At 39.1% G+C, this 65341-nt stretch overlaps 1 long non-coding RNA gene and 3 other non-coding genes across 16 annotated transcripts; 2 read left to right on the forward strand and 2 right to left on the reverse strand.

Moving 5' to 3' along the window:
* The first annotated feature begins 7035 nt into the window (after positions 1 to 7035).
* LOC120283111 lies at positions 7036 to 7142 on the forward strand. The gene has a single exon (XR_005543112.1). It is a non-coding gene; the product is annotated as a small nucleolar RNA R71 (small nucleolar RNA).
* A 22801-nt stretch (positions 7143 to 29943) lies between these two features.
* Positions 29944 to 30050, forward strand: LOC120283047. Its single transcript, XR_005543051.1, has one exon. It is a non-coding gene; the product is annotated as a small nucleolar RNA R71 (small nucleolar RNA).
* A 7505-nt stretch (positions 30051 to 37555) lies between these two features.
* On the reverse strand, positions 37556 to 37662 carry LOC120283211. Its single transcript, XR_005543206.1, has one exon. It is a non-coding gene; the product is annotated as a small nucleolar RNA R71 (small nucleolar RNA).
* A 14604-nt stretch (positions 37663 to 52266) lies between these two features.
* LOC120282280 lies at positions 52267 to 57843 on the reverse strand. 13 transcript variants are annotated; one of them, XR_005542935.1, is made up of 10 exons: positions 57648 to 57843; positions 57404 to 57556; positions 55735 to 55814; positions 55596 to 55658; positions 54877 to 55505; positions 54715 to 54788; positions 54099 to 54223; positions 53470 to 53822; positions 53317 to 53394; positions 52267 to 52537 (listed from the first exon to the last, which is right to left on the reverse strand). It is a non-coding gene; the product is annotated as an uncharacterized LOC120282280 (long non-coding RNA). The 13 variants fall into 13 exon arrangements; XR_005542933.1 differs by having other exon boundaries at positions 54099 to 55264; positions 55418 to 55505; XR_005542937.1 differs by lacking the exon at positions 54715 to 54788 and having other exon boundaries at positions 54937 to 55505.
* Between the last annotated feature and the right edge of the window lie 7498 nt (positions 57844 to 65341).

Here is a 65341-nt window from a genome sequence, read left to right on the forward strand (position 1 = left end):
ATTGAAATATTAAAGAACCTAGAAGCAAATAGAGCTACTCTCCTTTTCACCTTGCAGGATCCTCTGTAAGCTCTGCTAAAAATTTCTGAACATCGATACATACTCAGAGCCTGCCTCTTCAATGCAACATTATCCAGAGAATCATGAGAAACATGCTCAAACGACCAAGAAAATTCGCCACACACAATTAATCACATGATAACACCAATGAGCCATAAGAAAAGAACAACAATTTGTATCTAAAAATCAAGACACCAACACTCAAAGCCTTATTCATGCAAGTACTAAACTAAAAACTATAAAAACAGTAAAGAATGCTTGGGTTGCGTCCAAAGAAGTGCTTGTTTAACGTTCCTAAGCTTGATGTACCTCTTCTTACCTCACGAGGTTCTCAGAGAAAGAATACTTCCTTGTCATCTTTACTTACCTCCCCATTAAAATAAGGTTTCAGCTGATGTCCGTTCACCTTGAATGTACCTTTCTCCGGATTAGAAATTTCAATAGTGCCATGGGGTGACACCTCAGTTACAGTATATGGCCCAAACCGTCTGGACTTAAGCTTTCCCGGAAATAGCCTCAGGCGAGAGTTGAACAATAACACTTGATCGCCGACCTTGAACTTCTTCGGGTGATATGCTTATCATGCCACTTTCGAATTCTCTCCTTGTAAATCCTTGCATTCTCATATGCCTTCATTCTCCATTCATCCAACTCATTGAGATGAAGCATTCTTTGTTCCCCCACCTTGCTCAAGTCAAAATCCATGGCCTTGATAGTCCAAAAGGCTTTATGGTCTAACTCCATGGGCAAGTGACATGATTTACCATATACCAAGTTATAGGGGATGATCCCTATTGGAGTTTTATACGCCGTTCTGCGAGCCCGAAGTATGTCATCTAAGCGTTCCGACCAATCCCGCATTTCTTGTTCTATGGATTTTGTTAAAATTATTTTAAGCCCTCTATTTGTGACTTCCACCTGACCACTCGTCCGCGGGTGGTAAGGGGTAGCAAGGTGATGATGCACTCCGTAGTGCTTCAACACTTTCTCAAGTTGAGTGTTACAATAATAAGTCCCTCTATTACTAATGATAATTTGTGGGGTCCCAAATCAAGTGAACAACCTCTTCAGAAATTTGACCACGATTCTAGCATCATTAGTAGGTAAAGCTTGAGCCTCCACCCATTTAGAGACATAGTCATCCGCAACCAGAATGTATTGATTACCGTTAGACTTTGGAAACGGGCCCATAAAGTCAATTCCCCAAACATCAAATAACTCACAAAATTGAATTGGATTATGAGGCATTTCATCTCACCACGATAGATTTCCTGCCCTATGACAACTATGGCATCGAACAACAAACTGATGTGTATCCTGGAATAAAGTCAGCCAATAAAATCTGGAAGGCAAAGCCTTTTCAGCCATTCTACTTGAAACATAATGCCCCCCAATTGGCCCGAAGTGACAATGTGTGAGGATATTCCATCCCTCTTCCCTTGATACACATCTGTGAACTACGTGATCTACACAAATGTGAAACAAGTACGTATCTTCCCAAAAGTAGTTCCTCAAATCACTGAAGAACTTCTTCTTTTGCTGGAATGAGAGGTCCTGCTTAAGTACTTTCCCTGACAAGTAGTTTGCAAAATCTACAAACCATGGAGTACCCTCTGATTCTGAACTCTGGACTGTATACAAGTGTTCTTCGGGAAAGTAATCATTAATCTCTTTCCTAGCTGGCTCCTAACCTTCACACATCTCTAATCGAGATAAATGGTTTGCAACCATATTTTTGACTCCTCTCTTGTCTTTTATCTCCATATTGAACTCTTGCAACAATAGGATCCAATGAATTAACCTCGATATCGCATCAGCCTTGTTCATAAGGTAGCGGAGTGCCGAGTGATCGGTAAATACAGTGATCCTAGACAAGATAAGGTATGGTATGAACTTGTCGAAAGCAAACACCACTGCTAACAACTCTTTTTTGATGGTTGTATAGTTCTCTTGAGTACTTGTGAGAGTCTTTCTAGCATAGTAGATCGGTCGGAATTGCCTGTCTTTCCTCTGACATAAAACCGCTCCAACAGCATAATCACTTGCGTCGCACATGAGCTCAAAGGGCTCGTTTAAATCTGGTATGGTCAAAATTGGTGCTTGCATTAATTTCTCCTTCAACAAGTTGAAAGCTATCAGATAGTCACTTCCAAACTCAAAGGGGCATCCTTTTCAAGGAGTTTAGTCAATGGTTAGGTGATCTTCGAAAAGTCCTTAATGAACCTTCTGTAAAAAACCCCCTTGCCCCAAGAAACTTCAAACCCCTTTGACAAGATCCCCTTGCGTATATCTCGCATGTGCACGGGTTTGTCGAAGTAATAATCCCAGGTGAGCGGGTATCGAATCCACAGGGAATAGGGAATAAAAATACTTAATTAGATTCTTAGCTATGTGATGAGACAACCTCTCAACCTCGCACTCGTATAGAGTTGTAATGAGATCTAGGGATTCCAAGTGATAAATCTCTTCCTCATTATAGACCTAACCCTTTGGTCCAGGTGGAAGGTCCCTAACCACGATTAAGCCCTAGATACTAAGATCACGTCAACGCTTCACTCCGTTGCAAGCGCAACTAAGCCTCAGCGAAAGTTTATACCTTAGACCATTCACTCTGTTATGGCCACAAACAACTAGAGTAACGGAGGTAGAATCTATCACGTCGGAGGGGAAAGGGGACGTTCCTGTACCTCTCGACTCACCCTCTCAACCCTCTCCAACCTAGCTGTGTCTAACGCTCGTGGTGTGTCACTCACTCACAAGGTTACCAACGAGAACTCTCAGCCCCAGTGTCACTCTAGGGGAAATGTTCATACAAATAAGCATTCAAGGATGGAACTCACAATCAACATCAATTTATTGAAAGCATAATAAAGAGTTTCAAAGAAACAAATACATCCTAAGGTTCACAAATACACAAGTACCCACTAGGGGTTTAGCTCTCCATGGAGCTAAGTACAATCAAAGAAATAGAACATAATAGCAATGAATCCATAAAGAAACCCCCTCGATAGTCATGTCGATGGTCTTGTGGAAAGTCCTCTACTCGTCGTCCAAGGATTCCCTCATCCGGTATAGGATACGTCTCTATGGAAGCTCCCCTACCGACCTTCTTCCTCATGAATGACGATGTTGGAGCCATAGAACCTCTCCAAAACCTTGGCCAATACCCCTCTAAACCCTAGCCGAAGCCCTTTCTCAAGTTGGGGAAAAGATGGAGAAAAGAATACTAAAATCGGGGATGATTCGGCTTTAAATAGGGCTGGAATCGGGTGACTACAAGGGCGTGGATGCTTTAGGCACTCGTCCGGAATTTCCACACGAGCGTGGCTAATTTCCACACGGCCGTGTGGATTCTCTGAACTTCTGTTTTCTCGGCCAGCTGTGAACAGTGCTGCTACAATATAATCAGTCGGTAACTGAGCGTACTCCTCTGCATCTGTGAATGCCTCCTCATACAAGCCAAGTCATACTGAAAACTGAGTGACGCTCAAGGTATGGTGGTGTCCAAATACTCTGAACTGAATGGTGTCCAAACTGTCAAATCTTGTGTAAGATCTGTCAAATTCGAATGATGATAATACCTCTAGTGCAAACTCTCGGATGGCTGGCTCTCTAATCATCAATAACTGCTGAAACGAGATCCTCTACCTCTTCAGCGAATTCATTTCCCTGCTGTAAATCTCGTAGTATAGTCGTGTCCAGGAATCGAGTCTGTCCGAACCGGAGTCTCGACAAGCGCTCAGGGGATGAGTCACGCGGCCTCTTATCAGCTTGCTTCTTCGATCGAGGAGCCATAATCTACAAAACTTGAAACGAAATTGATCAAACAAGTTGATAAAATAATGCTGCAGAAATCCACACGGTCGTGTGGAATTTCCGCACGCCCGTGTGGAACCACATGGCGTGAAAACCGCACGGCCACTTTTCAAAAATCCAAAATTACAACGTAAAAATACTTCTAACTTCATTCTAAATATAAATCATCTTTCCAATTGAAGAAACGAAGCATTATTAACCAGATTAATCGATGGAAACCATGAATTGGCAAAGAAGATGATAGATAGGGCTTACCGACTAGATGGAATGAGAAAATGAGGGACTGCCCGGAAAACCGCGGAAAAATCCTACCAAATTGGCGCTATGGAGTCGGAAACTGATGTGAGAATATTTCCAAACGAATAGAGGAAGTGAAGAGGGTGAGAAACTAATTTTCTTTAAAAAGAACTCGCGACACTTGATGTTCTGTGCATCCACACGGGCGTGCGATAATTACCCACGCCTGTGCGCTTCATTACAAGAAAGCCACAGGGGTGCACGCACGCCCCTGTGCGCTCTCGGGAAAACACTCCTTCGACTCTGACTGCTCTGTGGCTTCTCTGGACATCCGACCCACAGGAGCCGCCACACGCCCCTTTGTTTTCTCAGGATGGAGAGAACTCCTCTGCAGAGTTTCGCACGGGCATGCGGAAAATACCCACGCCCTTGCGTGGTTCACAAGGTTGACCACAGGGGCAAGTCCATGCCCCTGTCTGCTCGGGGATAATCAGTCCAACTCTGCAGGAATTCACACGCCCGTGCGAAAATTACACACGGGCGTGTGGCAATCGCATGGTTGTTCACAGGGGCCGCCGCACGCCCCTGTGCCTTCTCTGGATGAGCTTGTAATACAAATCCATGGGCATGCGGAAATTTCACACGGCCGTGTGTCTTCACTGGATGCCTTAGAAAATTCTGCAGGCTTTGTAGAAAATTTTTGAACATGTTTACACACTCAGAGCCTGCTCTATTATGTAAATTTTACCAGTGAAAAACATGAAATAGAGCTCAAATGACCAAATTTCGCCAATTCCACATGAAAACACACGATTAAAATTCAAAGTTCACAAGGAAATCTCAGCACAAGCATCTAAGAAATTAAGACACCAACACTTAACAATTTATTCATGCAAACAACCTCACTAAAAATAAGAAAATAGTAAACACTTGGGTTGCCTCCCAAGAAGCGCTTGTTTTACTTCACTAACTTTGACGTACCTTGTCTTACCTCATGGGGGTTCATGAATGAAAGTTGCCCTCTTACCCATGGCTTGAAAGCATGATGTGCAAAGTCTCTTGAGAGAAGAGGGTGTATTATCGGGCTTCAGACCACCTAACAATGATACGTCCAACTTCTTCGGTTCACGTACGTCTCTAACAGCCTTGGAGTGTTTCTGGTGGCGTCTCCTAGCCCTCTTCATTTTCCGGAGCACTTTCTTCAAGATCCCTGGGGTAGATGGTACTTCTTCCGTCGATCCAAGCATCATTACTTCTTCATTACCCTCCTCTTGGTCCAACAAACCTTCATACGGATCCGGATTGAACATTTCCTGCATGTATTCATCAACAATCTCATCAGTAGTGTCTAGAAAATATAAAGTATCATCGAAATCGAGAGAATGCAGCATGGCCTCAAAAAGGCAGTATGTGAGCTTGTCATCTCCAACTCTCAATGTGAGCTCTCCGCTGTCCATATCAATCAATGCTTTGGAAGTCCGCAAGAACGGTCTCCCAAATATCAAGGGTACATCTTCATCCTCATCAACATCTAGAACTACAAAGTCAACCGGAAAAATGTACTTGTCCACCTTGACAAGCACGTCTTCAATGATGCCTCTCGGATGTCGCATTGTTCGGTCCGCTAGTTGCAAAGTCATCCGAGTAGGCCTAGGCTCGCCCAAGCCTAACTTTTGAAAGAAGGTGTATGGCATGACGTTGATACTCGCCCCTGAGTCTGCCAATGTCATTTCTTCACCTAGATTGCCAATAATACACGGAATGATGAAGCTTCCCGGGTCTTTCTTCTTGTTCTGCATATTTTTTTGCAACACTACCGAGCATAAAGCATCTAGAATCACTGAAGCACTTTCCTCCAACTTCATCTTGTTAGTCAACAAGTCTTTCAAGAACTTCGCATACTTAGGCATTTGGGCCAATGCCTCATCAAAAGGAATATTAATGTGGAGTTGCTTGAACAAACTCACGAACTTCTTGTACTGTTCATCCCCTTGGACATTTTTCAATCTAGAGGGATAAGGGATTCTTGGCTTGAAAGGTGGGGGTACCACCTCTTTCTCTTTGCTTGTTCCCTCTTCTACCTCTATAACCTCGGGTGTGTGTTCTTTTGACTTCTCACTCAAAAGCCTAACTTCAACCTCACGACCACTTCTAAAAGTGATCGCCTTCACATGCTGTCTAGGGTGGGTCTCTGTATTGCTCGGCAAGTTTCCATGTGGCTTTTCAGAGAGAGACTTCGCAATTTGCCCCACCTGATTTTCAAGGTTATGCAAAGAGGCGGTGTGGTTGCGAAGTGTAGCCTCAACTGATTCAAACCTAGTATTTGCAGATTGCACAAATCTAGCCAAGTGTTTCTCTAGGTCAGTCATTCGGGTTTCCAAACCTGAGACTCTGTTTTCCACCTGAGGGGCTTGTTGTTGTTGTTGGAAACCCGATGGCCCCATGGCCATTTGTGGACCCCGATTACTCCATGAAAAATTGGGATGATTCTTCCAACCCGCATTGTAGGTATTGCTATATGGGTTTCCTTGAGGTCTCATGCCATTACCTACAAAATTAACATTCTCCACTGAAGAAACATCACTAATAGAAATTGGGCAATCGGAGGGAGCATGTCCTCCACCACAACCAGTGCAATTAGTCACGGCCGCCACTCTATTTGAAGTTAGAAGATCTAACTTCTTACTCAAATTCTCCACTTGAGCCGCCAATGAAGTTACCGCATCTATTTCATGGAGGCCGGCCACCTTTTTCTTCTCCCTAGCATTCCATTAGTAGCTGTTTAACCCCATTTCTTCAATCAACTATCAGGCCTCGTCGGGGGTCTTGCTACCTAAGGTACCTCCTGCTACTGCATCCAAGAGTTGCCTTATACTCAGGTTCAAACCATTGTAAAACTTTTGAACAATCATCCACTCCGGGAATCTGTGTTGCGGGCACTTCCTCAGGAGCTCCTTGAACCTTTCCCATGTCTCGAATAGAGACTCCAATTCCAACTGAATAAAGGATAAGATCTCGTTCCTAAGCTTTGCTGATTTTTTGGGAGGGAAATAACGAGCTAGAAAGCTTCCACCATCTCCTCCCACGTGGTAATTGACGCTCTTGGTAATGAGTGTAGCCACTGCTTCGCTCTCCCCTTTAGGGAAAATGGGAAGGCTCTCAATTTGATGGCATCATCCGTCACCCCATTTATCTTCAGCATATCACACACTTCGAGAAAGCTCTCTATGTGACTGTTTGGATCCTCATCGACCAAACCATTGAATTGTGTGGACTGCTGCAACATGTGGATGAATGCTGGCTTCAACTCAAAGTTCTGAGCTGTAATCGGGGGACGCACAATGCTCGATTATGTCCCCAACACTGAAGTTCTGGCATAATCGGATAATGTTCGCTGTTGCTCATTCTGTTCTGCCATGTTTTCAGATTCTTCTGCTTCCAAATCAACTGGATTAGACTGTTCTTGTACATGCTCTTTCCTTTTTCTTCTAAGTGTACGTTCAAGCTTGGGATCCCTTTCAATCAATATTGAGGGATTCACTCGGGTCATAACCTGAAGCTTTGACAAGGTCCCCTTGCGTATATCCCCCAAGTGTAAGGGTTTGTCGAAGTAATAATCCTGGGTGAGTGGGTATCGAATCCATAGGGAGTAGGGAATAAAAATACTTAATTCGATTCTTAGCTATGTAAAAGATCAATGATAATGAGTGTGACAATGATTCTATTATCAACAGTAAAATCAACAAGTAAGAGAGCAAAAGTAAAGAAGGGGGTAAGGCAATCGATAAAGATGGGGTACCCGGATAATGCTCCACCTAGGATAATTGTTTCAAGTGCAAGAACCCTCTATTATGCTTCCTAATCAATGCAATAGTGAGTCATGGAAATCCTTAATTACATAGTCCTAAATCTAAGGTCAACTATGCCTAACTCTATACATGTCCCGAAGGAGAAATCGAACAATCTCAACACCTCGCACTCGCATAGAGTTGCAATGAGTTCTAGGGATTCCAAGTGATAAATCTCTTCCTAATTTTAGACCTAACCCTTTGGTCCAGGTGGAAGGTCCATAACCACAATTGAGCCCTAGATACTAAGATCACCTCAACGCTTCACTCCGTTGCAAGCGCAACTAAGCCCCAGTGAAAGTTTATCCCTTATACCATTCACTGTATTATGGCCGCAAAGAACTCGAGGAACGGAGGTAGAATCTATCACACCGGAGGGGAAAGGGGGCGCTCCTATACCTCTCGACTCACCCTCTCAACCCTCTCCAACCTAGCTTTGTCTAACGCTCGTGGTGTGTCACTCACTCACAAGGTTACCAACAAGAACTCTCAATCCTAGTGTCACTCTTGGGGAAATATTCATACAATCAAGCATTCAAGGTTGGAACTCACAATAAACATCAATTTATTGAAAGCATAATAAAGAGGTTCAAAGAAACAAATACATCCTAGGGTTCACAATACCTGAGTACCCACTAGGGGTTTAGCTCTACATGGAGCAAAGTACAATCAAAGAAATAAAATGTAAAAGCAATGAATCCATAAAGAAACCCTCTCGATAGTCGTGTCGATGGTCTTGTGGAAAGTCCTCTACTCGTCATCCAAGGATTCCCTCGTCCGGTATAGGATACGCCTCGACGGAAGCTCCCCTACCAACCTTCTTCCTAAGGAATGACGATGTCGGAGCCGTAGAACCTCTCCGAAACCTTATCCAATACACCTCGAAATCCTAGCCGAAGCCCTCTCTCAAGTTGGGGAAAAGATGGAGAAAAGAATACCAAAATCGGGGCTACATCGGCTTTAAATAGGGCTGTAATCAGGCGACTAAACGGGCGTGGATGCTCCACACGCCCGTGCGGAATTTCCACACGGGCGTGGATAATTTCCACACGCCCGCGTGGATTCTCTGTTTCTCTGGTTTCTCGGCCGGTTGTGAGCAGTGCTGCTACAGTATGTCATACATTGATTTGCTACAGTATAAACGGCACACGTTTATGCCGTGGATCGCTTTGCTTCTTCAATGACGGATAAGTTGATGGAGATCTTGTTCTATGTACATAAGTCGGAATGCTTGCGTGTGACTGCCCTTGTGCCCCTCCAAATGGTTGTGCAAACTCAAATACGGGGAGGTTGGCATACACTCTAGCATCTCGCACCCGACTTATATCTTCGCGTTTGAACCTTAGTAAGATTTACTCCAAAATCAGTGCATTGTGATCCACATTGGCTTCTTTCCTTCATAATTGGTTTCACAACCCAACCTGCATAAAAGTAACATAAAAACACACATATTAATGTAAAAACCCAAGAAAAGTAATGCTCAACATAGGGAAAGAATGCTTCACATTCATATCACACAAGCACTTATAAAACTCCCCCACACTTAAGCTTTTGCTTGTCCTCATGCAAAAATTAAACATTCTGTGCATCAATGAAGAAAATATTAAAAGTGCTTGGCCTTAGGTTCACCAAAGTATACAAAGAGAGCATTCTACAAGTAAGGGAGATTTCAACATTAAAAAAAAAAAATCAAAGCTCTAGCTAAAAACTTGAATAAAAAAGGACAACAAACCCGAAATCGTGTACGTGTGTGAACTCACTCAAAACAACCCAAGGTATACTCCTCAAAATTCTAAGTACAAGGGACTTATTTATCTACAAAAGTGACAACAATTTCAAAGATGGTAGTAGCTTCACACATCCTCTAAGGTAGCCCTTTCCAAAGCGGCCGCTAAGGTGGCTTTCACACTTTCGAGGTGGTAGCTCTTTCTACCGGAGTGGTAGGTTTCACTCATCCTATGAAATAGCTCTTTCTCTCATTAGGGCATAGCTAGTATCTGACTTATGAGAGTAGCTTCATACTTCATAGGTGGTAGCTCTTTTCACCCAACAAGCACAATAAAACTATTTTGTTTCTTTTTCTTTGTATTTTCCATTTTTTTTTCAGAATTTGCACAAGAAACAACTATAACTAGTCCCTTTAACATCAAACTTGAGTTTCCAATAGAGTTTAAAGAGTGAGTAGTGTAACAAGTATAAATCGGGTAAAAATTCCTAGAAATTCAAGCAAGAACTAGAGCATGAAAACATTCAATGTTAGAAATTCTCCTGAACTCAAGAATACAATGCTTGCAACTAAGGTGAACCGCCATTGGTTATGTGAGCATATAACAATCAAGAACAATAGAAAAGATGTGTAAACTATGAAACTCCCCCCCACACTTAAGTTGTACATTGTCCCCAATGTACACATGCAAGCTCACTCAAAATATACATTCTTCAAAAGCAAATGTGGGAGAAGCAATCAAAACAATACTCCCCTGACTCCTAGTGTTGCGTTTGATGAAGCTAATTCCATGGGAGTAGTGTTCCGACGGGTTGTGAAGCTCACACGGGCAAGTGCCGAAGCACCTTGGCCGTGCCCATGACAAAGTCTCAATTCCCAAGAAGACAAGACCATCTGCATGCATACAAGAGGGGGGGTTCAGTGAAGCTCAATAAAATAAAAACAACTTGAGTATACAAAAGATAGAGCAATGAATACAACTCGAGACCACAAAATGAAAATAAACTCAGAAGGAAAATCCTTTCGGAGTATACCAATCCAAAATAAAATGCAGAAAATAAAATGCGAAAAATAAGAACAAAGAAGGTAAAGACGGCTCAAGTGTCGGTGTCAATAGCTAGTACATCTATTTCTGTTGCTGGTGAAGATGACGCTAGTGCTGCAAAATAAATGAAGATTGGCAAAGAAAAGAGAAAGAGAAGCTTACCGACAAAATGAGAATGAAAGACTAGAAAACAGCCGGAAAACTCAATTAACAACCCGCTAAAATGACGGTGAGAGGTCAGGAGAGAGCAAGGATGTGTTCTCAAAATGTATGAGGGTGAAAATATGAAGAAACCTGAAAAGATTTTAAAGAAAACCTGCGGTTCTAGCATATCTGTAAATCCACACCGGCGTGCGGAAATTACCCACGCCCGTGTGCCCGACCCACAGGGGCAAACGCACTCCCCTGTGGACTCTCCATGCAACCGAGAAAATTCTCTAAGACCCACGCCCGTGCGAAAATTCCACACGGGCGTGGACATTCACATGCCCAACTCACAGGGGCAAACGCACGCCCCTGTGTCTTCTCGGGATGGAGAGATCCTCTGCAGAGATTTGCACGGGCGTGCGAAAATTACCCACGCCCGTGTGTGGTTCACAAGGTCGCCCACAAGGGTGAGTCCACGCCCCTGTGTGCTCTCGGGATAAACCGCCCAACTCTGCAGGAATTCACATGCCCGTGCAGAAATTACCCACGGTCGTGTGATAGTGGCATGGTCATTTACAGGGGTAGCCGCACGCCCCTCTGCCTTCTCTGGATGAGCTGGCAGTGCAAATCCACGGGCGTGCGGATCTTCCACACGCCCGTGTGTTTTTCTCTGGATGCCTTACAAAATTCTACAGGCTCTACAGAAAATTTTTTAACATGTTTACACACTTAGAGCCTGCCCTAATATTTAAGTTTTGCCTGTGAAAAACATGTGAAATAGCTCAAACGACCAAAACTTCACCAAAACACATGAAAGCACAAGATAACACCAACGATCCACAAGAAAAGCATAGCAATAGCCTATTAGAATCAAAACACCAACACTCAAGCTCTTATTCATGCAAACACTAAACTAAAAACTAAGAAAACAGTAATTGCTTGGGTTGCCTCCCAAGAAGCGCTTATTTTACGTCACTAAGCTTGACGTACCTCTTCTTTACCTTATGGAGGCTTGAAAAGAGTATGTTCCTCCCGACTGGACATTGCATAGCTACTTCCCTTAAATAAAAAATTTGCTTGCCGGGGTGGAATATTTGTTGGAGAGTCCAACCATCTTACCTTTGGCCTCCAAGGAAACAATTTGGGTTGGGAATTGTCCAAGCTTAGCATAGGTGGATCATTGGATGGTTTCAATCTCCTACCCACATCTTCTTCCAAACCCAAAATCTCTTTCTTGCAATTTATGAGTTGATTAATCCCAAAGAGAGATGCTTGCTCCATTACCTTAGGATTTGCGTCTTCTTCCCTTTCAACTTGAAAGCAATATGTCTTCACCAACTCTCATTGAATGAACGGTTCTTCTTGTATCCTCTCAATCTCGACAACATCATACTCGTTCCGCCCCACTTCTTCATTGTCATTCACTACCACATCTTCTCTATAAGGAACTTGACTTGCTTGCTCAAATACTTGTTGTTCCCTAGAGAGTGTGTCAAGTATCCCTCCTAGTTGATGCTCAAGGTTTTTATAGGAGGCTTCATGACATCTTCGTGTGGTCTCCATATTTTGGACGCAGAGATTGGATGTTTTAATAAAGTTAGCTAATACTCTTTGTAACTGAAATGCATCCTCTCTGAGTATCTCACCCGTTTGACATTCCTCTTGAGGTGCCTCCCAATGTTGTTCACCATTATCCCATAATACGTTTGGGTAGCCCACCTCTGTTGGATGATATGCGTTGTAACACGGAATGTTTTGTTGTCGTGAAGTAACAATTTCATCAACTTTTTTACTGATAGCTTCGACCTGCAAATATAGAGCAACAACTGGGTCAATCATCATTTAAAATCCTTGCAAGAAAAAGTAAGACTTGACAAAAGAAAACAAATGAGAATGATGGAAGAATAAGAAAGTGTGAAATAAATTTTTTTTTTTAAAACAAATCAGATTGGTGATAGAGAAGAGATGTGAAATAGAATGAAGGGTAAATAGCTAAGAAAACAAAGTGCAAAGTATCTCTAAACGCCTACTCCCAGGCAACGGCGCCAAAAACTTGACAAGGTCCCCATACGTATATCCCGTAAGTGCACAGGTTTGTCGAAGTAATAATCCCGGGTGAGCAGGTATCGAATCCACAGGGAGTAGGGAATAAAAATACTTAATTTGATTCTTAGCTATGTAAAAGATCAATGATAAAAAGTGTGACAATGATTCAATTCTCAACAGTAAAAGCAACAAGTAAGAGAGCAAAAGTAAAGAAGGGAGTAAGGCAATCGATAAAGATGGGGTACCCGGATAATGCTCCACCTAGGATAATTGTTTCAAGTGCAAGAACCCTCTATTATGGTTCCTAATCAATACAATGGTGAGTCGTAGAAATCCTTAATTACATAGTACCAAATCTAAGGTCAACTATGCCTAACTCTATACATGTCCCGGAGGAGAAATCGAACAATCTCAACATCTCGCACTCGCATAGAGTTGCAGTGAGCTCTAGGGATTCCAAGTGATAAATCTCTTCCTAATTATAGACCTAACCCTTTGGTCCAGGTGGAAGGTCCCTAACCACAATTGAACCCTAGATACTAAAATCACCTCAACGCTTCACTCCGTTGCACGCGCAACTAAGCCCTAGCGGAAGTTCATCCCTTAGACCATTCACTCTATTATGGCCACAAAGAACTCGAGGAACGGAGGTAGAATCTATCACGCCGGAGGGGAAAGGGGACGCTCCTGTACCTCTCAACTCACCCTCTCAACCCTCTCCAACCTAGCTTTGTCTAACACTCGTGGTGTGTCACTCACTCACAAGGTCACCAACAAGAACTCTCAACCCTAATGTCACTCTAGGGGAAATGTTTATACAATCAAGCATTCAAGGTTGGAACTCACAATAAACATCAATTTATCGAAAGCATAATAAAGAGGTTCAAAGAAACAAATACATCCTATGGTTCACAATACCCGAGTACCCACTTGGGAATTAGCTCTCCATAGAGCTAAGTACAATCAAAGAAATAGAATGTGAAAGCAATGAATCAATAAAGAAACCCCCTCGATAGTCGTGTTGATGGTCTTGTAGAAAGTCCTCTACTCGTCGTCCAAGGATTCCCTCGTCCGATATAGGATACGCCTCGATGGAAGCTCCCCTACAAACCTTCTTCCTAAGGAATGAAGATATCGGAGCCGTAGAACCTCTCCAAAACCTTGGCCAATACCGCTTAAAACCCTAGCCGAAGCCCTCTCTCAAGTTGGGGAAAGATGGAGAAAAGAATACCAAAATCGGGGCTAAATCGTCTTTAAATAGGGCTGGAATTGGGCGGCAACACGGGTGTGGATGCTCCACGCGCCTGTGCGGAATTTCCACACGGGTGTGGATAATTTCCACACTCCCGTGTGGATTCTCTGTTTCTCTGGTTTCTCGGCCGGTTGTGAGTAGTGCTGCTACAGTATATGGTACAGTAACCTGCCAAAAATACTCCCGAATCCATTTTTCATTGAGGTAACATAAACGGGCACACGTTTATGCCGTGGATCGCTTTGCTTCTTCAATGACGGATAAGTTGATGGAGATCTTGTTCCATGTGCATAAGTCGGAATGCTTGAGTGTGACTGCCCTTGTGCCCCTCCAAATGGTTGTGCAAACTCAAATACCGGGAGGTTGGCACACACTCTAGCATCTCGCACCCGACTTATATCTTCGCGTTTGAATCTTACCAAGATTTCCTCCAAAATCGGTGCATTGTGATCTACATTGGCTTCTTTCCTTCATAATTGGTTTCACAACCCTACCTGCATAAAAGTAACATAAAAACACACATATTAATGTAAAAACCCGAGAAAAGTAATGCTCAATATAGGGAAAGAATGCTTCGCATTCATATCATACAAGCACTTATCAAGATGCAACCAAAAACAAAGAAAAGGAAATCAGAACGATGATAGAATAAGAAGATATGAAATAGAATGTATGGTGAAATAGCCAAGAAAACAAAGTGCAATATATCTCTAAACGCCTATTCCCCGGCAACGCCGCCAAAAACTTGACAAGACCCCCTTGCGTATATCCCGCAAGTGCACGGGTTTGTCGAAGTAATAATCCCGGGTGAGCGGGTATCGAATCCACAGGGAATAGGGAATAAAAATACTTAATTCAATTCTTAGCTATGTGAAAGATCAATGATGATAAGTGTGACAATGATTCAATTCTTAACAACAAAAACAACAAGTAAGAGAGCAAAAGTAAAGAAAGGGGTAAGGCAATCGATAAAGATGGGGTACTCAGATAATTCTCCACCTAGGATAATTGTTTCAAGTGCAAGAACCCTCTATTATGCTTTCTAATCAATGCAATGGTGAGTCGTGGAAATCCTTAATTACATAGTCCCAAATCTAAGATCAACTATGCCTAACTCTATACATGTCCCGGAGGAGAGATTAGATAACCTCTCAACCTCGCACTCGTATAGAGTTGCAATGAGCTCTAGGGACTCCAAGTGATAAATCTCTTCCTAATTATAGACCTAACCCTTTGGTCCTGGTGGAAGGTCCCTAACCACGATTAAGCCCTAGATACTAAGATCACCTCAACGCTTCACTCCGTTGCAAGCGCAACTAAGCCCCAGCGGAAGTTCATCCCTTAGACCATTCATTCTATTATGGCTACAAAGAACTCGAGGAATGAAGGTAGAATCTATCACGTCGGAGGGGAAAGGGGACGCTCCTGTACCTCTTGACTCACCCTCTCAACCCTCTCCAACCTAGCTGTGTCTAACGCTCATGTTGTGTCACTCACACACAAGGTTACCAACGAGAACTCTCAACCCTAGTGTTACTCTAGGGGAAATGTTTATACAAACGAGCATTCAAGCTTGGAACTCACAATCAACATCAATTTATTGAAAGCATAATAAAGAGTTTCAAAGAAACAAATACATCCTAAGGTTCACAAATACCCAAGTACCCACTAGGGGTTTAGCTCTCCATGGAGCTAAGTACAATCAAAGAAATAGAACATAAAAGCAATGAATCCATAAAGAAACCCCCTCGATAGTTGTGTCGATGGTCTTGTGGAAAGTCCTCTACTCATCGTCCAAGGATTCCCTCGTTCGGTATAGGATACGCCTCGACGGAAGCTCCCCTACCAACCTTCTTCCTCAGGAATGCCGATGTCGGAGCCATAGAACCTCTCCAAAACCTTGGCCAATACCCCTCAAAACCCTAGCCGAAGCCGTCTCTCCAGTTGGGAAAAAGATGGGGAAAAGAATACTAAAATCGGGGTTGATTCGGCTTTAAATAGGGCTGGAATCGGGCGACTACACGAGCATGGATGCTTCACGCCCCCGTGCGGAATTTCCACACGGGTGTGGCTAATTTCCACACGCCCGTGTGGATTCTCTAAACTTCTGTTTTCTCGGCCGGCTGTTAACAGTGTTGCTACAATACTTGTTACCGTGCTATGCTACAGTATCCGGCCTTAATAGCTTCCCGAATCCATACTTTCATTGGAGTAACGCAAACGGGCACACGTTCAAGTCGTGGATCATTTGCTTCTTCAATGATAGGCAAGTTGGTGGAGCTCTTGTTCTATGTGCATAAGTCGGAATGCTCGAGTGTGACTGCCTTTGTGCCCCTCCATATGGATGTGCCAAACTCGAATCCGAGGAGGTTAGCACACACTCTAGCATCTCACATTGACCTATGTCTTCGCGTTTGAACCTTAGCAAGATTTCCTCCAAAATCGGTGCATTGTATTCCACATTGGCTTCTTTCCTTCATACTTGGCCTCACAACCCTACTTGCACGAAAGTAACATAAAAACACACATATTAGTGTAAAACCCTGAGAAAAGTAATGCTCAACATAAGGAATGAACGCTTCGCATTCATATCGCACAAGCACTTATCACCCTTTTAGATTTGTAGTTCGAGGAAGCTTTTCTATGACTTTAATCTTTGCCTTATCCATCTCTATCCCCACTTTGGAAATCTTATGTCCAAGGACAATGCCTTCGTGGATAATAAAGTGACACTTCTCCTAATTAAGAACAAGATTTATCTCTTCACATCTCAGTAACACTCTCTCCAAATTCGTTAAACAAATGTCAAAAGAATTTTTGAACACCGAGAAATCATCCATGAATACCTCCATGATGTCCTGGAGAAGATTGTCGAAGATTGCAGTTATGCAACATTGGAATGTTGCCGGTGCGTTACACAACCCAAAAGGCATTCTTCTGTAAGCAAAAGTACCATAAGGGCAAGTGAATATCGTCTTCTCTTGATCCTCTAGAGCTATAGGAATTTGAGAGTATCTCAACATACCATCAAGGAAGCAATAAAACTGGAGCCCTGCCAATCGCTCCAACATCTGATCAATAAACGGTAATGGAAAATGGTCCTTTCGAGTTGCATCATGTAGCCTTCTATAGTCAATGCAGACACGCCAGCCCGTAAGTGTCCTGGTTGGAATTAGTTCATTCTTTTCATTTCTCACAACCATCATTCCTTCCTTCTTCAGGACTACTTGAGTTGGGCTCACCCACGCACTGTCTGAGATGGGATAAATGATTCCCCCATTTAGAAGTTTTACCACCTTTACCTTGACAACTTCCTTCATGTTTGGGTTCAATCTTCTCTGAGGTTGAATCACCGACTTGTAATTGTCCTCCATTAGGATCTTATGAGTGCAAAATGAGGGATTGATGCCTTTTATATAAAAGATTTTCCAAGCAATTACAGATTTATGTTTTTTTAACATGCTCACAAGCTTGTCCTTCTGATCTGGAGTGAGATTCGAAGCCACAATCACAGAGAGCTTGAATTCTTCCATTAGAAAGGCATATTCCAAATGTGTTGGTAAAGTTTTAAGCCCTAACCCGGGTGGTTCCTCAATTGATGCCCGCAATCTTCTTTCCTTCAATCTGTCAATTTCCTCAAAATTGTCCGACCCTTGTTCAAGATCATTCTCTACCTCCTTCACTTGTACATGTGACAAGGACCCCCGCAAGTGCACTAGTTTATTGAAGTAATAATCCCAGGTGAGTGGGGTATCATATCCATAGGGAGTAGGGAATAAGAATACTCAAATTGCTACTTAACCAAGTGAAAATGAACAATGATTGTGTTGAAAAGATGTAGTGTAAATAGGAATAAAAGAAACAAGAAAGAGAAGCACAAGTAAATGAGAGATAAGGTAATCAATATAAATGGGGTACTCAGATGTTGTTCCGCCTAGGACAATTGTTTTAAGTGAAGAACCAACTATTATGCTTCATAGTTAATGCATTAATGAGTCATGGAAATCCTTCAATACATGGTCCCAAATTTAAGGTCAACCGTGACTAACTCTATACGATGTCCCGGTGGAAAAATTGAACAATCTCAACACCTCACACTTGTATAGAATTGCATAGAGTTCTAGGGATTCCAAGTGATAAACCCTCTTCCTAGATATAGATAGACCTAACCCTTTTGTCCAGGTTAGAGGTCCCTAGTCACAATTAAGACCTAGGTGCTAAAATTACTTTAACGCTTCACTCCGTTGCCTTTGCAACTAAGCCCCAACGGAAGGTCATTCCTTAGCCTGTTCACTCTACTATGACCGCAAAGAACTTAAGGAAATTGAGGTAGGATAAATCACATCAAAGGTGAAAAGGGATGCTCTGCTACCTCTCGACTCACCCTCTCAACCCTCTCCAATCTAGCTTTGTCTAACTCTTGTGGTGTATCACTCACTCAAAAGGTTTACCAAGGAGAACTCTCAACCCTAGTGTCACTCTAAGGGAGCATTCAATCAATTAAACATTCAAGATTGGAACTCAATTAAAACATCAATTAAGGAAAGCATAACAAAAGGTTTAATGAAACAAATACATCATAGGGTTCACAAATCCAAGTACCCACTAGGGGGTTTAGCACTCCATGGAGCTAGTTACAATCAATAATGAAATCGAATGTAAAAACAAATAATCCATAGGAAAACCCCCTCGGTAGTCATGTCGACGGTCTTATGGAGTGGCCTCGTCTCCTCCAAAGGTCCACTTGTCCGTCCTAGGGCACACTTCACCGAATCGGTGCCGACGAAAGCTCCCCCAATAACCTTCTTCCAAGTGGAGAGCGATGTCAAAGCCGTATAACCTCCCCAAAACCCTTGCCAATACCTCTCAAAACCTTAGCCGCCGTCTCTTGAAAGTTGAGGGAAAAGATGGAGAAAAGAATACTGAAATCGAGTTGAAAAATGGCTTTAAATAGGCTGGAATCGGGCATCCACACGAGCCTGTGGATGTTTTACACGCCCCTGTGGAATTTCCACGTGGGCGTGTGGAATTTCCATACGCCCATGTGAATTCTCTGGAATTCTGATTTTTGGCCGGCTGTAAACAGTAACGGCTACAGTAAATTGCTACAATGATTCACTATAGTACCTGCTACAGTACCCCCCAAAAAAACACTCTTGAATTCACTTTTCATTGAAACAACATAAACGGGTACACGTTTATGCTATAGATCACGTCGGTTCTTCAATAAATGGGTTCATTGGTGAAGATCTTGTTATCATTGCATAAGTTGGGATATGCAAATGTGACTACCTTCGTGCCCCTCCAACTCATTGTAATTGGTTGAATGCATGGAGGTTGTTACAGATTTATGTATCTTAGAGCCCCACTTGTGTCTTTGTGTTTGTTGCTTCCAAGATTCAACCAAATAGTGTGTTCAGGATCTACTTTTGGCTTTTTTTCTTAATACTTAGTTTCACAACCCTGCATGCACAAAAGAACACAAATACAAATGTATTAGTGCTTAAACCTGATGAAAGTCATGCTCATCATAAGGAAAGAATACTTTGCATTCTTAACACACAAGCACTTATCAACATGTGCATCTGAATGGTTTTCAATGACAACAACATCCTCTATCTCACAGATTTCATGTCCTGAAGTTGACACACCCAACGAGAAAAGTTCTTGTCTTTGTTCATGATAGGACGAATCAAACTAAGAATGGACCCTCTCCAAACTTTCTTCCAAATGAGTGCTCAATGATGACAATGCACACTTTTCAAGCTGATCCATCACACTATCCAACTCGCAACTCTGATCCTGAATTCTGTCAATATAATCAACAACTGCTCCTTAAATAGGATGGTTAATGGTAAATTGCTCTTGCAGGGAACAACTTGAAGTGGATTGCACTGCAAACCACTGAACTTTCTATTCTATATTTTCAAACATTCCCATGATTGTGTCAAATAATTCGGGTATGTTGACCATTTTTCCTGAAATCAAAGAAAAACAACAAATTAGAATGATGACAGAATAAGAGATTATGAAATAGAATAAATGATGAATAGCTAAAATAGCAAAGTGCAAAGTGTTTCTAAAATGCCTATTCCCCGGCAACGACGCCAAAAACTAGACACACCCCTTGTGTGTGACCAGTAAGTGCACGAGTTTGTCAAAGTAATAATACCCCGGTGATTGGGTAGTTGAATCTATAGGGAATAGTTATCAGAAACACAAAGATTGCTACTTAACTAAAGTAAAGATCAATCAATAGTGGTGTGAATAAAATCAATATGAAAAGAACAAAAGAAAATAAGAAAGAGAGGCACAATAAAACGAGAGGAAAGGCAATCGAAAAAAAGCGGGGCACTCGGACATTGCTCCCACTAGGCCTATTGTTCCAAGTGCAAGACCAATCATTATGCCTCCTAACTGATGTCTAATGAGTCATGGAGATCCTTAAACACACGGTCCCAAAACTTAAGGTCAACCCTGACTAACCCTACACTATGCAGCGTTGGAGAAATCTCTCAGTCTCGACACCTCACATTGTGCTAGGTTGCTTTAGGCTTTAGGGATTCCAAGTGATAAACCCTATTTATTAATATAGGTCTAACCTTTCGGTCTAGGTGAAAGACCCCTAATCACAATTAAGCCCCAGATACTAAGGATTACTTTAACACTTCACTCTGTTGCTCGTGCAACTAAGCCCCAGTGGAGTTTGTCTCTTAGCACTTCACTCTATTGTGACCGCAAAAAACTCTTGGAACGTAGAGGTAGGGTAAATCACACTAGAGGGGAAAGGGGATGCTCCGCTACCTCTAGACTTACCCTGTTAACCCTCTCCAATATAGCATTGTCTAACCCTCATGGTGTGTCACTCATCCACAAGGATTACCAAGAAGGATTCTCAATGCTAGTGTCACTCTAAGGGAAAAATCAACACAACAAGCATTCAACATTGGAACTCAATTAAAAACATCAATCAAGGAAAGCATAATAAAAGGTCAAAGAAACAATATCATCCTAGGGCTTACAAGTCCAAGCACCCATTAAGGGTTTAGCGCTCCATAGAGCAAAATACAATCAACAGTGAAGTCAAAAATAAAGAGATGCAATCCATGAATAAAACACCCTTTGTATTCGTGTTGACGCTCTTGTGGAGTAGCCTAGGCATCTTCAAAGGATCCCTCATCGAGCCTAGTGCACACCTCATCTATGCCGACGAAAGCTGCCCCAATAACTATCTTCCAATGGAGCGCAGTGTTGAACGCCATAGAACCATTCTGAAAACCTTGCCAAGGCCTTTCTAAACACTGGCCGCAGGCCTCTCCAAAGTTGGGAAAAAGATGGGGAAAAGATGGAAAAGAGAATCCCCAAATTGGTACAAGTCGCGGCTTTATAAAGGGCTAGAATCGGGAACCCACCCAAGCGTGTGGAATTTCCACACGCCAGTGTGAATCTGCAGGAAATCTGTTTTCGGCAGTGATTTGCAACAATACCCTGCTATAGTATTCTGCACTTGGAACAATAAGCCTAGAAGGTGCAATGTCCAAGCGCCCCACTTTCTATCGATTGTCTTTCCTCTCATTTTATTGCTCCTCTCTTTCTTATTTTCTTTAGTTATTTTCATATTGATTTTGTTCACACCACTATTGATTCATCTTCACTTTAGTTAAGTAGCAATCTTTGCATTTCTAATCACTATTCCCTGTGGATTCGACACCTACTCACCGGGGTATAATTACTTCGACAAACCCGTGCACTTGTGGTCACACGCAAGGGGTGTGTCAAGCTTTTGGCGCCGTTGCCGGGGAATAGGAATTTTAGAAACACTTTGCACTTTGCTATTTTTACTATTTATCAATTATTCTATTTCACACTTTCTTATTCTTCCATCATGTTTATTTGTTTCCTTTTGTCATATCTTAATTTTTCTTGTAAAGAGCTTAAATGATGATTGATGCACTCAATGCTCTATATTTTCAGGTTGAAGCTCTCAGTGAAAAAGTTGACAGAATTGTTAATTCACAACAACAGAGCAATCCATGTTACAGCACATATCATCCAATTAAAGTGGGCTACCCAAACCTCTTATGGAATAATGATGGACAACATTAGGAAGCACCTTAAGAGGAATGTCAAAAGGGTGAGATACTTGGAGAGGTTGCACTTCAGTTGCAAAAAGTATTAGCTAATTTTATTGAAGCAACCGATGTCCATGTCCAAAATATTGAGACCACATTAAGATATCATGAAGACTCCTTTAAAACCCTTGAGCATCAATTATGAGGGATACTTGACACCCTTTCCACGGAACAACAAGTATTTAAGCAAGCAACGCAAGTGTCTCCCAGATATGATGAGGCCATGAACAACATTGAAGAAGTTGTGCAAATTGACTACATTGGTGCAGAAAATAAAAATAAAGATGTTGAATAACATTTTGAAATTTTTGGATTGTGTGAATTAAGATTGTGCTTGTGGGCAAGAAAATTTTCAAGGGGATTTGCTAGTGTCATGTTCCTTTCAAGCTGAAAATACGCAAGAAGAAGTAAATCCTAAGGTAATGGAACAAGCACCTCTCTTTGGGATTGATCAACACATAAATTGCAAGAAAGAGATTTTGGGTTTGGAAGAAGATGTAGGCAGGAGATTGAAGCCATCCAATGATCCACCTGTGCTAAGCTTGGACAATTCCCAACCCAAATTGTTTCCTTGGAGGCCAAAGGTAATATGGCTGGACTCTCCAACAAATATTCCACCCCGGAAGTAGATTTTAGGTGCAAAGGAAGTAGCTTTGCAATGTTTGGTCGGGAGGAACATACTCTTTTCAAGCCTCCATAAGGTAAGAAAGAGGTAGATCAAGCTATGTGATGTTAAACAAGTGTTTCTTGGGAGGTAACCAAAGTTTTTACTGTTTTTCTATGTATTAGTTAGTATTTGTATGAATAAGAGATTAAGTGTTGGTGTCTTGATCTTTTACATGCTATTGTTGTGATTTCCCCGTGGATTATTGGTGTTATCGTATACTTACTTGTGTGTAGCAAAGTATCTTGGATGCTTGAGCGTGTTTTTCATGTTTCTCTGCTTATTTGTGCATATATAGGCAGGCATTGAGCAGATGTAAATGTTTAGAAATTTTCTGCAAAGTCTGAGAATTTTTCTAAGGTAGTTAGAGAAAACACTGGGTCGTGTGGAAATTCCACACGGACATGTGTTTTTGTTCAGAGCCCATCCCGTGAGGACATAGGGGCATGTGACTGTCACATGCCTGTGTGGAATTTCCACATGGGCGTGTCTTTATCTGTAAACATTAAGAGCTCTATCCCGAGAAGACACAGGGGCTTGTGTCTGCCCCTGTGTCTAACACTGTGTATTACACATGGGCGTGGGTAATCTACCCACGCCCCTGTGATTTCCTGCAGAGAAGACCTTGCAATCCCGAGAAGACACAGGGGCGTGTGGATGCCCCTGTGAGTACCCCTGTGAAGATCCACACGCGAATGTTGAATTTCTACAAGGGCGTGTGGAACACTTAGAATTTTTCTCGGTTAAATAAAGAAGCCACAGGGGATTATGGATGCCCTTGTGGGTCGGTCACACGGGTATGGGAATTTTCACACGCCCATGTGGATGTGTTTAGAGACCAACCTGAGAGCACACAGGGGCATGTGTCTACCCCTGTGAAGCTCCCTTGTGGAATCACACGAGCGTGGGTAATTTCCACACGGCCGTGTGGATGTACAGAACGCAGGCTTTTCTTGAAAATTTCTTTGCGTTTCTTCATCCTTTCACTCCAAAAGATTTAGAGAACACATCCTTGCACTCTCCTGACTTCGCACCGTCGATTTAGAGGGTTTTCAATCGAGTTTTCCGGCCGCTTTCTAGTCTTTTATTCTCATTTCATCGGTAAGCCTCTTTTTCTTTTCTTTGCTCAATCTTCATTTTTTTGTATTTCATTCTCATATTTTATTTTGGACTTTTACTACTCATAAAGGACTCTTCCTTTTAAGTATGTCTTTTATTTGTGTTGTCTCAAGTTGTATTTCATTGCCTTATCTTTTTATACTCGAGTTATTTTTGTTTGTGTTGAGATTTACAAAACCCCCTTATGTATACGTGTATATGGTCTTGTGAGTATGGAATTTGAGAACTAGTCATGGATACGGTCTTATGGGCGTGTGTGCTCCACAACCCATTGTGACTCAACTCTCAATGAATATAGCTCCATCAAATGTACCATTAGGAGTTCAAGGGAGTATTGTTTCAATTGCCCACTTCTATATTTGCTTTTGATTGATTTATATCCTATTATGCTTGCTTGCATACATTGAGGGCAATGTACATCTTAAGTGTGGAGGGGAGTTCACATTACATATGTTCATTATATAAGTTTTGACCGAAATACATACTCACGTAGCCAATGGCAGTTCACCTTAGTTGCAATGATGGTATTCTTAAGTCTAGGGGAATTTGTAACATTGAATTTTTCTCATGCTCTAGTTTTGATTTAAATTTCTAGGAATTTTTGCCCGATTGACAATTATTGCACTACTCGCTGATTAAACCCTTTTGGAAACTCAAGTTCGATGTTTAAGGGACTAGTTAGTTCTGCTTTCTAGAGTTAATTTTGCTGAAAAAAATAAAAAGAGAAATATTCTTGTTTTAGTTGTGCATTTGGGGTGGAAAGAGCTACCACCTATGAAGTATGAAGCTACTCTCATAAGTCGGATATTAGTTATGCCCTAATGAGAGAAAGAGCTAACTCACGGAATGAGTGAAAGCTACTACCCTGGTGGAAAGAGTTACCACCTCGAAAGTGTGGAATCCATCTTAGTGGCCACTTTGGAAAGGGCTACATTAAAGGATGTGTGAAGCTACTACCATCTCTTTATTTTGTGGTGTTTTGTAGATAAATAAGTCCCTTATACATAGGACTTTGAGGAGTATAAGTTGGGTCGACTTGAGTGACTTTACACACACTTACACGATTTCGGGTTTGTTGTCCTTTTTTATTATAGTTGTTAGGTAGAGCAATGATTTTTCGTATTTAGTGTTGAAATTTCCCTTACTTGTAGAATGCTTCGCTTGCATGCTTTGGTGAACCTAAGGCTAAGCACTTTCAATATTTCCTTCTTCTAAGGTTCAATGTTTTATTTTTGCTTGAGGATAACCAAAAGCTTAAGTGTGGGAGAGTTTGATAAGTGCTGGTACTGGTGAAGTAGGTGGATCAATCGGTAATGCTAAAACTGGTGATGATGGTGCCGGTGATGCTAGAGGGGTCAGTGGGGCTCCGGTCCTCATGATGAATGATAAGGTCACATATCGCTTTAATAATTGCTGTAAGATGTTGAGACAGGCCATCACCTTAGTGTGCTTCTCAGCATGTATAGCACAAACCTTAGTTAGGTCTGCCTGTAATACTCCCACAGCACTCTCGAGCCTTTCAAAATGATCATGGGCTTGAGGTGGAGAGAAAATGCACATGGGAGGTGGCTCCTATGCTGTGAAAGTTGCCTCTATCTCTATTTGCACCTGCCAGGGATTTTGTGCTTGCTGAGATCCCTCTACTGCAATTCCCTCAGCCTCAACTGCCTTTGGATAGGGCATGTTCAGCACATACACACTATCTTTGTAGCGTAAGATCATGCCCATAAGTCTCATCGTCTCTAAGCCGAGGGGTGCTGGTATAATCATTTTCTCAGCTCTTTTGATAGCGTCCAGAAGACCCATCCCCAGAATAAGTCTAGAAATGTATGGGCCTGATGCCTCAAATACTGCGACATGATGTGTCCCAAGTGAATCGACTCGCTCTACACCATGGAGTATAAGTAAAGTAGCTCTTGTCTGCTAAAAACTCCGGTACTATCCAAATGGCCACTCACTGACCTGGTCAAGACTGCGTAGATATATCTGTAGCTCACTCGAGAGAGGCATGAAGCCTTTGACACTCCCTACTCATACTGACCATGACCACATAAACTCCTGTATGCTCTCTGAGGAGTTAAATTACTAGGATAGTCAGTCGATAATCGGTCATACTCAGTGGTAGTAAAATCTTGTCATACAGTCCCAACCAAATCGAAAACTGTATGGTACTCATAGTATACTAATGTCCAAATTCTCTGAACTATATGGTTTCAACACTATCAAAACTCAAATATGATTGGTCGAACTCGAACGATGCCAAAACCTCTAGTGTCAATGCATGAATAGCTGGCTCCCTAATAGACAATAACCTCCTCTACCAGCCCATAGAAAGAAGCTCCCCTACCTCATTAGCCATATCATCTACCAGCTAAATCTCCCTGAGCGCGCTCAAGTCTGGGAATTGTGTTTGACAGAACTTGAGCTTCGATAGTCGCTCAAACCGAGCCTTGTGTTCGGGAATGGCTAACTCCATGTGATCCAGCTTAGGAGAATGCTCTCTGGGATGTTTGCAGGTAGCTTTCTTTGACATAGAAGCCATATCTGCAAAAATTAAAATGAGAATCGATCGAATAAACTCACAAACAATACTACAGGAATCCACATGGTCGTGTGAAAATTCCACACGCCCGTGGGGATCCACGGGGCGTGGAAACCGCATCACCACTATGCCAAAATCCACAAAATACATCAAAATTTCTCTTCAAAACGACTCTAATGCATGCACGAACCATTTAATTCTTAGAACAAAGCAACATTCTCCAGTTTAAACCAAATAAATCAAGATTGGGCAAAGTAAAGGAGAAAGAGGGTTTACCGGTGAAATAAGACTGAAATCCTTAAAATCGGCTAGCAAAAACCCTAAAATCCCTTCAATTAGATTCCAACAAGGTCGAGAAAGCAAACGATGCATTCTCTGGGTGTTTAGGAGTGCGAAAATGAAAAGGCGAAGAAGATTTTTAAAGAAAAATTGTGCACTTTTGAATTCTGTACATCCACACGGGCGTGTGAAAATTACCCACGCCCGTGTGACTCCACAGGGGAGCTTCACATGGGCAGACACACGCCCTTATGTGCTCTCGGGATAGCATACTTTTTCTCTGAATGCATCAACATAGGCGTGTGGAAATTTCCCACGCCGGTGTGCACGACCTACAAGGGCACCCACATGCCCCTGTGGCTTCTTTGTCTGTCTGAGAAATTTCTCTAAGTGTTTCACACGCCCGTGTGGAAATTCCACATGGCCTAGGATCTTCACAAGGGCCACTCATAAGGATACTCACATGCCCCTGTGCCTTCTTGGGATGGATGAGAACTCTTTGCAGAGTTTCACACGGGCTTGTGGAAATTACCCATGCCCGTGTGTAATTCACAAGGTTATCCATAGGGGCAGACACACGCCCTTGTGTCTTCTCGGGATAGAGCTCTGAACTCTGCAAAGAAACACACAACCATGTGGAAATTACCACGAGCGTGTGATCGTTACAAGGTTATTCACAGGGGCATTCACACACCCCTATATCTTCTCGGGACGGAGATGTTGAGCTCTGAACAGAAACACACGCCCGTGTAGAAATTTCACACAGCCGTGTGTCTTCTCTAGATGACTTAGAGAAATGACAGACTCTGCAGAAAATTTCTGCACATTTACACATACTTAGAGCCTGTCTACATTATGAACAACTGACGAGAGAATCATGCAAAACATGCTCAAACAACCAAGAACTTTGCTAATCAAAACTAAGCACACGAAAACACCAATGATCGATGAGAAAATCACAACAAAAGCATGTAAAAGATTACGACAGCAACACTCAAGCTCTTATTCATGCAAGCACTAAACTAAAACCTAGAAAACAGTAAAGACTTGCGTTACCTCCCAAAAAGCGCTTGTTTAATGTCAGTAAGCTTAATGCTCCTCTTCTTACCTTACGGGGGCTCATAGATGAATGTTTCCCTCTTACCCATAACCTAAAAGAATGATGAACATAATATTTTCAAGGTAGAGGGGAAGTTGTCGAGCATGTTACTACATGAAGATACATCACCCTTACTTCGTTGTTACACATCCCCATTAGCCTTGTGGCATTTCTTGTGACGTTTCTTTGCTTGCTTCATTTTTTGGATCATATTCTTCATGATCCAAGGGGTAGGTTGCACCTTGTCCTCTAGTCCAAACATCAAAACTTCTTCATTCTCCATCTCTTGGTCTAGTAACCCCTTGTACGGGTCCGGACACATAATTTCCTGCACGTATTCATCTATTAGTTCATCGGTAGTGTCAAGAAAGTAGAGAGTATCATCAAAGTCTAGAGAATGTTTCATGGCTTCGGTGAGGCGATATGTAAGCTTGTCATCCCCAACTTGTAAAGTCAACTCTCCACCATCCATGTCGATAAGAGCCTTGGAAGTACGCAAGAACGGCCTCCCATGTATCAATGGGACATTGACATCCTCATCAACATCCAACACTACTTAGTTCACAGGAAATATGTACTTATCAACTTTCACAATTACATCTTTGATGATGCCCCTCAAATGTCTCACCATTTGGTCCGCCAATTGAAGTGTCATCCGAGTGGGCCTAAGCTCTCTCAAGCCTAGTTTTTGAAAGAATGAGTAAGGCATGACGTTGATGCTAGCCCTTGAATACGCCAATGCTTTCTCTTCACCCAAATTACTAGTGTTGTATGGAATGATGAAGCTTGCAGGGTCTTTCTTCTTATTCGGCATATTCTTTTGCAACACCGCCGAACATGAAGCATCTAGAATCACAGACGCACTCTCCTCCAACTTCCTCTTGTTGGTCAAAAGGTTCTTCAGAAACTTTACATAGCAAGGCATTTGAGACAACGCCTCTACAAATAGAATGTTGACATGCAACTACTTGAATAGACCCAAGAACTTCTTATATTGCTCATCATTTTGGTCATTCTTCAATCTTAAAGGATAAGGGATTCTTGGCTTGTAAGGTGGGGGTATCACCTTCTTCTCTTTGGCTCTTTCCTCAATTTTCACAATCTCGGGTACTTCAACATTGGTCTTCTTACTAGGAAGCCTATCTTCAACCTCACAACCACTTCTCAAAGTTATCGCCTTCACATGTTCTCTTGGATTAGTTTCACTGTTACTAGGCAAGCTTCCTTGAGGTCTCTCCAATAATGACTTCGCAATTTGCCCCAATTGATTCTCTAAATCGTGCAATTAAGCAGTGTGGTTGCGAAGTGTAGCTTCGACCGATTGAAACCTTGTATCTGATGATTGGATGAACTTGGTCAAAACTTTCTCTAGATTGGTCATCCGGGTTTCCAAACATGAAATGCGATTCTCCATGGCCCGGACTTGTTGTTGTTGGAAACCTGGTGGTGCCATGGTCTTTTATTGCCCTTGACTATTCCATGAAAGATTCAGGTAGCTCCTCCAACTCGGATTGTAGGTGTTGCTATATGGATTGCCTTTGTTTCTCATTGCGTTACCTATAAAATCCACTTGTTCTACTTAGGATATACCACCAATAAAAATCGGGCATTCAGATGAAGCATGTCCTATCCCACACCCAGTGCAACTAGTCAAGGCCGCCACTCTAGGAGAAGATAGAGTATCTAACTTCTTGCTCAATGACTCAACCTAAGTCGCCAATGAAGTAACTGCATCGATCTCATAAAGTCCGGCTATTTGTTTTTTGTCTCTTATGTTTAACTGATAACTATTCATGGTCATTTCTTCAATGAGATGTCGGGGTTCTTCAGGGGTCTTGCTTCCTAAGATACCTCCTGTTGCAGCATCAAGTAACTGTCTTGTGCTCGGGTTCAACCTATTATAGAAAGTCTAAATGATAATCCACTCGGGGGACCCATGTTGAGGACATTTCCGCAGGAGCTCCTTGAACCTATCCCATATCTCAAAAAGAGACTCCAATTCCATTTGCACAAAGAAGGAAATTTCATTCCTGAGCTTCGTAGATTTTCCACGAGGGAAATATCGGGCAAGAAAAGCTTCTACCATTTCCTCCCAGGTAGAAATTGATGCTTTAGGTAATGTAGCCACTGCTTTGCTCTCCCCTTTAAGGAAAATGGGAAGGTCCTTAATCTGATAGTATCATCTATAACTCCATTAATCTTAAGCATGTCACACACTTCCAAGAAGTTCTCAATGTGGTTGTTCTGATCTTTCCTTGCCAAATCATTAAATTGTGCTGATTGTTACATCATTTGGATGAATACTAGCTTTAGCTCAAAGTTCTGAGCTGTAATCGATGGCCGCACAAAATTAGACTGTGTGCCCAGAACTGCGGGTCTGGCATAATTTGATAGTGTCCTCGGCTATTCATTCTATTCTGCTCTATTTTCTGACCCTTCACCTTCTACCTCAGCTTGATTTGACTGTTCTTACACAGATTCTTTTCCTCTTCTTTGAAGTGTTTGTTCAAATTCAAGATCTCCTTCAACCAATGTCAAAGGGTTCCCTCGGGTCATAACCTGGAGCTACAACCAAAGAAAGAAAATCAAATCAGAACGATAGAAGAATAAGAAAGTGTGAAATAGAATAAATGGTGAATAGCTAAAATAGCAAAGTGCAAAGTGTTTCTAAAATGCCTACTCCCCGGCAACGGTGCCAAAAACTTGACAATGCCATTTTGCGTGTTAATCGCAAGTGCACGGGTTTATAGAAGTAATAATACCCTAGTGAGTGGGTAGTCGTATCCATAGTGAATAGTGATTAGAAACACAAAGATTGCTATTTAACTAGAATAATGATAAATTGATAGTGGTGTGAACAAAATCAATGAAAATAGAAATATGGAAAGAAGAAGGATGCGCGAAAAAAGATTGGAGAGGAAGTCGGCAGAAATTGGGCCACCCGGACATTACTCACCCTAGTACTATTGCTTCAAGTGCAAGACCAACCATTATGTTTCTCAACTGATGCTTAATGAGTCGTGGAAATCCTAAAACACACGGTGCCAAATCTAAGGTTAACTGTGACTAGCCCTACACTATGCCCCGATGGAGAAATTGCTTAGTCTTGACGCCTCACACTGTGCAAGGTTGCATAAAGCTCTAGGGACTCCAAGTGATAAACCCTATTCCTTTATGTAGATCTAACCCTTTAGTCCAGGCGAAAGACCCATAGTCACAATTAAGCCCCAAATACTAAGGATTACTTCAACACTTCACTCTTTTGCTCGCACAGTTAAGCCCTAGCGGAGTTTGTCTTTTAGCACTTCACTCTATTGTGACCGTAAAGAACTCTTGGAATGTGGAGGTTAGATACATCACATAGGAGGAGAAAGGGGACGTTACGCTACCCCTCTACTCACCCTCTCAACCTTCTCCAATCTAGCATTGTCTAACCCTCATGGTGTGTCATTCATCCACAAAGATTACCAAGATGGACTCTCAACCTTAGTGTCATTCTAAGTGAAAATTAACTCAACAAGTATTCAAGATTGGAACTCAATTGAAGACATCAATTAAAAAAAACATAATAAAAGGTCAATGAAACAATAACATCCTAGGGTTTACAAGCCCAAGCACCCTCTAGGGGTTTAGCTCTCTATGGAGCAAAATACAATCAATAATGAAATTAAAAGTAAAGATATGCAATCAATAGGTAAAATCCCATTGGTATTCGTGTCGATGGTCTTGTGGAGTGGCCGTGTCTTTTACAAAGGTTCCCTCATCAAGCCTAGGGAACACCTCGCCGAATCGATGCCGATGAAAGCTCCCCCAATAACTATCTTCCAAAGAAACGCTGTGTTGAAAGCCATAGAACTACTCCAAAAGCCTTGCGAAAACCCCTCTAAACCATAGCCGTGTGCGCCCACAAAGATGGTGAAGAGATGTGCAAAAGATAGGAAAAAGATCCCTCCAATCAAGCTGAAATCACAGCTTTAAATAGGCTGGAATTTCAACAAAGCTCTATTAGGCAAGTGGTGGTGGAAAATATTTTTTCGTTAAAAAGGCTATTGATCTAAAATCATTCACCTTAATTACTTGAATAGAGGACCTCACTGATTGTTCTTCCACTCACCACCTAAGAATAAACCATTCATCTGCATAGGCATTACACCAATTTTCCCTCCTTTTAGATTTTGTACCTCAAAAATTGTGAAAAATGATGACTCGATGCTATTATGGTTAGATAATTGGCTAGGAGGTAGAGTACCCAAAGACTTATGACCTGATCTTTTCAGTGATTGTAACTTCCCTTAGATTATGATCAGACAATTCACATGACTTTCCCTCACAGGAGATGATTTTTCGAACAGCTTAACCTACTGAAATTTTGCCTCTCCTAACGTCTATACCAGATTGCTCCAATAATCATGACGATGTGAAACTTGGACTTTGAAGAGCAACAGAAGTTTTTTTTATACATTCTTTTTATAAGTTTCTCACTGATGGTGGAACTTGTAGTGCTCTATACCCCCTATTTTGGAAATTGGAATGCCTGAGTAAAATATCTCTCTTATGTTGGCTAGCTAATGAGATAAAATTCTAACTATTACAAATCTAGCAAAAAAAGGTTGCAACATACAAATCGCTACTAATATTTGTGTTTTGTGTCACAAAGACTCAGAAACAACATATCACCTCTTACTTAGGCGTGAATTTATTGAAAGTATCTGGGTGTTCATTTAGTAAGCCTTAACTTTACATTCACATTCTCAATCTCTTTTAGAGGTTTTGACATCTTGGATTCCATCTCATTGTGGGACCTTCTTTCTTTTTTCTCTTTTGTTCTTTTTTCCAATTTTGTGGACTTTAGGAGTGCATTACCCTGGTGATGGCCTCTTAATTCTGTTTGGTCCTTGCGTTTTTTCTTTTCTTGTGTTTCTCTTCTCTAGTTTTAAGTTTTTTGTTTGTTTTTTTTCCTATACTTGTCATTTCTCCTTTTTTGAAACTATACTATACTATATAGTACTAAATTATGATAATAATTTAAAAATATTGAGAAATTGAATAAATTATTTATCCCGAATTTCAATCCCATAAATTTGTTTCCTTTACGAATATAGATTCCGATCATAATGATGTATTGTCTATCGAAGTAATTGTTTCAAAAGATTCCAAATATATCAGTTTCATAATATTTTTAATTGCCCATTTCCTGTGAGATATATTATTATTATTATTATTATTATTATTATTATCAGCATTAAGGGTTTGTTTGCTAACTTGGTAAGTTGTTTCGTTTATTTATTTATTTTGCAAGAGAAGGGAATGCGAAGTGCCATATTGTTTAAATTGGCGCAGAAAGTTCATGTAAATTATTTTTATGTACTAAATAAAGGTTTGTATATTTTATTGTATAGCTTTTCCACGTATAAAATATCATATTAGACCACAAAAAAAAACCCAACATGCGTTAGAGCCACCTTTAGTTTTAATCTTTTATTATCTCCTTTAGTTTAGTAGTTAAAATTATCATGAATAGTAGAAGTGCACCAAACTTAGGTTGGCCCAAAGCACAAGGAATAGATAAATTGATTAGAACAAATGTACCAGAAGGTTACATACTTAACAAATGGCATATGACACCATTCTGGTAGCTAACTAGATCTTCATAATTTAGTTAATCTAAGGTCACACTTAATACTTAATTAATTAATGAGTTAAAGAAATGTAAACTATGATTATATCAATTAAGTATATCTCTTAGCTATGATGGTAAACAGGGTTAGTATCAGCATTAAAAGTGGTCCGAACATGGTCTTATGTTTGTTTTTTATATTTTAAGAAAAAAAATAACTTAAAAAGCTTTATTAGAACCTTATGGCAAAATTAGCACTACAAGAAATAAGGCTTATAGCGGTGAAAAAAATCTACTGCTATAAATCTCATTTTAGCCTCAATAACCCTTTAGCAGTGGATATCCAATTAGCCGCTAAATCCTTGGTTGCTATATTTTTTTTGTGACAAATGTACACTTTTGCCGCTATCTCATCTTTTAAGGTTGGAGCTACATAATTATCTATAACAATGAAAAATTTTGCCACTATAAATTTTATAGTGACGAAACATGTTTTACCACTATAAGTTCTATAGATTTATTTAGTATCTCTATATATAGCTGTAAAGAAAATCTACTGCTATAAACCTAAATTGAGTAAATGTGTTAATAACTAATTAAATCTGATTTCAATAAAGACAAACAAAAATATATAACAATATATATATATTTGAGACAAAAATCTACAAACCATAGAATTTGCCAGCAAAATTTCTTAATTCAGACATTTGAAGGTTTGAAAGAACAAATAAACAAATATTTTCAATCAAATCTGGCAACAAATGCAGCAAGAAAAGTTATAAAATATGTAACATCACAAATGTCTGGACTAAACAGGTAAAACTGATCGCCAACACAGTTAAGATCAGACTTTCCGACTCAGTAGTACCCTTGAGCTTCCGAGCACTCAATTACACTGCAGTAGCTATTTCAGATGTTCTAATCTACATTTCATAAAAAACAAATTAACAATTGAGTAGACATAGGTGAAAATATTGATAAAAGCATCAATGAATTAATGAAAATAAAATAGGATTAGACAAAAAAAAGCACCTTTATTTCCATCATGTAGTAATTATTTCATAAATTTGTAATTAGATTATAAATGGCTAGAGCTAACTCGTACAACTTACGAGCATTTGCAACACCATCAGAGTCTCTGGCAAAAGCAAGGATTGCCTCAAAGTGAAGGCAATTTTTGAAGAATGTGAGACTTGGATGAGGTAAAGCTAGAACTCTGTATGTCAGCAAAACAAAGCGTGTTTTAGCAACACAAGTAAAAAAGTCAAAATTAAAGCTAAATCCTCAGTGCAAGAAAATATTTGATGTTATGCCATGCCAGTGAGACTATAAGAATTATTTTTGAACATATATCAAGCTAGAGAGCCGGTAGAGAATTTTGACTTTTTCTAAAGAAGTTGACGTGAGACATCTCAAATGGGAACTTGTCTTCATAAATATAACATAATAAGCAAGTAAGAATAAACAATAATAAGAAGAGTATTCAGATGAGATAGTCTTCCCCATCCACCAAGGCAATAAACTCCATACAAGATTGCATTAGATGTGACCAATTCAGGTGCATCGATGCAACAACTAGTGCTCATTAAAACACTCCATACACAGATTGCGGCATGTCATTTCCTGGTGAAGGCTACTTTAACTATTGCTTGTGTTGGTTGCTTTATCAACTGTAAAATATATTTTCCACTGATTAATTATTACAGATCAACAACCATTAGATTATTTATCTGGTGAATTCATTTGTACATACAGTAACACACAAGTAAAAGTTTATGCACACGCACACACACCATTGACACATTCTCATCTTCAAAATGCTTTATAAGTGTCTATGACATGTTTGGCTATCAACCTAATTTTTTCAATTTGCCATTCGTATAAGTTTAAAGCTTGAATTTTTCATCATCCTACAGGCATGATAAGTGCTTATGTATTAGTAATACGAAGTATTCTTTTCTTATAATGAGCATTACTTTTCTCAGATTTTATCGCTCATACATGTGTATTTGTGTTACTTTTGTGCATGTAAGGTTGTGGAGATAAGTATGGAAGAAAGAAGCCAAAGTAGATCGTGAATGCATGTTGTTGATAAAATCCTGGAGTGAACACACATGAAGACACAAGTTGTGCTCAAAGACAAGTGAGTGTGTGACAACCTCTATTGTGCTCTAGTGAACATGTGAAGTGGAGGAGCACAAAGGCAGTCACAATCATGTGTTTCGACTTCTGCAAAGCTAGCAATATTGTCGTCAAATGTGATTTTGTTGAAGAAGCAACGCGATCTACCGCATGAATGTGTGTCAATTTATCTGGACTCGATGAAAAGTGTGGATTCAGGAGTATTTTGGTGGAGTACTGTAGCAAGGTATTGTAGAAAACCACTGTAGAAATATTACTATAGCATTCACTGTTCACAGGCCGCAGGAAATTAATTCCTGCAGATTCACACGGGCGTGTGGAATTTGCATATGCCTGTGTGGATGCCCAATTCCAGCCCTATTTAAGTCGCAATTTCAGCCCGTTTTCACTATCTTTTCCCTATCTTTTTCTCATCTTTTCTCCATCTTTGGAGGCACTCGCAACTAGGATTTGGGGAGACTTTGGCAAGGTTTTGGTAGTGGTTCTATGGCTATAACACCGTGTTCCTTTGGAAGATAGTTATTGGGGGAGCTTTCATCGGCATCGATACGGACTTCAAGGGGGTTTTATTTATGGACTGCATGATTTTACTTTCGATTTCATTATTGATTGTATCTTGCTCCATGGAGAGCTAAAGCCCTACTGGGTACTTGGACTTGTAAACCCTATGATGATATTGTTTCTTTGACCTTTCTATTTTGTTTCTTTAATTGATGTCTTTAACTGAGTTCTAATCTTGAATGCTTGTTGAATGAATTTTCCCTTAGAGTGACACTAGGGTTGGGAACCTACATTGGTAATCCTTGTGAGTAAGTGACACACCATGAGGGTTAGACAAAGCAAGATTAGAGAGGGTCGAGAGGGTGAGTCGAGAGGTAGCGGAACGTCCCTTTTTCCCTCTAGTGTGATTTATCCTACCTCCACATTCCAAGGGTTCTTTGAGGTCACAATAGAGTGATGTGCTAAGAGGCGAGCTCCGCTAGGGCTTAGTTACACAAGCAATAGAGTGAAGCGTCAAAGTAATCCTTACTAACTGGGACTTAATTATGACTAGGAGTCTTTCACCTACACCAAAGGTTAGATCTATGTTAGGGAATAGGGTTTATCACTTGCAGTCCCTAGAGCTTTAAGCAACTATGCACAGTGTGAGATGTTGATACTGAGCAATTTCTCCGTCGGGACATAGTGTAGCGTTAGTCACGGTTGACCTTAGGTTTAGGACCGTGTATTTGAGGATTTCCATGACTCATTAAGCATCAATTAGGAGACATAATAGTTGGTTTTGCAATTGAGTCAATAATCCTAGGGGGAGCAATGTCCGGGTGCCCCACTTTCTATCGATTGTCTTTCCTCTCGTTTTTTACATCATCTTCCTTTCTTGTTCTTTTTATTTCTTTTCCTTTCCTTTCATTCAGCAGAGGACACTATCAGATTATGTAAGACCCGCAGTTTTGGGCACACAGTCTAGTATTGTGCGACAACCGATTACGCCTCAGAATTTTGAGCCTAAGCCACCATTCATTCAGATGATACAGCAGTTGGCACAATTTAATGGTTTGGCCGATGAGGATCTAAACAACCACATTGAGAATTATTTTGAAGTGTGCGACATGCTTAAGATTAATGGTTTTACAGATGATGCTATCAAATTGAGGGCCTTCCCATTTTCCTTGAAGGGAAGAGCCAAGCAGTGGCTATATTCATTACCTAGAGCATCGATTACTACTTGGGAGGAGGTGGTAGATGCTTTTTTTACCCGATATTTTCCTCTTGGAAAATTTGCAAAGCTCAGGAATGAGATATCCTCCTTTGTGCAAACGGAATTGGAGTCTCTTTTTGAGACATGGGATAGGTTCAAGGAGCTCCTGCGGAAATGTCCTCAACATGGGTTCCCCGAGTGGATGATCATTCAGACTTTCTATAATGGGTTGAACACAAGCACAAGACAGATTCTTGATGTTGCAATAGGAGGTACCTTAGGAAGCAAGATTCCCGACGAGGCCCGACATCTCATTGAAGAAATGGCTATGAATAGTTATCAGTGGAACACAAGGGACATAAAGAAGGTAGCCGGACTTCATGAGATTGATGCAGTTACTTTATTGGCGGCCCAGGTTGAATCATTGAGCAAGAAGTTAGACACTCTAACTTCTTCTAGAGTGGTGGCCTTGACTAGTTGCATAGGGTATGGGGGAGGACATGCTTCGTCCGATTGCCCGATTTCTATTGGCGGCATATCCTCAGTAGAATAAGTTGATTTTGTGGGTGTTGTAATGTGAAACCAAGACAATCCATATAGCAATACCTATAATACATGTTGGAGGAGCCACCCAAATCATTCATGGAGTAATCAAGGGCAACAGAAGACAATGACACCATCGGGTTTCCAACAACAACAGCAACAAGCCCCAAACATAGAGAATCAAGTTTCAGGTTTGGAAACCCGGATAACCGATTTAGAGAAAGCTTTGACCAAGTGGAGAAAATTACAAAGTCATTATCAAATACAAGGTTTCAATTGGTCGAAGCTACACTTCACAACCATATCGCTTCATTGTACAATCTAGAGACTCAAGTGGGGCAAATTGCGAAGCCGTTATCAGAGAGACCTTAAGGAAGCTTACCTAGTAACACGGAGACAAATCTGAGAGAACATGTGAAGGCGATCAATTTGAGAAGTGGTCGGGAAGTTGAGGGTAGGCTTCTGAATGAGAAGACTAGTGTTGAAGTACTCGAGGTCATAAAGGTTGAGGAAGTACTAAAAGAGAAGAGGGTGGCACCCCCACCCTACAAGCCAAGAATCCCTTATCCTTCAAGATTGAAGAACGACCAAATGATGAGAAATACAATAAGTTCTTGGGTTTATTAAAGCAGTTGCATATCAACATGCTATTTGTAGAGGCATTGTCTCAAATGCCTCACTATGCAAAGTTTCTCAAGGAGCTCTTGACCAACAAGAGGAAGTTTGAAGAGAGTGCATTTGTGATCTTAGATGCTTCATATTGGGTGGTGTTGCAAAAGAATATGCCAAACAAGAATAATGACTCCTGAAGCTTCATTATTCCTTGCATTATTGTTAATTTGGGTGAAAAGAAGGCATTAGAGAAATCAAGGGCTAGCATCAACGTCATGCCTTACTCGTTTTTTCAAAATCTAGGCATGGGAGAGCCTAGGCCCACTCGGATGACACTTCAATTGGCGGACCAAATAGTTAAACATCCGAGGTGCATCATCGAAGATGTACTTGTGAAAGTTGACAAGTACATATTTCCTGTGGATTTTGTAGTGTTGGATGTTGATGAGGATGTCGATGTCCCATTGATACTTGGGAGGCCGTTCTTATGTACTTCCAAGGCTCTTATCAACATGAATGGCGGGGAGTTGACATTATGAGTTAGGGATGACAAGCTTACATATCGCCTCGCCGAAGCCATGAGACATTCTCTTGACATTTATTATACTCTTTATTTTCTTGACACTACCGATGAACTAATAGATGAATATATACAGAAAATGATGTGTCCGGACCCATACGAGGTGTTGCTAGACCAAGAGGTCGAAAATGAACAAATCATGACATTTGGTCTAGAGGACAGGGTACAACCTACCCCGGGGATCATGAAGATGATGATCCGAAAGATGAAGCGTGCAAGAAGACGTTACAAGAAACTACTCAAGGCTAATAGGGATGTGCATGAATGGAATAAGGGCGATGAACACTTGTGCGGTAACAAACTCCATAACTCCCCCTCTACCTTCAAAAAATTATGTTCATTATGCTTTCAGGTTATGGGCAAGAGGGAAACCTTCATCTATGAGGCCCCGTGAGATAAGGTTAGGTACGTAAAGCATAGTCACGTTAAACAAGCGCTTCTTAGGAGGCAACCCAAGTCTTTACTATATTTGTAGGTTTCAGTTTAATATTTGCATGAATAAAGATTTGAGTGTTGGTGTCTTGATTTTTACATGCTATTGTTGTGCTTTTCTTATGGATCATTGGTGTTTTCATGTGCGTAATTGTGTTTGGCGAAGTTTCTTGGTTATTGAGTGTGTTTTTTATTGATTCTCTGGTTAGTTTTTCATAGTAAATGCAGGCTCTGTATCTGTATAAGTGTGCAGAAATTTTATACCGAGTCTGTAATTTTTTCCAAGTCATCCAGAGAAGACACACAGCTGTGTGGAATTTCCACACAGGCATGTGTTTCTATTCAGAGCTCAACTTGTCCATCCCGAGAAGACACAGGGGCATGTGAATGCCCTTGTGAATGACTTTGTGACAGTCGCACGCCCATGGGTAATTTCCACACGGGTGTGCGTTTTTCTATAGAGTTCAGAGCGCTATCCCGAGAACACACAGGGGCATGTTAGTGCCCTTGTGGATGACCCTGTGAACTACACACGGGAGTGGGTAATTTCCACACGCACATGTGAATCTCTACAGAGATTTCTCATCCATCCTAAGAAGACACAGGGGTGTGTGAGTGCCCCTGTGAGTACCCTGTGAGAATCCACACACCCGTGTGGAATTTCCACAGGGGCATGTGGAACACTTAGCGAAACTTCTCAGGTGGACAGAGAAGCCAAATAGGCATGTGGGTGCGTTAAGGGGTAAAATGTGTCATTCCGAGAGCACATAGGGGCGTGTGAGTGTCCCTGTGAAGCTCTCTTGTGGAGTCACACGGGAATGGGTAATTTCCACATGCCTGTGTGGGTGTGTAGAACGCCAAGAGACGCGGCTTTTCTTTAAAATCTATTCCCGTTTCTTTGTCTTTATACTCCCAAACACTCAGAGAACACATCCTTGTACTCCCCCGACTCCTCACCATTGTTTTAGAGGGATTTCCCTCGAGTTTTAGGTTGTTTTCAAGTTTTTCATCCTCATCTCATCGTTATACCCTTTTCCTCTTTTTCTTTGCTAAATCTTGATTTCTTCTGTTTAAATATGGTAAATGTTGTTTCATTTACATGTTAAATGGTTGGTGCATTCTTTTAGAGTGATTTAGAATGAAATTTAGATGTATTTTTGAGGATTCTGCATAGAGACCGTGTGGTTTTCACGCCGCGTGAATCCACACGGGCGTGTGGAATTTCCACATGACCATGTGGATTTATGCAGTATTGTTACCTTCAGTGAATTTGATCGATTTCTTTCTCAATTCTTGTAGATATGGCACCTAGATCAAAGAAGCAAGACGGGAATCGTGCTAGGGAGGATTTTTGAGAGCCTGAGCACTTAGAGTTTGCTATTCCCGAGCATCAGGCTCGCTTTGACCGTTTGTCTAGGTTGAAGTTTGGACATACTCATTTCCCAGATGTGAGTGCGATCAGGGAGATTCAGTTGGCCGATGACATAGCAGATGAGGTTGAGCCATTGCTTGCCGTGGGGAGTTGGCACTGTCTATTACTGACTCGTGAGCTTGCCATTCGTGTGCTGATATTGGAGATGTTATCATCTTTCAAGTTTGAACGTTCCTACAGCAGCTTTGACAGCGTAGACGCGACACAAGCCGCGAACGATACAGAGGTGATGGCACATCTCGATATTTTATTGCAGATACTCGAGTGGGATGCGACATCAATCTTTTTTATGAGACCCCCACTCCTCAGGCATCACCGGCAGCACCATCACCACCAGAGGTACCATCCATTTCAGTAGTTGCAACAGCGGAGCCCGAGATATTACCAGACATCGACGCTTGAGGCGTCTTTTATTTTCTTTGTATTTATTTTTTGTATTTCATTTTCGCATTTTATTTTGGACTTGTATCACTCAGAAAGGATTTTCCTTTTGAGTTTATCTTTTATTTTCGTCGTCTCAAGTTGTATTTCATTGCTTTATCTTTATATACTCATCTTTATTTTGCTTTTGTTAAGCTTCACTAATCCTCCTTGTGTATACGTGCAAATGGTCTTATGAGTATGGAAATTGAGGACTAGTCATAGACACGGTCAATGTGACCTACACATGGCCAAGTGTGCTCCACAACCCATTAGAACTCAACTCTCAATGAATATAGCTCCATCAAACATACCATTAGGAGTTCAGAGGAGTATTGTTTCAATTGCCCACTTCCACATATTTTTTTCATTGTTATCCATTTTATTGTGCTTGCATGCATGCATTGAGGGCAATGTACATCTTAAGTGTGGGGGGGAAGTTCACATTACACATGTTCTTTACATAATTTTTGACTGGAAATGCTCACGTAGCCAATGGTAGTTCAACTTAGTTGCAATGATTGTATTATTAAGTTTAGGAGAATTTTTAACATTGAATTTTCTCATGCTCTAGTTTTTACTTGAATTTTTAGGAATTTTCCCCGATTGACATTTGTGGCACTACTCGCTCATTAAACATTGTGGAAACTCAAGTTTGATGTTTAAGGGACTAGTGTTATGTTAGTTCTAAATATATATATATATATACTGGTTATGGTTGTGTATTTCTAGTGGAACGAGCTACCGCCTATGAAGTATGAAGCTGCTCTCATAAGTCAGATACTTGTTATGCCCTAATGATAGAAAGAGCTATCTCATGAGATGAGTGAAAGCTACTACCCCGGTAGGAAGAGCTGCCACCTCGAAAGTGTGAAAGCCACCTTAGCGGCCTCTTCGGAAAGGGCTACCTTAGAGGATGTGTGAAACTACTACCATCTCTTTGTTTTGTTTTGTTGTGTAATAAAATAAATCCCTTATACTTAGAACTTTGAGGAATATACATTGGGTTGACTTGAGTGAGTTTACACACACTTACACGATTTCGGGTTTGTTATCCCTTTTGATTCGAGTTTTTAGCAAGAGCATTGATTTTTCGTATTTGGTGTTGAAATTTACCTTACTTGTAGAATGCTTCTTTTGTATACTTTTGGTGAACCTAAGGCCAAGAATTTTCAATATTTTTTTCTTCTATGCTACAATGTTTTATTTTTGCTTGAAGACAAGAAAAAACTTAAGTGTGGGGGAGTTTGATAAGTGCATGTGTATTAGTAATACAAAGTATTCTTTTTCTTACAATGAGCATTACTTTTCACAGATTTTATCGCTCATACATGTGTATTTGTGTTACTTTTGTGCATGTAGGGTTGTGGAGACAAGTATGGAAGAAAGAAGCCAAAGTAGATCATAAATGCACATTATTGATGAAATCTTGGAGTGAACAAACGGGAAGACACAAGTTGTGCTTAAAGACACATGAGTGTGTTCCAACCTCTGTTGTGCTCTAGTGAACACGCAAAGTGGAGGGGCATAAAGGCAGTCACACTCATGTGTTTCGACTAGTGCAAAGCTAGCAAGATTGTCGTCAAATGTGATTTCCTTGAAGAAGCAATGTGATCTACCGCACGAATGTGTGCCTATTCATGTTTCCTCGATGAAAATTATGGATTTGGGAGTATTTTGTAGGAGTACTGTAGTAGGTTACTATAGAAAATCAATATGGAAAAGTTACTATAGCAGCCACTGTTCACAGGCCACAGAGAATCAATTCCTGCAGATTCACATGGGCGTGTAGAATTTCCACATGGCCGTGTGCATGCCCGATTCCAGCCCTATTTAAGTCACGACTAAAGCCCGTTTTCAGGATCTTTTTCCTTATGTTTTTCTCATCTTTTCTCCATCTTTGGAGGTGCTTGCGGCTGGGGTTTGGAGAGGCTTTGGCAAGGTTTTTGGAGTGGTTCTATGACTTTCAACACTACGTTCCTTTAGAAGATAGTTATTGGGGGAGCTTTTGTCGGAATTGATTCAGCAAAGTGTGCCCTAGGCTTGACAAGCAAATCCACAAAAGATGAGAATCCTAGGGTTCACAAGCCCAAATACCCTCTAGGGTTTTAGCTCTCCATGGAGCAACATACAAAACACACCATCAATGAATGAAAGTACATTAAAACCATAAAAATAAACCCCCCTATATATGAACTGATGGCCTCGATGGAGAGCTTCGACGTCTTGAAGGACCCACTCCGAAGCTAGGTTCACCGGTGGCTTCCTTGATGCTATGACGGAGGAGGAATCGATCAAAGTTGGTGACGAAGCATCTCCAAAGCTGCAAAGACCTTCTCTCCAAACCCTAGCCGTCTCACCCCTCAAGAGCCGCACAAAAGACGAGAAAGAATAGGGCAAAACGGCTATTTATAGGCCTTAGATCGCGTCTGTCACGTGCCCTCACGCGCCCATGTGGATTTTCCACGCGCCCGCGTGGGCTGCAGGAATTTCCACGTCCATGTGGTAGGCCACAGTAAAATTGCTACATTACTTTTCACAAAACGCGGTCCAAACACTCTTCTCTTGAGGCCACATGTCCGGGCACACGTCCATGTGGTAGCCTATAAAACTTTTCTTCATCGACGTATCTTTGAGAGGTCTTGCAATCTTCACAAAGAGAAGGAATATGAAGATGTGGTTGCCTTTGTGCCCTTCCAACTAGTGAATTGACTTGAATCTTCTTGGAAGTTGGCACACATCTCCACGTTTATGAACTCCTCTTGTGTCTTTGTCCTTGAATTGAACAAGAACTCCCAACATTATGTCTTTATAGCCCATCTTTGCTTCCTTTTTACTCTTCAAGGCATTCACAACCTATATGCATAAAAGAACACTAAATACACAATATGAGACATAAACCATGGTAAAAATGATGTTCAATGCATGTAAAACATATATAAAAATATGTCTACTCAAGCACTTATCAGAATTCTAATCTTAAATTCTTGTTGAATGAGTTTTCCCTTAGAGTGATACTAAGGATGAGAACCTACAATGGTAATCCTTGTGAGTGAGTGACACACCATGAGGATTAGATAAAGCAAGATTGGAGAGGGTTGAGAGGGTGAGTCAAGAGGTAGCGGAATGTCCGCTTTCCCCTCCGGTGTGATTTATCCTACCTCCATGTTCCAAGGGTTCTTCGCCGTCACAATAGAGTGAAGTGCGAGACGAATTCCGCTGGGGCTTAGTTGCGCGAGCAATAGAGTAAAGTGTTGAAGTAATCCTTAGTATCTGGGGCTTAATTGTGACTAGGGGTCTTTCGCTTGGACCAAAGGGTTAGATCTATGTTAGAAAATAGGGTATATCACTTGGAGTCACTAGAGCTTTAAGCAACTTTACACAGTGTGAGGTGTTGAGACTGAGCGATTTCTCTGCCGGGACATAGTGTAGGGTTAGTCACGGTTAAACTTAGGTTTGGGACCATGTAGTTGAGGATATTCATGACTCCTTAAGCATCAGTTAGGAGACATAATAGTTTGTTTTGCACTTGAGGTAATAGTTCTAGCGGGAGCAATGTCCGGGTGCCCCACTTTCTATCAATTGCCTTTCCTCTCAATTTTTATAGCGTCTCCCTTTCTTGTTCGTTTTATTTATTTTCATAATGATATTGTTCACACCATTATCGATCTATCTTCACTTTAGTTAAATAGCCATCTTTGTGTTTCTGATCACTATTCCCTATGGATACGACTACCCACTCACCAGGGTATTATTACTATGACAAACCAATGCACTTACGGTACACACGCAAAGGGCATTATCAAGGCACACAGGACAGTGTACATTGACTCACTAGTATATATATATAACATACCTGCTTGTAAATGGCCCAATCTGTTTTGTGCACCTTTGTTCAATGCTAACGATGCTTTTTTTTTTTATCATCCTGCTCCATCACCCAACTACCGCTCATCATCCCCAAGCATCTCTTGCCAATAGTTTAAAGATCCATTATACCTCAGATTACATAATATTATGGCAGCTATAATTTGAATATCAATAATTGATTACCTTAAAAAATGGCTGACTTCCTATGATCATCAGTAGCATCAAACATCATCATTTGAAAAAGACTGGACTTTTACCAATAATGCTCAGAACTTCAACATATATTACATGAACCATTAATTAAGCATTTGATATTGGTTGGAGTTGAAAAATCGGATACTGAGAATATGGCACTTACTTTACCGATGATTCTTCCTCCATCCACAGCAAATTCACTCTTGTAATCTCCTCTATTTGTCTTTAAATTAATCCAATTTGTTTGCAAAGGCAAAAAGTATATTAAAAGTTTAGGCAAAAAGTTTTATGTGATCTTCAAACAAGGTCGGAGTCAGAGACTATTGGTGTGGACAATGCTGCACAGTGATTGAAGCATGGTCGGATCAGGATGATCATCACAATGGGTGCAGGTGGAGGTGGTCTTCTGATCAAGTATGGGCTGCAGGGTGAATGTAAGGACGACAGGGTATATGGAGATGGTTGTTGTACTGAAGTTTTAATATGTGAATGCTTTTGTTAAGTGTTTTGATTATTAAATAGTATCAGGTTTAAGGTGGTGGACCAATGGAGACACAACTAGTGGTTTACATTAACCAATGGTATTATAAGTTTGTGGTTTAGTTGTTAGTCAATGTTGTTTTGAATATATTAATACCAGTGAGTGCTGTTTGCTCATTGGCTATTCTCAGAGAGTCAAATTGTTTTTCTTTGACCGTGTTTCTTTGCTGCTTCTCTTCTGTTCTAGTTTACCTCTTCTCTTCAACAGAGAGTGTTCTGTGTGGTGACCGGCGCCATTGATCCGTAACAGTGTGGTATCAGAGCTTGCAGGAGGTCATGACGAGCGAAGCTCCGGTGAGTCTCACACAGCACTGTGTCCCGATCTTCAAAGGCGAAGAGTATGGGAGATGGAGTTTGAGAATGAAAACAGTTTTTCAGTCTCAGGATCTCTGGGATTTGGTGGAGAATGGAATGCCGAAGGGAGAGGATTAAGGGAAGGAGAAGGAGAGTAAGAAGAGGGATGCGAAGGCCAGGTGTCTCATACAACAAGCAGTAGATGGGCTGGTCCTTGACAGAATTGCAGAGGCTGAGACGGCTCACGATGCGTGGGAGATAATCAAGAAACAATCTCAGGGTTCTTCAACGATGGTGGCCGTGAGGAAGCAAGCATATCGGCAAAGCTTCGAGACCTTGCAGATGGAGGATGGCGAAAGTGTTCAAAGTTATAGGGCACAGGTTGTTGCGATAGTAAACCAGGTGAGAGGCCTCGGACACAAGCTCTCGGAGTCAGAGGTGGTGTCCAAGGTGTTGCGAAGCTTGGCGCCGAAGTTCGACTACGTTGCTGTCGCGATGGAAGAATCCAGGGACCTGTCAATGCTCACCCTTGACGAGCTCTGCGGGTCACTCCAAGCCCATGAGTTCAGGGTTAACAGATCTGCGGGGAAGGCCAGTGAGAAGGCACTATATGTGAAGGGTGATGGCTCATCTTTTCAGTCCAAGGAGAAAGGAAGCTCTAGCACAACTGGTGGGTGGAGCTCCCCGCGAGGACGTGGAAGAGGTTTCTTCAGAGGAAGAGGGAGAGGCAGGTGGTCAAGAGGTCAAGGTGGTGATTCTAAAGCTAACATTCAGTGTTTCCAATGTAAAAAGTATGGTCATGTTAAGGCGGAGTGTAAGGAAAGAAGCAAACAACCTGAGAAGGGAGCTTCATTGGTCGTGGAGGAACGAGATGTGAAGAATGTCTTCATGGTTAGCACTGATGCAGGTGAAACATCAACCTCGGTTTGGTTGGTAGACTCGGGGTGTTCTAATCATATGACGGGCAAGAGAAACTTGTTTTCTAGTCTGGATGAATCTCTGAAGGTTACTGTACGTCTTGGTAACGATAAAGAAATGGAAGTACTTGGAGTGGGAACCGTAACCATATGTATGTCGAATGATTAATTCAAACAGCTTCAAGGAGTACAATTGGTTTCGGGGCTGGCTCACAATTTGCTCAGTGTTGGGCAGCTTCTAACCAAAGGGTACTCGGTTGTTTTTCAAAGTAACAAGTGTGTTATCAATGATGATCACACAGGGGAGCAAGTGGTTGAAATTCCAAGGCTAAACAACAACATGTTTCCTCTAGATCTTGCAAGAGTGGAGAGGTTGAATCTAGCAATGGCCAAGCATAACTTGTCTGAGCTGTGGCATAGGAGATTCGGGCATCTAAACTATAGAAGTTTGGAGACTCTTGCACAGAAGGAGAATGTTATTGGATTGCCTAAGTTAAGTTATGTGACACAATGTGAAGAGTGTGCCATGTGCAAACATGCAAGAGGGGCATTTCCAGCAACTAAATCCAGGAGAACCTCATCGTGCTTACAGTTGGTGCATATGGACATTTGCGGGCCGATGAGCACAACATCCTTGGGAGTGCTGTTTGTGGTTTAGTTGTCAGTCAATGTTGTTTTGAATATATTAATACCAGTGAGTGCTGTTTGCTCATTGGCTATTCTCAGAGAGTCAAATTGTTTTTCTTTGACCGTGTTTCTTTGCTGCTTCTCTTCTGTTCTAGTTTACCTCTTCTCTTCAACAGAGAGTGTTCTGTGTGGTGACCGGCGCCATTGATCCGTAACAGAGACACTCCTAATCAAATGGATTTAAAATATTGCTTGTTCTTCTTTCTTATTTGGTTCCTGCCTCTATTATTTAGTAGATTGATAAAGCAAAGAGCCCGACACTAACTGGAACTCTATTTATTTATTATTAATTTTTAATGCCCCTGTATGCTCTGGGAAAATTAAAATGAAACACAACTATATGCTCACCTGAAGGAAACAAGGTCCAAGATTGGTTCTTCTCATATTCTTTCCAAATCTATCATGGGCAACTGCAATAAATCAAAGTCCACCAATCACAATAACATAAGCATTACCAAATAACAACATAAATTAAACTCTCAGCTCAAATATCTACTTTCACAATCAACCATCAACCATGCAAAACATGAACTCTCTATTTTCTTTCTTCTTTTTTTTTCTTAATAGTAATTCGACTCTATTGCATGGAAATGACGTCAAAAAATCATAGTCCTCCCATCACATAATCATCATAAATTCACAATATCAATAAAATTCTCAGAAAATTTACGTACATACACAAATCATTCCAAACATATTTTTTATTTTTCTACTCCAATGATAAATTAGGAGGGAATGATCAAACCCTCAATCAAGTGCGTAACAATCAAGTTTCTTAACCACTTTGCTATTACCGTAGTGGCTTCAAGCAAAAAGTATGAAACATGATTTCTTTTTTTCACCAAATTTTCTCACAGACATTATTCAAAACAATAGCTTGGATAACTGCAACAAATAAAAGTCTCCCAATTCTACAAGCATCACAACAACATGAATAAAATTCTCAATAAAAATATCTACTTCCACATTCAAACATCAACTTTGCAAACTAAAAAAAAACATAATAACAATTTTTTCCTCACGGTAACAATCCACATCGGTAAAAAAAATCAAACAAAAAAAAAAGCAGATGGGAGAGCTTACCAGGCTCAGAAAAAACAGAGATCATCCAAATCGAACAGAAACCTTGAAATCACCAACTTGTGCAAGAAAACAAAGCAAAAGTCACAAAAAAAAACTCCAATAATTAGCAGAACAAGATCAGTACTACCAAGTTGATAAACATCAACCATACCAACTTTCACATTCATTTCTTTTTTTCCTTCCATATATAATTCTCTTTTTCCACCTATGAAAGTAAAGATCAAAAATAATATCAGCAACAAAGGAAAGGACTTCACTCAAGTAATTTATTATACAAGCTACAGGGCATTGGTCCACCTCCGACTTTGATTTTCCAAAATGTTCAGCCAGCAACAAAAAAATTTTGGATGATTGTATACTCTTGACATCCACCAAGGTGTTCTGGGAAAACATCAACAAATGGCACAATTATAGCTTGAATACAAGTAAATTTAAGGAGGATCAGTTTAATAACAAAGTAAAAGTTGGAACACAAACAAAATAGTAAAACAAACCTGTAAATTGGCTAGCTTGTTTAGTATATCTATTCTTTCCTCATGTAGACTCTTTAATTTCTACCAACCGGCTAGAAACTAATTTATGTTCAAGAGTACAATTAAGTCATTAGAAGGTACTCTATTCTATGCTACCAATGACATTTAAGGAGGCTCATCAAAGACAACCTTCAACTCATTAAATGTAGACTCCAAATCTTGCAACTCTTTCTGTCTATCTCTTATCTTATGTCCACCAACTTGTTTATTTCCTAGAGCTTGAAAAAGAAAAGGTGCTCCTTGAATAGCATCTCTTTGTGCCTTCAGAATTGACAATTTACTATTGCTTTCTTCCAACTCTACAATAGTTTTTGCAAGTTCCTCTACACAAGATCACCAAAAAAGCAGTCCATAAAAATTTTACAATGATTGCGGCCAAAGCTAAAAACTAAAGTTCATTATTTACAAACATTAAGCCATTAAAGAATCTTAAAGGCTTCTAATGTGTGGTTAAACTTTGGAAGCATAGTCTTACTAAGTCAAATGCTCACCTGACAACCATTTATGATTAGCCATCTTTATCACATGGATATCTCGATGGCTTCGGACTTTCTCTGTTAATAGTCGATGTCTCAAATGAAGATCGCCACTGGCTACTCGGAAGTTCTTAACTTCCATCTGTAGATCCTTAGTTGTCTTCTGCAAATGTTGACCAAGCTCTGTGAAACACCAAACAAGGCAATGAAAGACTTAGAACACCGTAATTGGATAAATAATAACCAGGGTGCAACTGAAATCTGAATAATTACCATGTTCTCATAAAGTCAGGATGAGAGCTGTAGGAAGTTTATCATTTACTTTCCAGATGCCATTAATTGAAGACATAATATTTCTTACTACATTTTTTGCTGATACCTATCTTGTCTGGATATCATCTTCAATCACAATAGTAGACACATGATCTGAGCAACTTTCGATGGCACCATTTTCCACAAGTCAGCTAAAAAAGTCATCCTCCATAGGGCAAGATGTGCCATCTAAATAAGAACATAAATCTAAATATGAGAACTCTTGGTGCAACACCCAAACAATGCAGAAAGGATTAGAACATAAAGAAAATAGTAAGATAGAACTTAACTCAGAAAATGTCAAATGTCTTTTTAATAATTATATAGAAGTGGTTCTATCTTTCTTGCAGTTGACTGCCTTTCTTCGGCTCATAATTTATTTTCACAATGATAAATATTGTTTACCATGTCACTTTGCTTCATTGTTTTTAGGACACCCCTTGATCAAGTACATATATCTTCAAGAATGAAAATCAACATAGTTTATCAAAACAAACTGCCCATGAAGTTTCTTATTGATTAACAGGCAGTGTTTCATTATTGGACTTGATCTTGCTTGAATAAAGAGTTAAACTTCAGTTTCAAAATTTATAGGCAAAGTTAAGTGTATATATATACACACACCATTTCCCACTCTTACTGACATCAAATTCTAAAATATGAAATAAAGCGTAGCTTAAATAATAATAAATTAGTTTGATGAGTGTGTCAAACATCCAAAAGCACATGGATTGTGTATCTTGATTCAGAAGCCGGCTACAAAATGGCAGAACTTGTGCAAATGATCCCAATTTTTGTCACTCGGCAAGTAGTCCAGCTTATATCTGTCACCATTTAACCAAATATGTAAATCTAAAATTTTAAAAGAATCAACTTCAAAGATTATTCGATATTTTACATCAATACACAATGCACAAACATGCAACTCTAGAAGTACCAAACCAGAAAAATAAACTATGATTAAAACAATTTGCTATAAATGATAATGAGTAGTAAACAGCTTCATTAATTCACATAACCCGAAGATGATGTGAAAGTGTTCAAAATGTTTGGCTAATGTGCCTTGAGTTAGATCTTATTAACTGATGAAATAACAGTGGTATTCATTGCCATGACAAGGTGAAACTCTCTCTAGGATGATATAAAATCAAATTAGGAATGACTTTGAGCTTCCTGCTCCAATTGAAACATTACCCCCTCGATATTCTTAGCACGTCGATTCCCTGGCCAAAAATGAAATAAATCAGTCTTCGAAAACAATAAATAGTAACTCACCTAGACCAAATGGCACAAATATGCCCAAAGTTACAAGTAATAGCAAACCATATAAGAAACAAATATCTCGAGCAACATTGGATCTTAATGTAATATAATAAATTTGACCACAAATGCTGCATATGCTCATAAAAATTATAAATTTAGCCACAAAGCACTACAAGAATAACACCCTATAGCGGCGGAAACATCCGCCGCTATAGGTGTTATATCCTCCACTAAAAACCCATACATCCGCCGCTATAGGGTGTTATATCCTCCACTAAAAACCCATACCAACATTTGTTAAATTTGCCACTAAATTCTCTGTCGCAATAGCGGTTGCGGCGGAAATGTACACTTTTAGAGCCGATTTTTAGAGCGCCTGCACAAGCTTTTAGCGGCAAAAAAATCCGCCGCTATAAGTCATATAATGACTAACTTTTCCGCCTCTTTAGGTCTAATATCTGCCAAATTAATTTAAATATATATATTTCCCACAACCAAAAATACAATAATAATTCAATTTTTACTAATAATTGTTATGCATACCATTAAAAATCAACATCTAATTGTAATATTCATAACATCTAAAAATTTGTAAATAAAAGCAACATTAAAATTAATAATATTTATATCTTCAAATATACAAACTCATAACTTGTATTTAAGAATACATCTTTACAAAGTGAGCAAGTAGACATCAGGATTTAATTGTGATTTTACACAAAGGATGGACTTTGAATTCATAGCATTCTAAAACATTTTTATCAACTTCAGAGAATATTTTTCCTCTCCAGTAAGGCTACTCTTCCAAGAACTTCAGCTCTTCTTGCATGTAATTCATCCATCTGACAAGCTCTCAGGAATACCTTGGTCTTTCCAATCTGCCAGCAAAGAACGACCATTAATATTAAAAGAGGGTTTCACAATATATACTAGGCTGCCATACACATGGAAAAGAGTAATAATACAACGTTAATGTCATACCTATGACCTTATCCACAACATAATCTTCAGATGTATAATGATGACTTATGCTAAATGATCAAACCCATGCAAGAAACTCAGTAACATACATGTATTTAAAATTTTCACTTTAGCCCTTGTTTACCACCACTTGACAGGGGACAAATTCCTTTCACCAGAAAGGTAAATAAAAAGAACCAAACAAACTTCATAATTTGCCTTTGCCAGCATATGGATAAAGAATCTCATATATCTGGCAACTACTCACTGCCATGAATTTTTTAGAGTTCACTTTGATGTTACCCAAAAGACCAAGCCGGCACAGACATAATGAGTTACTACAATTAAGGGACCAATAATGATCAATCTGTGGAATGACAACATAACTTATAATAGTTTTAAAAGTATGGGAATTCATACATCCACAACATAGTGGAAGCAACTATAAATAATATATTTATATAAAAACCTTTAAAGGAAAAATAAGAAACAAGTCATTTCCGAATTATTTCCTTGACCTGGTAACCTAGCAGGCCCTTCTTATCCAAAATCTTCTAATAGGCGACATTATCATCATAGCGTTCAGAAGCAAAAATTTACATGAATCCATATATAAATTCTATAAAAAGAATCTGAGCTTCCATGCATTTTAGATCTAACTAACACTTACTATATTAAAAAGTAAAAAGACACTTACTTTCTTTCCAGTATTTTAGGGGCAAGAACACCAAATCAATGTAGAAACTCATAGAATGTTCTCCATTTTGAAGACATGCTGAAAACTTTTGCATGTTAGTTTAAGGAATAACCAAAGCAAAACTAAAGATTGTCCAGATAAAATCCACCTCACCCGGTTGAAATGTTATCCCCTAATGCCCTCATCCCTTGTGTTCTCCTCTTCTTTGTTTTACTAGTTCTTCATTCAATTCTCTCTGAACCCTTACAGTGCTTACATTAACCATGCCAATTCCCAATCCCCACATGCTTTCTTCGACTATCTTTCCATCTCACCCAACCAACACTCTAAAAACAAGCATTCATCATACCACTAGCCTTGCCCACAGTGCAAGGTTGGCCAAGAAGAATTAAGTTTCCTGAATTTGGACTACTGAATTGCAGCACATCAATTTTGATAGATTTCAGCAAGAAAAGAAAGTGCTGCTACATTTGGGCATGTGATATTTTAATTTCAACTACCACAGCCTGGCACTTGATAAAAATATAAAGTTGTATCAAGTTTAAACTACACCTCTTGTTGACATAAAAGAACAAATTATTTCTCCAAAGACACATCCGGCATGACAAGATATCATATATTATAGACATTACAATTCATGTAGGAATATAAGAATGTTAGCAATAAGAAAATATGCTAACACATTCATTTAATTAAATAAGATGATGCAAAATCGCATTTGCAAAGGCAGAAAGATGATTGATTTCTTTAAAAGAATTGGCATCAAGTTGCCACAGGCTCACCTGTTGATTTGAACCATTTCAAAATTCAGGAATCCAGCAACGAGTCTCTAAGACACTCTGACATATGATGTTTGAGATACATATTATGTATCATCTATAACTTGGTAAATAAGATCCAAATCCACCTGCAAAAATTAACCTTATTCCTCATCATCATTTGTACATGAACACTCTAAAAAACCAAAGCCAAAAAATATATATATATATATATATCATACCACCCAAAGCAATGCTATAACATGCAACAACACAAGTTTGCACCACTGTATAATATTTGGAGTTCATGAAGATATAAAGCAACCAATAAGTGACTGCCTTTTGTGGTTCAATTTCATACAATAGAGCACCTAACAGTTAAAAGAACTGTCTTCCAAAGTAAACTACAATTACCCTGTCCATTGAAGAAAGCAGATAGGCAGAAATTGCAAGAGCATTAGTAGGTGAAAACTTATAAACCTACAATACATGTCAATTGTTTCTAATGAAAAGACAACTATTTGGAGTTCATGAAGATATAAAGCAACTAATAAGTGAAAATAAGTCATAGATGAGACTTTAGTGTGAGATATAAAACACAATGCAGTATGGGCAACTCAAACTTAATGCAATTACATACATCATTCTAAGAGTTCTAGGTATCGCTTTTAGTGCCTACAGATAGTTTCCAGGGCATTTCTTCAGATATTGATGCTATATAACAAAAAAAAAACATTATCCAAGTGAAGAGGATGGATAGTCAAGCAAGTAATGAACAAATGTATATCAAAACACACTTTACCATGATGTGCGTGCGTGCATGCGTTTGTGCGTGTGTGTGTATGAGAGAGAGAAGGCTTACAACAGCTCTCTCAGCAACAAGATGGTGAGGAAACTGCCTCAGGGCTATATCAATATCACCATTTTCCTTGTAGGATTCACAAGTATCCCTTACAAAAGCATGTTGTTTGATCTAAACACTTAAAAAAAAATAGGAGAACAACTAATAAGAAGAAGTACCCAATGACAATAGTCTAAGAGCCATAACTAGAACCAAGCTCAAAGCATATCAATTGTTTAAGGATATCTCCTTCTCTTGGGTTAAGAATCAAATCCACAGCGTGCTACCATTCCCCTTTTAGCAATGCTGCTCTAATCATGTGAATAGGCACTGAACCACTTCCAAAACGCTTATTGCATTTGTAAAAATAAAAAATAAAAAATAAAAATATATAATAATAACATTAAAATAAAAAGAAATAAAATAGAGGGGTTACTTTAAGACATCACAACAATGTACAAAATATGTAGAACCTTTTGTAAAAATTTGTTTTATCCCCAACCTGTAAACCATAATAGTTGATAAACCCATTCTAGCTCAAACCATCAGCTGCAGCTTTCACAATATCCTGAGATTCTGCCACAACACCTCTAGTAAAATATGAGTGGATATGATCTGTGTGTTAGAACCAAGAAAAGGAATATGTGAATATTGATATAACATATGCGTGCAAGATTTACCTCAAGGTAATTGTGAATCAGTTTCCCATGAGTTGGCCAAGAACAAGGCCTTCTTTAACATAGCTAAGAAGTGATCAGTGTGTTAAATAAATAAATAAATATGTCATCTAACCAGAGATATAATTTTTTTTTATCTTACCAAAAGTCTCCAACTTTGATGCCAATCAATCTGCTGTTTAAAGCAGCCAACCTTTTTGCATGTTGTTTGAATATAGTTACCTGAAAGCAAAGGTATAAGTTTTTAAGAAAAATGAACCATCACTGTGATCATATAGACAATGCTCAAGTTTCCAATCATCTTAATTGGTATTCCTAATCATAAAAACATAAAATGGGAAATAGAAATTTCTAAAGCTGTCAGGTTAACATCCACATGGTGAGCATCTATAAACATATCTGAGTTTCCCTTAATTTTATTCTACTTTCCCGTTGGAAAATAATGATGTCGTGTAAGAGGACTGGAATCACTTTCTTACTAACAAGATACAGGTTTAATGTTCACATGTTTGCACCAAATAAAAGAATAGTGATGAGTAATAAACCCAACATATTACAATCGATTACTTTAATGCTATCAAGAAAAGAAATGTTGAAATGATGCCACAGTCGCACAATTTACAGTGACTAGAAATCAATTATAAAAACCTGTGGTCAATAAATTATAGCACTAGTGTTTGATAGAACCTAGTCTAAAATTGCAACCAAATTAAATGAAAAGGAAAGATAGAAACTTACTTGTCTACGTCAGACAATAGTTCAAGATACTTAAGGTTCTATGTAACATCAAAGTCATGAATTATCCCTTGACAAGTAGTGGCTGAACAGATACATTACCTTCACATTTCTAAGAGTGCTCGAGTCAATGTCTATATTATGCTCATCAATGATGTAGTCAACTTATTCCAAGGACATTTTTTCAACTAACTCTAGTTGAAAAAACAAGTGTGGGCAGGTTAGGTTCAAGACAGGCACATATAATATGCAAACCCAAATTCAAGGAAGGTTCCATTACCCAGAGCTACTCCACTATGCCAGATATTATCCATACATATCATCATATTCAAATTTTGTCTAAGTCCAGATTACACAAATCTATTGAAACTTTTCATCAATGAAAACATCCCATTTTAAAGAAAAAAGCATGTCAAGCTTCATTGCAAACTTGAAAAATTTAAAAAACAAATTAGCAAAGTATAAAACAAACTTTGTTTTTATCAGAACAGGAAAATATTAATAGAAATCTCGCCAAAAAAAATTGAAATACTAATGTTATGAAGATGAAACCATGATCTTAATTTCATGCTACAGTGTTTACATTTGGATTCTGTTGTTAACTTGAAGACCATCATATCACACCAAATCACACTACATATTCTCAGTCTCAGGTCATTAGAGACCAGACTTGACTGCATCTTAATGCATCTGAACTGCATTTATATTTTATATTAGATTAAGAAAAACCTATAACTATGAGAAACATACTCCTTCAACAATTCACACTTATAAACTATCTGACATTCACATTCAACATAATTAAATATAGCAATGTGTACCAGAAGAAATCAGGAGCATTCAACCACCAAAATTATTGCCATTTCAGTAATAAATAAGCATGGAATGGCAACATGCACACAAAAAATTTAAGGAGCAAACGCATGTATATAATTTTGTGACATCAAACCATAAATAAATAGTAGAACATTTTCAGTTGATTAAATTTGAAAAGAAATAGAAAAAACTAAGGAAAGTGCTAACAAGCAAGCAATAAACAGCAGAAAAATGTCAGGCAGTGGGGATGTAGAACTCACAATTCAAGAATAAGGCAAAGGCACTGTTCTATGCTACCGTTCAGTGATGAACACCTCTTCTAGCATTTTGGCTCCGTGACAACCTTCTCCATTTCCATGACAAGAAAAACCTCAAGCACGATATCGATCATAGATCAAACACAAACGCTAACCCTAGAACCAGATCGCAAGAGTAGGGTGAGGAATTTGAAATACGATGCCGATCAAGAGGAAGAAACCGAAACAAGAAGGGATTCAAGAGTACCTTCAGCGCCTGAGATCGAAAGGAACTAGAAGGTTTGGAATGCAAGAGATCTCGATCGAAATTTCTCCAATACAGGCTTGAGAGAAACCCTAGAAATCGAGTACCAGCGATATTCATCGAAAGGGCTGAAACACTTGAAGAAAAAGGGAACGAGAGAGAATAAGAGGGCCAGAAGAAGTGAAAGAGAGAGATAAAGAGGAAGAGAGAGAGAGAGAGAGAGAGAGAGAGAGAGGGGAGAGAGAGGATAGAGAGGATAGAGATGGGATATTTTACATATGTATTTTACAACGGTCATTAATTCATTTTTTTAATTAAATATATTTAAAAATATATCTAAAAATATATATTATATATCAATACTGTTATAAAACTATATAATATATCAAGACAAACATAGAACAAACATAAAGTAAAGGAAGTTCTATTTCTTGTTGTTATTATTTTCATTCTTTTGGTACATATATATAGGGTTTAAATTTGAAACCGAATAAAACTTTTACTTAAAATGAAACGGCAAGAGTCGAAAGGGGTTTGTAAGAAACATAATGGGCATTCAGTTTTTAATGTTTCATAACACTCCTCGAATGTTCATTATATAGGAGTGCCTCGTTAAAACCTTACTACCCGATTGGGGAAAAAATCTAGTGAAGGAAAAAGAGTACAACTTTCCTGTATACGCTTCATCTGCTGCCTCATTAAAACCTTGTTAGGAAAAAACCCAGTTGGACAAAACCATGATGAAGGAAAAAATGCAGTAGCAGTATACTGACACCTTGAAGAGAACATTATTGAAAAGATCACGAGGCGGCGCATCCCAATCTTGCGAACAAACTTTTCAAAAGTTGATGTGGGTAATGCCTTAGTGAATAAATCTGCAGGATTTTTCAACTGGATTGTATTTTACGAATATGGATATCACCATTTTTCTCAAGATCGTATGTGAAAAATAACTTCGGTGATATATGTTTTGTTCTGTCGCCTTTAATGTATCCTCCTTTCAATTGAGCTATACAAGCTGCATTGTATTGATATAATATTGTTGGGCTGTCCTTCTGGGACAACAAACCACAATTTTCTTGAAGATGGTGTGTCATTAATCTTAACCAAACACATTCACAACTTGCTTCATGAATTGCAAGTATTTCTACATGATTTGAAGGAGTAGCAGCTATAGTTTGTTTCATAGAACGCCATGATATAGCCGTTCCCCCATGTGTAAACACATAACCAGTTTGTGATCGGGCTTTATGCGGATCAGATAAATATCCCGCATCTTCATATCCAACTAATTGTCTTTTTGATTCATGTGTATAAAATAATCCCATATCAACTGTTCCTCGAAGATAACATAGTATATGTTTAATACCATTCCAATGTCTCTGTGTTGGTGCAGAACTGTATCTTGATAATAAATTTATAGCGAAAGCTATATCTGGCCGAGTACAATTAGCAAGATATATCAAGGCACCAATTGCACTAAGATATGGTACTTCAGTACCAAGTAATTCTTCATTATCTTCCTGAGGTCTAAAAATGTCTTTATGAATATCAAGGGATCGAACAACCATAGGGCTTGTTAATGGATATGCTTTATGCATATTAAATCGTTGCAAAACCCTTTCTGTATATGTCGATTGGTGGATAAAAACACCACTCTCTATGTGCTCGAACTGTAGTCCAAGACAAAATTTTGTTCTCCCAAGATCTTTTATTTTAAATTCTTTCTTTAAATAATTAACGGTATTTGGAAGCTCTTTAGGAGTTCCAATTATATTTAAATCAACATATACCCCAATTATCACGTATCCCTTTTCGGATTTCTTGATGAACACACATGGGCAAATAGGGTCATTCTTATACCCTTCTTTTAACAAATATTCACTGAGGCGATGATACCACATACGCCCAGATTGTTTCAAACCATGCAAAGATTGTTTCAGGCATCTTAAGTCCTTCTGGGACTTTCATATATATATTATTATCTATTTGGCCATATAAGTACACAGTAACAACATTCGTTAATTGCATATGTAATTTTTCATATACTGCAAGACTAATTAGATAGCGAAACGTGATTGTATCTATTACAGGGAACTAATAAATGCGATAAAAAAAGCGCACACAACTAGTATATTAAGGTATAAGTAATTTTATTTGGAAATTATGCAATGAACTCTTTATGCTATTTGTATTAATAACTTGAATTTCCACTACCATGTAAAACTACAAAAAAGCAGTTGGTTTATATGGAAAATCATTTCCTTTCTTCAATGACCCTACTTCGATATTTACACGAGATAGAGCACATGATAGTAGAAGATGGGATATTAGTGATGATTTAGAGCAATATGTGCAGGAAGCATTAATTTAAATGATGACACCAGCTTCTTTCAAATGCGAAGTGATGTGTTTTTATGCCCACATAGAAACCTTTTCTGGTTTCATCACCTATGGGATCTGAGACTTATATTTTGTAAACACGTTGAAAAAGAAAAGGTCTTGTTATGGACCCATCAATGGAGAAAATATTTGAAAATTTTTACAAATTTGTAGAAATGGTTAGTCATAGATTTAAAGCAATAGTCAAAGCCACTGCTAATGAAGCAAATCTTAAAGCACCTCCTGAAAAAGCATATGGAATTGTCCATGTGATACTTGAAAAAAGGAAAAAATTATTGACTGAAGTAATTGTTGACATTGATGGCGTTTCTTATGATGAGGCAATGCTCATCGTACAAGTTTTGGGTAAATATCACAAGCGACTGAAAATCTTTTTGGGCTTACTAGATTATAAGAGGTTGTGTTTTTGTCATGCACTCTTAACATTATTATTTACCCCACCTACTATATGATTTTATTAGTCATTATCTTATAAAAATTGGGGTTTGTTCCCTCTTGTTTTAAATATGTTTTCCAATAGAAAGCCATCTTTTTTTGTGTTTTATCAATTATATTTGTGTGAATGTGTACTTAAGGATGTACCTTTTGAGTGTGTTTCATCATAGAACCACTTGTGATTTAGACCAAATTGAGTAGTAGTTTTTGGTTCTTTCTGATTTTTATTTGTTGAGTTTTACTTCATCTTTTATCTTTAATTGATGATTATAGCATTAGAAAAGCAATAATTTTTTTTTTAACTAGAACGTTGATCATGAAAGCACTGTTGATTTGAACCATATTGAGTAGAAGTTTTTAGCTCTTTCTAACTATCTCTGTTTGGCTTTACTTCATCTTCCATTTTAAGCTTAGGATTGCACTTTATTTTTTTGGAAAAATTAACATCTTTTACTTGTCATCATTGTGGTGCTATTGGAAACAATAGTTTTTCTAAGAATGTTGATCATAGAAATATATAGTTTAATTTTTAGCACAATAACTAGATATTTTGGTTTCTTTGGATCATGGAGGTTTGTTTGCTAAAATTGTTTCTATTAAGTTCAATACTAGTGCCTCAATTTTATGGTCTGTTTCACATTTGAGTAGTATAAGACACCATGTAATTCAAGTGTCATTGTTTCATTGAGTTTTAAGATTACTTTTTTCTATTCAAAACAAATTTCAAATTGCTTAGACCAACGTGAATTATGTGCAAAGAAGTATTCAAGCTCTCAATGTTGTGCAATTGCACTACAACTCTCATTGGAAAAATGTTTGAGAGGTTCAAAGTTTCAGAGTAATGATGTTGGTGTTGTTGAATTTCTTATTTTATTTGTGGATCATCGGTTGATTGATGATTTATCTTTCATTGCTATATAGAACTTTTTTTTCCCAGTGAGACTCTTTTAGTTTAGTAATAATGGTGATGTATGAATGTTTTCATTTTTCGTTTAAAGGTTTGACTGTTTGTGAATGCCTAAGACTGCTTATGTGTTACAACTCGCATATTTTAAGTTTGATATATAGTACCCATTTTCTTCTGCTTATCTTTTTATTTGATTGATCTTTAATTTTTTTTTGTCATTAATTAATTAGATATTTCTCTGGTTGCATGAGGCCAGGGGAAAAAAGATTAGATATGATTAATGTTTTCATCAATCTAATGCATATTTTTTTCAGGCTTTCATTTTCATCAAATTTTCACATTAGAAACAACTCTAAATAAAAATGACAAAAGAAAATTATAATGACAAATCTTGTCACATCTCATCCCACAGTACAGTCTCATGACAACTGCCACTGTAACTTAAGATGGGATGAGTCATACCACTCTTAATTTAAGGCAAGGAGTTGTGACATCTGACAACACCAAACTAAATAAATAGATATACATATCGCAAACTCACAACAGTAGATTTAGATACAAGCAAGCTCAAAGGTACAAAATCAATGAAATTTCAAGTGTTCTACCATTCAATCAACAAATTGAACATAGAACAAGGCTTAAATAATCATGAAGGACTTGCTCTTGAGATGAAGATGAGTAACCAAATCATGTAAAGGATTTTGCAAAAGAATGAAAATACAATAAAGTAAAGCATCAATGATGTTTACCACTTAGAAGTTGTGTTTGATTGCAAAGTTCGGTTAACTTCCCTTAAACTTTGGCTTGAATCAAGTAAGGATGATGAGCAAAGAAGAACTAGGAGGAGAAGAGAATGAAGACCAGTTTACACTTAAAAGAGGCTACTAATCAGGGATTAAGGAAACCACCAATACATACTTAAGGCTTTCTCAAAACACCAATGGATAAAAGGCTAAAGTCCATCACTTTAAAACTTCTAGAAATCCATAGCATTCAGATGGTCATGTTAAATAGGCGGTCAAGGAGTGGTTAAGCATTAAAAGAAGGATTAAAAGCTTGATCTAGTCTTTAAGCATTAGAGATAGGATTTAAGAAATTAAAGAAAAGACAAGAAGCTAGAAGAAATTTCTTGCTCTCAATTCAAATGAAATTATCTCTCACGTCTAGAAGCAAAAACTGACTAAGATAGAATTGGCGCACAATACAAAAGGGTGATTAAGTACAACATAACTTGACAAAATTTTTGCACACAAAAACTATAGTTAATTTTTTTAACTAGGATACAAACAACCAAAAGACATAATTGCCCCAAGTTATAATAAAAAAGATTATAATAATGTCTCACAGAGAATATTAGATTTTTGACAATTAAAATCCAATTTCTTACATTAGAGTTTTTGTTAATTAATTATTAATCAATATTGTTTGGAAATTAAAAGAATGTAATTATAAATTAATAATTCATAAATTATTGTCTTGTGAATTTCTTTATTTAAAAAAACACATAGAATAGTACAAAGGATATCATAGTAATTTTTGCTACCAACTGAACATTTGTGCTACACAAAAAAATTTGTGCTACCAACTGAACATTAAACATAATAATACAAACATTTTTGTTATAATTCAACCACTTGTATTGTGTTGTATTGTTTGTAATGTTTTTATTTGCGAATTAAACATGCTCTAAGATCATCAATAGAGATGGCAATATGAGAAGGAGTGCTACTTTTGACATGCACTCCAATATCCTCATAATCCCAACTACATAATATTTGCCCCTAAACCCAACAAAGATGGGGCAAGGTTCTTAGACCCGGCCCAGGCATTTACCTGGTAAACTCCAAGGCCAAGGGTCAAGGGTTGAACTAGGGTTGAATCAGGGTCAATAATAAATTATTTAAGAATACATTATAATATTTAATAATTATAAAAATATAATATGACCTTAATTTTTAATAAATAAAAACGCATAATTACTTAATTTGATATTTAAAATTTTAATTTTATATACAATCGTTAATTTCCTAAAACTATAAAATATATTTTAAAAATGAAAAAAAAATCAAAACATCATCATCTACGCTTCTCGGGACTCAAAAAAGTTTTTAAAATATGAAAAAAAAAAACCCCCTCTTGTAACTCACAAAAGCTCTCTCTCTCCCTCCCTCCGCCATCAATTGCTTCGCCTCCACTTCTCTACCTGGTGTCTCCCTCTTCCTTTATGCTTCTCTTTCACTCCTCTATCTCTCTCTTTGTTTATCTCCGTTGAACACTGGTGCTCGTCCTTCACTATCTTTATGTCTCTCTCTTTCTTTACCACCCATTAGATCATCCCACCGATTTGACCGGTCGATTTAACTAGTTCCCGATCAAACTAGCTTGGTTTCTCTTAACTAGGTTATGTAGAGTTCGAGTTGAAGGGCATGACTAGACCGGCCTCATGGCTGGTTCTTGATTTTTTTCAATCAAAATGACTAGGCCGGTTTGGGTTTCACTACCTTGAGATGGGGATCAACACCTCACTCTTTCTTGAACTATTTTCCAAAATTTAAAATTGTTACTTTATCCATATATTTTTATTATCAGTGTTATTATTTTATATAATTTTTAGTTATTTTTATGTACAAATAAATATTTGTATGGACATATATAATGCAGTAGGGCTAGAGATGGGAATAAGGGTATATTCGCAAAGTTCCATCCCTATTCCCATCTCTAGCTTTTATTACACACATGAGTTGGGATTCTTGATGGAGTTTTTCTTGGACTGAATTGTGTCCATCCATCACCACCTTTTTAACCAATGGGATAAGGATTTATGGTGAAGTTTCCGGGTTAGATTCTTGTAAATAGTGGCAAATCTAGAAATCAATCCTCTACTTGTTGGGGAGAGTTGGGGGGGAAGGGGGATGTAATTTTGTCAATTCAATTATAACTCTACAATAATTAAAGAATATAAATGGCTAAAGAACATTAGCGGATGTTCTTAGAGCGCCCGCAGATGACAAAAAGTTAAAGAGAGGAAATTGATAAGAAATATAGGCACAAAGTGGGTGGGAGAGAGAATGCAAAAGTAGAAGAAACGGTACCCAAAATTTGTACTGGGTGACAGAACGGGCGAGAGAGGGTATTTGTTGATTTTAATAGCTTCTACAGTAGTCCACAGTTGGCAAAAAGGTAGCGAGAGGAAATTGATGAGAGATATAGGCACAAAGTGGGTAGGAAAGAGAATGCAAAAGTAGAAGAAATAGTACCCAAAATTTGTACTGGGTGACAGAACGGGTGAGAGAGGGTGTTTGCTGGTTTTAATAGCTTCCGTTGTAGTCCTAGTAGGAATAAGCTTCAACGGTGGAGATTGATTGTGACATTGTGCATTTAAAGATTTGAAGATTCAGATGAAATCACTGTGCATGCCATTTGATACTATTCATAAGCACAGTAATGAATATATTGAGATAGTACTGACCATTGGATGACAATCCAACGGACGACGATCAACATCCATAGATTTCATATCTACAGACTTTCATAGATGAATGCTCCCCTCTCTATCTCTCTCTTTCTCTCCCTATATATATATATATATATATGAGCATCTACTATCTAGGAACCTTTGTAGATTCAAAATCTACTGACATCATACTGTGTTTATAAATAGTGCACAGTGAAAAGGCAGGATGCACAGTGTTGTTTGCAGTTGACATATTATATATATATATATATATGTGCAAACATATATTTATGATTTAAAATATAAGGAAAATTAAAGTTAAATTTCTAACTGGTATGAAACATTTAAAGTGAATGCCCATTAAGTTTCTCTCAACTCCTCTTAACTCTTGTTATTTCATTTATCAAAAGTTTTTTCAGTTTCTAATTTAATCTTTATATAAATGTACCAAAAGAATGATATAGTGAATAAGAACAAGAAGGAGAACTTCCACTACTT

Source organism: Dioscorea cayenensis, chromosome 18 (genome assembly GCF_009730915.1).
Source record: "Dioscorea cayenensis subsp. rotundata cultivar TDr96_F1 chromosome 18, TDr96_F1_v2_PseudoChromosome.rev07_lg8_w22 25.fasta, whole genome shotgun sequence".
In the NCBI taxonomy this organism is placed as follows: Eukaryota; Viridiplantae; Streptophyta; class Magnoliopsida; order Dioscoreales; family Dioscoreaceae; genus Dioscorea; species Dioscorea cayenensis.